At 47.3% G+C, this 68125-nt stretch overlaps 2 protein-coding genes across 5 annotated transcripts; one reads left to right on the forward strand and one right to left on the reverse strand.

The window, feature by feature from the left end:
• Window positions 1–25211: 25211 nt before the first annotated feature.
• RHEX (regulator of hemoglobinization and erythroid cell expansion) lies at window positions 25212–43004 on the forward strand. Of its 4 annotated transcripts, XM_004756456.3 has the most exons (8): window positions 25212–25290; window positions 27180–27271; window positions 35881–35986; window positions 38573–38832; window positions 39042–39142; window positions 40212–40349; window positions 41629–41699; window positions 42238–43004. In XM_004756456.3, the coding sequence occupies exons 4-8, from the start codon at window positions 38822–38824 to the stop codon at window positions 42436–42438; spliced, it is 522 nt and encodes a 173-aa protein (XP_004756513.1). In that variant the 5' UTR covers window positions 25212–25290; window positions 27180–27271; window positions 35881–35986; window positions 38573–38821; the 3' UTR covers window positions 42439–43004. The 4 variants fall into 4 exon arrangements, with proteins under 4 accessions (XP_004756513.1, XP_012913701.1, XP_004756511.1 ...); XM_013058247.2 differs by lacking the exon at window positions 35881–35986; XM_004756454.3 differs by having other exon boundaries at window positions 25222–27271.
• A 6357-nt stretch (window positions 43005–49361) lies between these two features.
• On the reverse strand, window positions 49362–54280 carry AVPR1B (arginine vasopressin receptor 1B). Its single transcript, XM_004756498.1, has 2 exons — window positions 53341–54280; window positions 49362–49687 (listed from the first exon to the last, which is right to left on the reverse strand). The coding sequence occupies exons 1-2, from the start codon at window positions 54278–54280 to the stop codon at window positions 49362–49364; spliced, it is 1266 nt and encodes a 421-aa protein (XP_004756555.1).
• Window positions 54281–68125: the final 13845 nt, after the last annotated feature.

Genomic DNA, 68125 nt, shown 5'->3' on the forward strand with positions numbered 1-68125 from the left:
TTATTTTTGCTTTTGCTTTCCTTGTCCAAAGAGACATATCTAGAAAAATGCTCCTACACCTGATGTCAAAGAATTATTACCTACATTTTCTTCTAGTTTTGTGGTTTCAGGTCTTACATTTAGGTCTTTAATCCATTTTGAGTTTAGTTTTGTGTGTGGTGTGGGAAAGTGGTCCAGTTTCATTCTTTTGCATGTTGCTCTCCAGTTTTCCCAACAGCACTTGTTGAGGAAGAGACTTTCCCCATTGTATATTCTTCCTTCCTTGCTCATAGATTAACCGACTATGCAAGCGTTGGTTTATACCTGGACTCTGTATTCTGTTCCATTGTCTACTTTTGTGCTGGTCCCACACTGTTTTGATTATTACAGCTTGGTATTGTATCTTGAAGTTTGGAATTGTGATGCCTCCTGCTTCATCCTCCTTTCTCAAGATTGCATTGGCTATTCGGGGTTTTGAACCTGTTTCTTTCTTGAGTGTGCTTATCAGCATCAAGTTCCTGTCACTCAACACATTCCGTGACTACTAACTAATCAAGGATCGTTGCTCGAAACTGGGTAGCTGCAAATAAAAGGAGGGAAACATTTCATATGAACGAAAGCCCTGTTAAGTTACTTCTGGAAAACGAGCTCTTTTGAAGATCTTTCAACCTGTCAGGGTGCCTGGGTGGCTCAGTCGGTTAACCCTCTGCCTTCAGCTCAGGTCATGATCCCAGAGTCGTGGGATAGAGCCCTGCATCGGGCTCCCTCCTCATAGGGGAGCCTGCTTCTCCTTTTCTCTCTGCTTCTCCTCCCCACTTGTGTTCTCTCTCTTTCAAATAAATAAATAAGATCTTTAAAAAAAAAAATCTTTTAACATGTCAACAATGAAGATCAAGATATATGTTACCCTTGAATTAATTTTTTTTTGCTGTGAAAATCCGGAAGTAAAGAATCTGTTGGTCAACTTTGCAGGCAGCAGCTCTGATGGGGAGGAAAAGACAGTGATGTTGTTCTGCTTTGCTAAAGCCCGTTATCTATATCCTCCTAAAAGATCATAACCTTCAGACTGTATCTCAAAACAAACAAACAAATAAACCAACAAAACTCCAAAGGAAAAGGACAAGGCTCACTATTAACATGGCTACCAGGACATGTCATCCAAGGCACAGTGTGGCACTTTCAAATTTACGTGTGCTTTTAACTGGGTTGAGAGCCTTCCAAGGCAGAGAGCACACAGTAGGCACTCAATAGATGCTGAATAATCAGGATGTGGTAGGGAGCCAGCCCTTGGCTGATTTGCCATTCTTGGGGCTCTCGCTGATTCCTGGAGCTGCTTCTGAAGCACCCCGCATGCTCTAAATCACAGAGGGAGTGAGGTGCATTCATGTTCCTTCCTCACAGTGACATCCCCATTTAGATGCAAGTCTTGAGATCCTGATGGAGCAGGCTTGGCAGTGCTGCCCAGGGCATCCCTGGGCGGGGACGGAGATGAGAGAGGGAGGGAGGAAGGGTGTTGGAAGGAGCGCTGTTCCCATGCGGGTGGTGGCTGATGGTGCTCTCGGCGGGCCTGGAAGGCTTCCGAGGGACAAGGTCATGCTCCTCCTCCCTCTGGGCCATCCAGCAAGTCCTTCCTACTAGTAGCACAGACAGAGAAAGACGAAGGCAGACTGGCCTCCGGTGGGGGGCGGAGGGGTGGGTCAGACAGGAGGGTGGGAGGCGGGAGAATCTGGGACTAAACAGGGCGGTCCCTGTGGATTCTTCCCGGGCCTCGGCCACGCTCTCCTGCTCCCTCTTTCACAGCGGGCCCCTGTCTTGCTTATTTAACATCTACTCTGCCGGCAGCTCTGGATTTCAAAATGAGCTAAATGTAAAGTGACTCCAGCGAGGCTCAGGCACTGGGTGCACCTGATTATTAAGGTGACGTTTACTGGAATGTGTTTTAAAATAGGGTCTCAGGAACGTGGAGATCGTCCAACCCTCGCTCATCACGTATCAAAATCGATACAGGGCAACAAACAAACAAAACAGCCAACAACCCAGGTTCATTGCACAGCTGCATCACTGACCTACATTAAGAGCAGGCAGTACTAGAAGGAGGTCAGAGCCGCACGTGCATCCGGGCTTCACCAGAGGCAAGAAGGGGAGATGCTCTGTGAGCAGAAGGGGAAACCCAGGGTTGTTGAAAGAACCTTGACCATCAGGAGAAATTTTTATTCTCCTCCAGGCGCTGGGTTCACAGGCAGCTTCAAGGATGCCCGGGCTGCTTCTGGCAATTCCATTCGCCTCTGAATCCTTCTTGTTAAAAACAGTCTTCACTTTCCAACGCTTCTGTTCCATCAGAAGTGGCCTCTTAGGGTTCTCGACTCAGGCACCTCACACCGGCTTCCTCTCCTTTATCTTGATTCCCTCCCTTTTTTGAGGCTCACTGCCCCTTCATCTCCAGCCTGATGGCAGGAGGCCAGCTCTCTCTCCACCCTGCCCTCTCTCCTTTTCTCTTTTCCCCTCTCTTCTTTCTTGCTCCCCTTCCCCTTTTTTTAAAAAAAGATTTTATTTATGTATTTGACAGACAGAGATCACAAGTAGGCAGAGAGAGGGGGGGAAACAGGCTCCCTGCTGAGCAGAGAGCCCTTTGCGGGGCTCGATCCCAGGACCCTGAGATCATGACCTGAGCCGAAGGCAGAGGCTTTACCCCACTGAGCCACCCAGGCGCCCCCTCACTCTCTTTTAACATGGTAAATGCTCACTGCAGAAGAATTGAAAAACATGGAGAAGTAAGAAAGAAGAAAAGGAAACTCACCAGAAACCTCACCACCCCAAGATAATTATTGCTAACATTTGGGTACTTACTTTTCCCTGATGTGGACATGGAAAGATGGCCATAATATGTGGCCAAGTGGGGGAAAAAGGATACTCAGGGCACACATGCGCAGACACACATGCGTCTGGCGTATTGATTTTAATGGGACATATCTGACATTCTGCTGTGTTATCTGTCTTTTATGGACTTGACACAACAGTGTAAGCCTCTTCCCCCGTTAATAAATGAGTTTTCATAGATCACTTTAATGGTCAAATGTTATTTCACTTTATGGATGTCCTACAATCCATTTCTCGGTATTAAAGACGTGCCTCAACTGCTGCTGTTGTAAATGACTTAACAGTCATAGTCTGACACCCAAATGTTTGCATATCGTTAGAAAACAAAATTCAAGGGGTGCTTGGGTGGCTCCGTTGGTTAAGTGTCCAACTCTTGATTTTGGCTCAGGTCATGATCTCAGGGTCCTGGGAGCATATCCTGCGTGGGGAACTGGCATGGAGCCTGTGTAAGATTCTCTCCCTCTCCCTCTACTCCTCCCTCCTGCGCTCTCTCCCTCCCCCGTCCCCTCCCCTTACACACACACACACACACACACACATTTCAAGTGAGTAAATCTGAAGATCTAATTAGCTTTATTCAGTGATTCATGAACTGGGCAGCATCTCTTCTAGCAAGTAGAGGGGAGCTCCAAAGTGTTACAGAAAGGGAAAGGTTTTTAAAGGCAGAACAAAGAAGTCATAAATAGAAAAAAAAAATGAGTTCAGGAGAGGTCACTTTCATGTGGGGATAAAAGGGTATTAAAAGGTAGATTAGTTGATCTTCCTTTGGGGGATGAAGAGAACTGATGTGACAGTTTGTCTTCTTGGTCTTGACGGGAAAACTGACTGGTTGAGACTAGATTTCTGGGGCAGGTGGAAACTGCAGTTCGAGTAGGCTTCAAGTCCCCGTTTGGAGACTTGGCCTTAGGGACACTATTCTGGGTCTGCGGTTTTCTTTCGAACAACCCACATTCTTGGCTATTTTCTTAGGATAAATTCCTTTCAGTGAAGTTGCTGGGCCAAAGAAATAGGGTCATCTGTAGGGTCTTCTGATATACACCACTGAATTTCCCTTCACAAAGATTCTAACAACTGACTTCCTGCCAGAGTGTCCAACCCGAGAACATTTGCCAGGACTGAGCCTTTTCCTTCTTAAAAACAAAACAAAAACAAGACAAAACAAACAAACAGAAAAATGGTTTTATTTTTTTTATTTTTATTTTTTTTTAAAGATTATTTATTTATTTATTTGACAGACACAGATCACAAGTAGGCAGAGAAGCAGGCAGAGAGAGAGGAGGAAGCAGACTCCCTGCTGAGCAGAGAGCCCGATGTGGGGCTCGATCCCAGGACCCTGGGATCATGACCTGAGCCGAAGGCAGAGGCTTTAACCCACTGAGCCACCCAGGCGCCCCAGAAAAACGGTTTTAAATTGTTTTAATTTAACTGCTTTGCTTATGACTGAGTTATACCTTCTTTCATAAATGTTTTATAGATGGATATGGCCATTTGCATGTCTTTGTCCAGACATATCTTGAACATGGGTTCAGCGCTGGAGACTGGGAAATAGGGCAGCGTGCAAGGATTCACGAGACACGGCTGGTCTTAGAATTCATGGTTGAGATGACTCTCCTCTTTCCTTTTTCTACAATTTTTTCTTTTGGAGAAATTGTTATCAATGTCAAGAGACTACAGTTTCTTTAGATTCATATTCAAACTCTATGTCATGTGTTTGGGTTCTTTGCATTTTTTCCTAATTCTTCTTGGAATCCGTCAGTTATGGTTGACAATGGGGCCAAAAGGTAATTTCACATCCTGCTCACATTTCTGTGAGAGACTCATGCAACCAACGGTAGTGTGCTCTTTTATTACTTTTTTCGACTTTTACCTCTTTCTCCCCACTTTTATTCAACAATTCAAAGCATTTCGTTTCTTCTATAGGCAGCTTTTCATTTCCCATTTATCATTCAATACCTTTTTTTTTCTACTCCAATATCTTAGAAAAGCAGCATATGAACCTAGTATTTAATTTTGATATTTGTAACTTTAAAAAATAGTATGTAGCAAGCTATGACATTTAATAGCAATTAATTTTTATCTTGAAGAAACTTCCTTTTACAACCCATAAATAATAGCTGTGCTTTTTTTTTTTTTAAAGATCTTATTTATTTAATTGACAGAGAGAGACAGCACAAGCAGGGGGAGTGAGAGAGGGAAAAGCAGGCTCACCACTGAGCAAGGATTCCGATGTGGGACTCGATCCCAGGACCCTGGGGTCATGACCTGAGCCAAAGGCAGATGCTTAACAGCCAAGCCACCCAGGCGCCCAAAAGCTGTGCTTTAATTCGCAGTCCATTATATAGACACTTCTAACGTATGGTAATGAAAATTAAAAGAATAATATTAAAATCAAGATACTAATGTTAAAAAGAAATGAAATACTAAAAATAATTAAAGTAATTATTTTATGGAGACAAAATAAAATGAGCATTAATTGTTACAAACATGAGTTATGGTATAATGAAAGCTGATAGATTATCATTAGGAGCTCCAAGCTACTACTATTCAGGCATCCATTTGAATTTTAGTGCAGAATTTCAAATTTACTGATACACCAATACTAATAGAGGATTTATTTATTTATTACTATTTTTTTTAGTTGAGGTAAAAATCAAAATAGCCGTTGGAAAAGCAGCTCTTGTTTTGAAACAGTTAATGTAGATGTCTCAGATCAGCGAGCTCTTTATCAACTCATTCTGCTTCATTGTGTGAAGTAAGTAAATGTCAACACTGTTAGAAAAAGTTTTTATTTCCATGTGTCAGAAACTTATCATAATAAATGGATTTGGTTAGATTTTAGACATTTATTTTTGTTATCCACCAGAAAATTAATAAGAATATAAACCACCTCGGGCACCCATGTGGTGCAGTTGGTTGACCAGAGAATTCTTGGTTTCTGCTCAGGTCCTGATTTTGGGGTCTTGAGATCGGTCACTGGTTCAGGCTCTATGCTCAGTGCAGAGTGTGGTTGGGATTCTCTCTCCCTCTCCTTTGCCTCCTCCCCTGGGCTCTCTCTCTCTCAAGTAAATAAATAAATCTTAAAAATATATATAATAATATATAGTAATATAATATATTATACTATATATATTTATATATAGTATATAGGTATAGGTGTATATATACTCCTACCTATGGAATGAGCAGTTAAATAAAAATGTGAAAAAATTTCAAAATTAAATGATGTTTCTGAAGCCGGTAGTTGTCTTAGATGCCGTGCCCTTGAGCAATAAGCAACTTGAACAACCGTGCTTCACTACTCTAGACATTTATGTGGCCATTACAGGGAATACAATGCTCCCACGTGCATAGAAACAGCCCACATAGGAAATGCAGGAGTGACTACAGGATCGTGAGACCTGTGTTTGGATGCCAGTCACCCTGTTTGCTGTGACCTTGGGCAGTTCACTCACTACTCCCTAGGAAACGTTAGTCACCCCATCTACAGATGAGAGTAAGTACTGTCAGCCAAGAAGCTGATATTCTGATTTTCTTAGGAAGCGAAGGTTAAGGCAATTGTCGGAGGCTTGCGAATAAGCTACTGTGCAAACTGAAAGCCTAAAGATCTTTAAAGCAGCCTCCAACCAATAAATGGCCTTGTCACAAACCTCAAGAACACACGGGTTTCTATTCTGAGAAATGAAATTTGGCAAAAACAACCTGAAAACAACAGTCAAAGTCCCAGAAATGGTGAGAGTATTTACTTCAGAGGAAACCAGGAGGAAATGGGCTTAAATGTCTTCCCCCCATTTCCGGGCCCTATCTGCTCTGCTGACCCCGCTCGATGACAGCGACACGTCTGTGTCCTTGGCCATCCTGGGGAAAAGGAATGTGTCCAAGGTTCCAGCTCTTCGCCAAGCGCTCACCGTGGCCGGCTCCGTTCCAGGCGCTGGCCTAGCCCTGGGGCAGATAAATCAAATCAGACAGGACCTCGGTCCGCACGCCCGGGGCTCTTGAAGTCGAGGTTGTGAATGGTCTTTCCTTCACCCTGTCCTGCTGGGTTCTGTCCCTCCTTCCTTCCTCTATCCAAGGCATCAGGTTCCCTCCCTCCCTCAGGAGTTTGGCACTCCTTCTTTCAGTGTCGCTTGTAGCTCTCTGATGTCGTGGCCCCAGCACTGCCCAGTTATCTTGCCATTGTCCAGCCCCAGCACGAACGCCACCTCCCCCGGCTCCACACCAGCCTTGTCTTGTCACCCAAGCTGGAAAGGAACCGTCTTTCCTCTCTGATGCAAGAGCCATTTGTCTGTGTGTCACTCTCACACTGACCCACACCTGCCCTTGGTTACAACTGTTGGAGTCCCCGTCTCTCTTCTCTGGGGTGGGAGGGGGGATCTGGGAGCTCCCTTTCTGTGCCAGGGCCATGTCCAGCTCCTCCCTGACTCTGCCCGGAATTAGCTCGATTACGTCCTTCTGTTGGCGGCTCTCTGCCCTCCTGAGTCCAGGCATGGCTCTTATGGCTTAGTCATGTATTATTTTTTGGTCTCCTATATTGCCGCATGCCCGTTCCCTCCCACTCAACCACCCCACTCCTGCCATTGTTTTATTAATAAAAGCACAGCCTCTAATCTGTCTAAATAACCATAAAGTTATTTACACGTTTGTGTCAGCTTGAATGACTCTTGATGTTGTTTTGGAGTGAATTTGCCTATTGACTAAGGGAATGAAACACCGCCTTGGAATTTCAGGCACTGGTAGCCAGCCAGGAAGGGTTCCGGGCAGGGCAGGTGACCCTGGGAATTTCAGTGGGAGGCGGTCAGCAGCTTAGCCTGGTGTGTGCCTCTTCCTCCCTCCTGGACTTCAGAGACTTCCTGGACTTCAGAGCCGTGTTTCCCCCACCCCTGGTGTCTACCGGCTCTAGCGGGGCCGTCTACATGCCTGCTGCATTGTCAGCCAGGAGGCTTGGAGAGTTTTCTGTTCCAAGAGATTCTGTCCTTGACATATATAGCCTTTCGAGGACAGCTAAGTCTGATTCTCCTGTGGCTTGTGGTTTGCACCGCTTGCAGAAATGCCCCCCTCCCACTCTCTGGTGCAAATACACCATGAGTCCCCCAGACCAAAGGTTCTCAAACTTTTTGTCTCAAGGTCCCTCTATACTCTTAAACATTATTATTATTTTTTTAAAGATTTTGTTTATTTATTCGAGAGAGAGACAGTGAGAGAGAGCATGAGAAGGAGAAGGTCAGAGGGAGAAGCAGACTCCCCGTGGAGCTGGGAGCCCAATGCGGGACTCGATCCTGGGACTCTGGGATCATGACCTGAGCCGAACATTATTAAGGAACCCAAAAAGCTATTGTTTATGCAGGTTATATCTATCTATAGTTTCCATTTTAGAGATGAAAACCAAGAATATTTTTTCAAAGATTTTATTTATTTGACAGCGAGTGAGCATAAGTGGGAGCAGCCGGGAGAGGGAGAGGGAGAAGCAGGCTCCCTGCTGAGCAGAGAGCCCGATGCGGGTGTCCATCTCAGGACCCTGGGATCATGACCTGAGCTGACGGCAGACCGACTGAGCCACCCAGGTGCCCACCAAGAACATATTTAACTATTTAATTTAATAAAAAATAATACTAAAACCATTTTGTATTAACATAAATAACATAGTTTTATGAAAAAAATTACCTTATTTCCCAAGATATGAAAACTGCAGTGACAAGAGAGGCATTGATTTACATTTTTGCCAATCTCATTATTAATATCTGGCTTGATCATTGGGAACTGGATTCTCTGATACGTTTCTGCATTCAGTCCGTAGCCCAATCACACGGCATGCAGCCTTGGGAAATTACACTTGAGTACAAAGTACTCTCAACAGTTGAGAAAGGCAACCAGCATCTTAGTACTGCTATGGGTATAGTTTTGACTTCACCAACCCTCTGAAAAGATCTCTGGAACCCCCAGGGAGTCCCCGGACTCTACTTTGAGAACTGTCTGCTGCTTGATACCATTGGTTTCTTGATGGCAAGGCCACCTTTTTTCATCCTTATAGCCTGGGTTTTAAGCAAATTATGGTGATGACTCAGTAAATCTTGTTTGAAATACTTGGAAATATCTGTGACATTGGGGGCACCCCCCCTTCCCCCGCCATGGCAGTAGCCCAATAGGGGAAATACTGCACTTATTTAGGTGATGTTACAGAGGCCGACAGCATTTGGATTCTTTGGGGGGGGGCCAGCCTCAAGAGGTGCCGGCAGTTCTGTTTTGTACTCTCTGTGCTCTCAGATCTCTGTGTTTTGAGAAGCATTTTGATTTGGGGGAACAGCCAAAGGCCATGTAGAGTGAAGTCTGGCTAATAATATGCGTAGCCAATTGGGTAACACTACATTTTGGATTTTTCAAAAGTAACACCGAATCCTTACAATTTGGATTGCAAGTCTACCTTAATAGCCATCCGCCGGGTCTACACCAATGTTTATATGTGTGCAAAGCGAGGTTCGAGCATGTTTGAGAATTGTGCCATCATTTGGAGAGCAGACATTGGAAACTATCTCCATGTCTACTACCAGAGACCCGTTTAATAAATGGTGTGCATTCGTGGAATAGAACACTCAGCAGCTGAAAGAAAGAAAGTTCTGGAACTTGTTGATAATAAGTTAACTCCAGGATATATTCAGTGAAATAACAGAGGCAGAACAACAGATACAGCATGCTATCACCTGGCGGGAAAAAACTGTTTTGCTTGTGTGTGTCTGTATGTCTGTGTGTGTCTGTCTGTCTGCTTATGTATACACAAGCTGTATGCTAAACTGGAAATGCTGGTTACCTCCAGGGAGGGGAACAGGCTGACTGGGGTGAAAGGTGTGGGAAAGCAGTGTTTCAAAGACTCTCCTTTTGTACCTTTTAAATTCTGAATGATCTGAAAGCTCCCTGATGAAACAGGAACTTTTCACCGATAAATAAATAAATAAATAATAAATAAAATAAGTAACACAAAAACTTTGAAAGAAGCCCCAAACCGAAAAGATGAAGGATGTTTCCTCCTCCCTTCAAAATTAAAAATAAAACGATTCCTAACTCTTAGAAAGGCTATTCTCCAAAGAGTCCTCAGGACTATGTGAGTGGTGGGACTATGAGAAGGAATGTATAATGCGCATGGGGCCATGTGCAGAGGGGACACGAGAAGGAGGCAAGGACATGCGTTGGTGACAAGAACCGGCTATCTCTGCAGTGGTGCCTTAATCTCGTCACCCTGGCCCCGTTTCACAAATAGGGCGATGGAGTCCAGGCAGGCTCCATGACTTACCCCCATCACCTGGGCTTTTGGTTCTAAATCTTGCCTTATTAAGGGATTTCCCTTCTGCTTCTGCAGGTCTTTGGGGGGGGGGTTCTGGGGGACAGAAGGGGACAGATCCTCTTTTATTTGGTCTTAAACTTACTCTGTCCTCGCCTCAAACCCTGAACACGGGCTGAGTGGCTGCAATGGCGCCCGGTGGCCTGCGTCTGTCTGACTCTACCCCAGGCCCAGGAAGGGCGTCCTCCTGCAGGTGCCTCCAGGACACCGCTCTCGTGTGTGGTAGGCTCAGCTCCCCTGTTTCCCAAACCGGCGTTCCCCACTTTATCACTTTGCCACGCCCATCTCTACTTTATCACTCGGTTTGGTTGTTTCGGGGGGACTTGGGGTGGTTTCAAATCAACTTCCCTTTCAAAAGGTAAAGATCTGCCAGCAACAAGGGAGGAGGCTCACCCCGGCTTCGATCGTTGGAGGCTCGGGTGCTAGAGAGCCATCTCTGGCTTCCGTTTGTTGGTTGGACAGATACATATGGAGGCTGTTGGGTGCAAAAGCACTGCGGGAGGCCCTGGGGCTGGAGGGGTGGTGGATGGACAGCAGTCAAATCCCAGATATGCCAGTGAGACAAATCCATACACTAGCAGATCAGAGGGTGCCGTCACAGGGAGACGCTGGGGGGTGCACTCCAGGCAGCATGTTTGCCAAAGGCCTAGCTGAAGATGCTTTGCTTCAGAAAGAATTGTTCTTGCAATGCTTTTGGGGGTTCTCCCCTGCAGCAGGGAGATGCTGATGTCCGCCCCACCCCGCGGGCTCCCAAGATGGAATGAGAAAAGTGGAGAAGAGAGGGGTACCCTGGGGTTCAGTGTCTGCCAGCTGCTGCTAAATACCTCTGAGAAACTCTGTTTCCATCTAAAGGAGACCACCTGTCAGGACCCGGTCCAGGAACAAGCTGGGTGGACTTCCTGGCAAAATGAATTGGACCAACTGTAGGTTCCAGAACACCAGAGCCAGCAGCAATGCCTTCCTGGATGAACCCATACCACGGCTCTGCTCCGGTAAGACCAGCTGAAAACCAGCCCGAGGCCAAGGGGCTATGATTCACTGTTAAACCGTATAGTCAGAACACCTAGTTCTCAACCCTATACGTGGGTATTCTAACTATGCCCATTTCACAGATGAAGAAAATGAGGCTCAGTGACTGTGCTAAGATCACACAGTTAGGAAGTGCCCCGAGACCCTAGAGCTCAGGCTCATTCACGACCCTCTTCATGCTGGTCCTCCTCACCCCCACTGACCCTCCTCTGCCTTCCCAGCTATGTCTTTGCCTTCTTAACCCTCTGCTCTCTGTCCTCCTCATTACAAACAAGGGTGCTCTATCCCAGCCAGCCCCCCCAACCCCAACTGGTGCCCCCGGCTCCCCTCTCACAGCTCCAGGCTTACGTGTGACTTCTCACCCCCCCGCCGTCCCCCCACACCAAGTCCTATGGCTTGGTTCCTCGTCTTCAGTGTTGGTGTCACAGGCACAAGGAAGATCTGGTTTCCAAATCCCCTCCCTACCCCTCACTCGGAAGGTGGGCAGGAGCTTGTCAAAGAGAAACTTGGTGAGGTCAACTGTCTTACTCAAAAGGGGGACAGAAGGAAAGGCAGAGGGGAAGTGGACCATTCAGGTGCGTGATGCAATTCTGTTTGGCTGTAGAGCCCCAAGAGGCTGGGATGCTTAGTGGGTCCCCTCCTAGGTGCTGTTTTTCATTAGCGGGCATCGGGTCGTCCTAGGGATGCCTTAGGTTCCCTTTGTCCAACCTGAGAGACAGCTCTGCTTTTGGGTGTCTGCAAGTCAACTCCCACGGTGTGTTTGGAGAGGGGCTCCCTGCCATCGGGGCTGGATTGGACAGCCCCACTTCATGGGGGGAAGGAAGTGGAGGGATCTAAGTGCACACAAAGAGAGCTTTGGGTTTGGAGTCCAAGCCTCAGTCCACGGCTCCAGCCCCTGTGTGAGCCATGTGGCTCGTGCTGAAGCTTCTCACATGTGCGGTGGGAGGGTTTGACGGGGTATGTTTTAAGATCCCTTCTAACTCTGAGAATCCAGGGATGGGCTGTGTCTGGAGAGGGGATGGACCTGGTGTCTCCATCCCTTGACGCGGGAGAAATGGTTTTATAGTGTGGAGAATAGCACACCCTCCCCGCCCCACCCCCCCGCCCTGAATTTGGGAAAGCTCTCACATAACACCCTCTAGTTCCATCCATGTCACTGCAAATGGCAAGATTTCATTTTTGATGGCCGAGTAGTATTCCGTGATAGATATTAGATAGGTGGATGGTTGGATAGAGAGATAGATGGTTATAGAGAGATACAGCTGGATACAGACACAGATCTCTATATCTATCTGTCTGTCCCCCACATCTTCTTGATCCTTTCATCTCTGGATGGACATCTAGGTTCTCTCCATAGTTTGGCTATTATGGGCATTGCTGCTATAAATATTGGGGTACAGGTGCCCCTTCACCTGCTACCTCCACCCAGTATCAGCCTACCTTTCCAGGGTCCTGACCCCTTCCTGTCCCACCACATGGTCCTCTCTGGGTACCCCTCATTTGCCTTGTTTTGGTTATCTTTTTTCTGGACATCCTGTCATATCTGGTGTCCCTTAATCCTTTGTAAGGGGGCGAACATGAGAGTGAAATAACCACACAAAGACAACAAAGGGTAACATGCATACACACACAATTTAAAGTCCAAGATATGTAGGTTCAAGTCCCAACACTGCCCCTCACTTGTACTGAGACCTTGAGCAAGTGTGATCTGTGTCTGAACTGGTTTTTCTTACTAACAATTGCTCCTGTCTCATTGTCTGTTTATGAAGATTGGCAGAGATACTGAATGTGCCTGGCATGTGTTAAGTCCCAGTAAACGGTAACTGATAAGACATTGATGTCCTGTAGAGCTCACTTGCAATGTGTGCTGTGAGTCCTTTTGGACTGCTCTGACAAATGACCGTAGACTGGGTGGCTGGTAAGCAACAGAAGTTTGTTTCTTAGAGTTCTAGATGCTGGTAGATCCAAGATCAAGGCACTAGCACATTCAGTGTCTGGTGAGAGCCCACTTCCTGGTTCATAAATAGTAACCATCTCCCCCCTCCCCCATGTCCTCACATGGTGGAAGGGGTCAGGGGGCTCTATGGAGGTCTCTTTCATCAGAGCACTGATCCTATTCACGAGGGCTCTACCTCATGACCTACTTACCTCCCCAAGGCCCCATTTCCTAAAACCATCACCCTGGGGCTTAGCAGTTAACATACGAATTTTGGCAGGACACAAACATTCAGTCTGTAACATGTGTGTAAAAGTCTTCTCAGATTTCCTTTCCGTTTCTTTTCTGCAGAGAACTTCACAACCCTGAAGCCAGAGGCTAAATCTGATGAGCTTAGCAGGTAGGTGAGAGGAGGGCTGGACCCGTGGGTGAGACGTACTGGGGACTGTGGAGGAGGGGTCTGCCTGGCTTGGGTGCGGGGACTTGGGTGTGGGACCATGGCTCTGGAGGTTGGGGCAGAGGAGAGAGGCTGAAAATGGAGGCAGGAAATGGGTAGGAATTGGATACATGGAAGCCCAGAGATGGAAGAACTCCTCCAAGTGTCGGAGGCCCCAGGGCAATTCTGTGGGTGGTCACGGACCCTGGGTCAAGGCAGCTGGAACACCTTCATTTCTCTCATTTGCTTCTCCCAGCTTGGGCACCGCGGCCACAGCCATTTCTGGCTCTGTCGGTGTTGTGGCTCTCATCTTGCTCCTGGTGGGTCTCTTGTCCATGACCCTGAAGAAGTGGAGACATGAGAGTGAGTTGAACAAGCTGGCCTTGGAACTGTGGGGTGGAGATGGGGGTGTCTCTCCCAGGGGCCGGCCTTGGGGGACGGCAGGAGAGGGGGAGCTATGGCCTCTGTTGCTCAGACCTACCAGACAGACTCTGCATAGAGCAACAGATTTATTTATGGTGCAAATTCTTTATGCTGAGAGTCATAGAGAAGCAATCTGCATATATACTTATGGCTTATAACATCAATGAAAAGAAACATTGATGCCACATAACCTCATCAAAGTAATAACCCGGATTATGAAGTTTACCAACAGTGCGCACTCTCCCATCACATTCCGGGCATTTCACTTCCTCTCAGGAGCCCTGTGGGTTCCATACAGTGAACTTGACATTTCAAGCAGAAGTCCAGCAATCAACCAAATCAAGATGGTTACTATGTCCACTCAAGCTGACTCTGAATGTATTCATTTTTCTAGGACTGTTTCAGAAACAGCTGAGGCACCAGACCGACTTTCTCCATAAAACTTCGGTAAGGAGATAGTCATCGTACCTAGAGGAGTGTCTAGTCACCTCTGCCACGATTCCAGGCTGTTTCCTATGTAGATGCCATAGAGGGAGTAGTGGGATGAGGCAGAAAACAGCCCTAAAAGAAACTGTTTTTGAAGATAGAAGGAAAACCGAGTTTGTTCAGCAAAAACCCAATACTCCACTTGCAGTTCAGCAGGGGGCCAGTAGCTGGTATCATGTCTGGAAGTCTCCAGTGCGTAGGTCTCTGTGTCTAACTGGGGTTCTGTCTCTGAAGGAGATTTCCTGCCATGCTGATGCCATATATTCCAACGTGATCAACCTGGATCCCTGGAAAGAGGACGACTTTGCTGTCTATGGCAACGTGCCCCCTTTCGATCGCCCCAGGAAGACGTCCCCAGACCGAGTGGAATATGCCTCCATTGTATTCCGCTGATGGGAGGCTGGCGACATGCTTCAGGTGGAGTGTCAGACCCACACCCCAGCGGGATCCTGAGTCGGCTTCAGATGGGTGATGTGTGTGTGTGTGTACGCACGCGCACGCGTGTGTGTTTAGAAATATGCATAAAACATATTCTAATGGCTGTAAATGGCTGGTATTTCTTCTAATTTATTGGAAATAAAATGCAGTTCTAATGGAAAGGGGTGGCATACGAGAGACAAGGACATGCTGGTCCAAGCCACCCCGGCCCCAGAAGTAGATTCCTGAGACAGACGGGCCAACAAAGAAGACTTCTCTAGTTCTTGCCTTTCCTGAGGCAGGGTTCATACTAGTCAGGGCTCAGCTTCTGGATTGTGTCTCTCTTATTCTGCCTTGTCAAGAATTAACACCTTGCTGGCGTCTGTGGAGATGTGAATGGTTGCCTACCTTGTACGTCTGCCCAACAGAACCGCTGGGCAGTATACAAGAGTGGGGGTGTGCAGCGGAGGCCTGGGGAGTGCCCGCAGGCAGGGAGGGCCCTCCGGGGAAAGGAGTGTGGAAGGAATGTCACACTGTCACCACTGACCAGGGACAGCTCTGCGGGAACTTTGGAAGATGTCTGGAATTATGGTTGCGTGTCTCCTTCTCTTCATTTAAAAACACGTATTAAACCTCCCCATGTTCTAGACTCTGGGAATCTAGCTGTGACCCCAAAAGACAAAACCTTGTCCTCACAGAGCTTACCTCCTAGGAGGGGGAAATAGTCAATGAACAATGAGCACATACATAAACTGTCCGATGGGGCCGTATGCTGTGGGGAAAAATAAAGCAAGTCGTGAAACATAGGCAAGGCCAGGTGCGGGGTGCTGCGGGGTGCTGTTTTGCGTTGGATGACCAGGGGAGGCCTCACCATTGCTTGACCTAAAGGTAGTGACAGTAAATAGGGAAGAACATTCTGGGAAGAAGGATTATCAAGTGCAAAGGCCCTGGGGTGGAAGGACACCTTACATGGTCAGAGAATAGCAAGGAGGTGAGTGTGTTTGTAGCGAAAGGGAAACAGAGTGAGGAGATGAGGTTTGTGCAACAAATCAGCCCCTGAGTTTGGGAATTAGGGATCCAAGGCAGCATTTCCCATAGCATCTTCCATGGGATGTTAGTTCGGAGCAGCCTGGTTTGGGAGGGATTGTGCCTCTGGCTGTACGTACCACTCTCTGTATTCCCATCCCTCTTCTCTGTGGATCTCCAGCATTCTCCTCACTTACAGGGGGACTCCTGGACCCCAGGCCTGATCTGCATGTCACCCTAACCCTGTCGTCACCCCAGGTGATTTAAGTGGCAAGGTAGACAGTTCTCCTTGCCTCTGAGCTCAGGGTCCCCCACAGTGTGTCCTACTAGTAACAGGAGACATACATCGATGTAGGGATGGAGAGATTAAACGAGATCTAGGACCCAATAAGTTTGGGAAATAATGAATAAGCAAAGAGTAGTGGTGAAAAAGAAAGTTTCACTTAAAACCAAAGCTGATGAAAGCCACGGCTTGTCTTCAGAGTGGGGAGGCGGCCTGGTTTATGTCATGACACCATGTCCTATGCCTCCATTCCATTCATAAGGAAAGAGGAGGAGTGGAGGAGGTAGAGAGGAAGCACTGACATTTCCAACCCTCTGCCACCTTTTCTGTGTCAGTCAAGGGCAAGTCCAGGAGCAGACAGCCCTTTGTTTCAGCAGAGACAGTATGCTTATCACGTGCCCTGGTGGGCTGGGGATTTTCCTAGCATACACCCACTGTCCCAGCAACATTCCTATGAGATCCCCTTTCGCTCTGAAGTATTGTAGTTTGTATGGGACAGTATGCGGTGACCCATTAACAAGGCAAAAGTGCAAAGAAGGTCTAAGGCCAAGTAAGGAGGGGAAAGTCAAGATGGTTTGCACCATTAAGAAAGAGTGAGTTGGGTGGGGGTGGAGGAGCCTGGGAGAATCATGAGTTAGGGGGGATAATGGGGAAAGTTTTGAGGGGAAGGTGGGGCTAAAGTCAGATAAAAGACTTCTACCACTACAGACCTCAGGAAAGCCTGCTGAACACACCGATGCCTGGTGTAGGTGTTTTGGGGAAGGGAAAAGGGGACTGAAATGCGCCTCTTGGTCAGCACAGAGCAGAAATAAGAGGGAAGTGGTAAAAGGTGCTCTATGAATGAGCTGGACAAGTCGGCGGGGAGGCTGAACTCAGAGCTGGAAGTGAGAACACAAACCCTCTGGAAACTCTCAGAAATCTCGGGGAGGGCCCCAGAGTTTCCAAAGAACCAACAGCTAGAATATTGAGTGAGTAGTATTTAAATCTTAATGGGTAGATTGACCCCCTACATCAATCTGGCTTGTAAAATTTAAACAGGATTCTTTATTGCAGGACTTCTCAGAGCCTTCAATATGTAATGTATCCTGTGAATGGCCATGTAGTGGCCTTTAAACTCCTTTTCATTCCCCAAGGAGCATCCCATAGGACAGCAAATATTCCTTATAGCACCTGTGGGAAGAGTTGGTGGCAGTGTCACAGAGAGACCCCAGGGACCAGGCTAATTCTGCTTCTGCCCAGGGAGGGTGCACAGTAGCCATTAGACTTTCATGGTGGCAAATGGAGTGTCTGCTCAGCCTGAAGCCAGGATACCCCCTCTACCAGCCTTGGTCTGTGACAACAACTCCAAATTCTTAGTGAAGCAACATGAGACATCTCTCTATGGTAGTAGCTCTCAGCTGGGAGAAAATTCACTTCCCCTTCCAGGGGACATTTGAAATATCTGAAGACATTTTTGATGGTTACAATGAGGTGGGGTATGTGTGTTACTGGCATACATTGGGTAGAGGCCAGGATGCTGTGGAACATCCTATGATGCATTGCCCCCCCTTCCCCCCAACTAGAATTATCCTTCAGCAGCACTGCTCTTCAGAAATCCTACTCTAAGGTCTTCCTGGAGCCCATGTGCAAGCCCCCCCCCCCCGTGCTGGCTCCTATAGCTCTCTAAACTGAAGATATTGCTCTGCTTTCTCTGACCCAATCTTGGGGCCCATGGTGATTTTAACACCAGTAAAATGAACACTTAATAGTCATTAAGAAATGTTAGCACCTGGAATGAAGCATCCCAATTTGCTGGGGACTGTCCTAGTCCCCTAGTCCCGCTGAGAATTCTAGGTTCCAGGAAACCTCTCAGGTATGGGCTAATAGCTAGGACTCCAGTACTAAATCAACCTTTGTGACTTCGGAGGAAACGGCTGCCCTACCCAGTTTGGATGGGAGAATTCTGGATATCTCCAGCTAAAGCCTGGAGGGCAAATGAGTTAGTTATGTGCTCTAAGAAGGTCCAGATCTTGGGCATTAAGACAAAGTCCTCCAACTCCAGCTCATCCTCAGAAGAAGTTGTCCGCAGCTCAACAGCCTTCCTCTCTTTGCTCTCCACCCGCACCCATGACTCCTGCCCGTCTCTGAGGAGCTGCTCAGAGCATTTTGCTGAGTGACTAAATGGATGCTGATCTTCTAGAAGATTCTTGGGAAATTCTGTTAAGTAGGTTGAGTAGCTTCTAGACGTTGTGGCAACTGTTCTTTCTTTTGGAAAAGCATAATCCTGCAGGGCTCTGAAAACCCTCAAAGAAAGTGTATCTGTTTTAACAAGGACAGGGATTTAGAACATGAAATACTTTGCAAAGTCCTAAGAGAAATCTCTCTGTGACCGGACATGAGGCTTACTTCCTCTCTTAATGTTTTATGACAGGAAAGAAAAGGCCAGAATTACTGGTGCATGGTGATAATAAAAAATAGGTCGCCTTTTGTTTTATTTTATTGTTCTGTTTATTTATTGTTGTTGTTTTGTTATTTATTTATTTGTTTATTGTTTTATCGTATTGTATTGTATTTGTTTTATTGTTTTAAAATCCTCTATAGACAACGAAGCCTTCTAACGCCTGCTTCGGGGATAGACGCTCCCATGGCCACCCGCACCACCCCCTTGGGTCACCACTGTCGGCTCTCCATCTCAGCCCTTCGGTTACTGTGCTCAGCCTTTGCCAAATAAACTAATTTCCCCGAGTCCAGGCTTTCTCATCTGTAAAACGGAAATACTAATGGCTACTTCAACAGGTGCCGTCTGATGATGTTACATGAAAATATTCTATAAACTAAAAGATGCTACAGAAAATGTGAATTGCCAACTGGTTATTACAATTGATTATGTTATCAGAAGTTGTTTCTCATTGATTAGTTGAGTGAACTAGATTGGCGGGACTGTGTTGCCATCATGAGAAGGGACTGGCCATTATCCATTAACACATATTCCTTTGTTTTGAAAACGTGCCTCAACTATCATTCAGGAGCAGCTCCTCATAAGCAGGAAGTCAACAAATAAATAAATCGCATGATTCCCAATTTTTCACTTCCTTAGGAGCTGATCATCTAAGTGGGGAGCTAAAATAGACACAAAAGAGTGGAAGAAAATTTGTGTGCAAGGTAGGCTAGCCCAGATGGAGGAAAGAACACAACATACAAAGATTCAAACTTAGCAAGGAATGTCCTTCATTTTCAAAGGATTCTTGTTTTAGAAAAGGATGTACTTCGGGCTTTGCAAAAAAAAAAAAAAAATGTGTGCTGTACTAATACACTCTGAAAATATGTTCCTGGGCATGGAATGTTGAAAACTAGATCTAGTAAATTCATTGACACCTGGAAACACACCAGCTGGGGCAATCCTGATTGCACAAGGAAAGTGGGGGGACAGCTGGGGGTTCCGATGTGTTGAATGGATGTTCCTTGAGGCCTGGTGTCTGTGCACTCCCGTTCCTTTCCTGCTATGTCTTTGGGATCTCTTGGTCAGGCTCCACCTGATATTGGAGCCCCTGGGGCCTCTCTCTCAGGACCTTTGTCCTCTCACTTTACTCCCAAAGGCAGGAACATTGGCCTGCTCGCCATAGAAGTCTGCCTCTCTAATGGCAGACAGAGGCTGGGGATTCTCTGACCAGAGACTGTGATGAGCCTGTTTTCCCTGCCTCCTTTTAACTTTCCAGAACACAGCATTCATCACATCTTTGTGTGGTTTCTTTTTATTTATTTGTTTATCTATCTATCTATTTATTTATTTATATTTTTTGAGAAAGGTGGGGCTGAGGGAGAGAGTGAGAGAGAATTTTAAATGGGCTCAGGATTTGAGCTCAAGATCCTGAGCTCCTGAGGTCATGACCAGAGATGAAATCAAGAGTCAGATGCCTAAGCAACTGAGCCACCCAGGAGCCCCCTTCTGTGCGATTTCTTCTCTGACATCCATGGTCCCGATCACATGAGGGCGAGGACCATGTCTGTCTTCTTCACATCGTATCCCAAGTGCTTGGCACGGGGCCAGGCACATCACAGACCATCAAGAAATAACCCGCAGAATGAATGAATGGCAGAGCCGTTTGGGAGGAAATAACACAGTGGCCATCGTAGGAAAGTCCTCAGTCTTTTCTAGAATTCTTTTTTAATGGTACTTTCTTGGGGTAGAATTCACATACCATACAATTCACTCGTTAACACGCACGAGGTTTTTAGTGTATCCACAGAGATGTGAAACTAGTACCACAATCCATTTTAGAACATTTTGCATCATCCCGGCCCCTGGCAGCTGGCGCTCTCCATTTCTTGCAGGTTATTTTTGAAAGATGATGCAGCTTGGGATTGAGTCCCAGATCGGGACTCCGCGCCCATCAGGGAGACTGCCTGAGATTCTCTTCCTCTCCCTCTGCCCCTCCTCCTACAAGCTCTTTCTCTCTAAAATAAATTTAAAAATCTTTTAGAAAGCAAGGGGGTGGTGGGGAGGATAATACAACCTACCATTTGCAGAGTGTTTTGTCATTCATAGAGTACATTGCATGGACTCGTTGATTCTTGGACAACTCTATAAGGTGGGCATTTTAGGGCATCTGTCCCTGAGGTTAAGCTTCAGGTTTTGGAATGAGACCACCAGTCCACAAAAAGTTGCAGCTGGAAGGGAGGGCAGGGGTGGTGGTGGGGGGTGGCCGGGGGCAGGAAGCTCCCGGCGGTGGACTGCAGACTCTGGAAAGGCCTGGGGCTGGGTGCTTCGTATGCTCGGTCATGTGAACGTAGGGCTGTGCACTGCACCCTGCTCGTGGTACGCTGACCTACTCCCCGATGCACAAAGGCCATTAGGGCATAGAGAAGGCACACAAATACTGCATAAAGCAAATGGCTTTTGAAATCATAGAAGATGTGAATGTGAAACCTGGTTCTGCTTCTTACAACAGTCCTGAAGTTGAGAGCCTCCCCAGTTTTCAGTTTCTTTATTTTAAAACGGGATCCTCCGTGTAAGTTTGTTGTGAATGAATTCATGTATGGGAAGCAACTGGTACAGTTGCTGGCGCTCAATAAATACCAAAACATTTTATTACTAGTGGTGAGAAGATTTGAAAAAAATAAAACCCTTGTGGCAGGAACACTATCATTACTGAAAAATGATAATTCATTGCTCTCCAGATTGTAGATAAATGGACACGCTCAAATATTGCTAGTGGAACTTATCTTCTAAAAGCAGAAGGTCAATATGATGCAAGAACTGTAAGCACTTTCCTTGGACTTAGATATTCACTTCCAGAACTTAATCCTAAGGAAATAGTCTGAACTAAGGGGCGGGGGGAAATGTCTGTGTGTACAAAGTTATCCATGACGGTGATGGTGTTATCTGCACTAGTAAAAACACTGGAAACAACTGAGTAGATGACCCAGGGGATGGTTTGAGATTTAGGGTTAGACCAGCAAGGTGGGCTATTAGGTAGCCATTAAAAATGCAGTGAAGGGGCGCCTGGGTGGCTCAGTGGGTTAAGCCTCTGCCTTCGGCTCAGATCATGAAATCAGGGTCCTGGGATCGAGCCCCGCATTGGGCTCTCTGCTCGTCAGGGAGCCTGCCTCTCCTCTCTCTGTGCCTGCCTCTCTGCCTACTTGTGATTTCTGTCTGTCAAATAAATAAATAAAATCTTTTTTTTAAAAATGCGGTGAAGGGGCACCTGGTTGCCTCAGTTGGTAAGCATGCAACTCTTGATCTCAGGGTTGTGAGTTCAAGCCCCACACTGGGTGTAGAGATTACTTAAAAATAAAATCTTTTTTAAAAAAATAGCACAAATACCATTTAGTCACCGAGGAACTCCCTTAAGCAGACACCCTGAGGATAGAGGGGTCCTCGAAGAGGGTAAAAAGAGAAAAGCGAGAAAATATCTAAATATACAGCTTTAAAAGAGTAGGCAGCTGCCCGACAGTGCGAGCCTTATAGATCTTGTTCAAGATCTTGGATTTCATCCTACGTGTGGTGGGAAGCCGCAGGAGAGTTTTAGCAGAGGATGACATAACCAGAACTGTGGATTTTGAAAGCTCTTTTGTTATAATGTGGGAAACAATTTGGAAAAGTATTTTTTAAAAGCAAGTAAGGGGCGCCTGGGTGGCTCAGTGGGTTAAAGCCTCTGCCTTTGGCTCGGGTCATGATCCCAAGGTCCTGGGATCGAGCCCCACATCGGGATCTCTGCTCAGCAGGGAGCCTGCTTCCCCCTCTCTCTGCCTGTCTCTCAGCCTACTTGTGATCTCTACCTGTCAAATAAATAAATAAAATCTTAAAAAAAAAAAAAAGGCAAGTAGGCAGGGGGAGTAGTAGGGGAAAATCTATTAGGGTGATTGCCTAGCGAGCAAGATGTTTTCCCTTTGCCAGAACATCCCTACTCCTGTTGACACACCATTTTCCTCCCTTCAAGATGGAGAGAGAAAACAGTTTCTCCTGCAGAGAGTAGCTGTGTTCTCTGGGACACCCTGTATCCCGCAGCCGTTGGAGGCATTGCACGGGGAAAGGGCTTTGGAAGGGATGCGGTCTTATGAACCCCGGGGAGGGTAGGGGAAAGTGTGTTATCGACGTCCATCAGCCACTCCAGCAGGTGATAAACTATCAAAAATAGCTTCCTGTTGCTGTTACAGATGTTATGACTTCTTTATCACCGTTCTGATCTCCCCTCAGATCCTGCCTTTGGGGCTGGAGTCCGTCGAGCTCAAAGTAGAAAGAGGAGGGCCATATCATGTGGGGTTTAGCAAATGCTCCCTGGACGGGGGACCATGTGAGGAACCCATTCCCAGTGGCCTCGGGCAGGAGCAGGCTAAGTGCCCTTGTGGGTGAATCCTCAGCTTCTCTTCGGCAGGTGTCTGCCGTCAGGTTAGGGGGTGTGTGAGCCCGGGGTGTATCCCGGGCACGTGTAACAGAGCACTTGGCTTTAGTCCCTCTCTTTCCATGCCACCAACCTACTAAAGCATAGGGGCAGAAGGAGTTCTGGCCGCCCAGGACACAGAGACCCTCAATAATTCGTACTTGGCTCCGTAAAGCCCAGTCATGGGTGATCTAGTCAAAACTCCCTCAATTCTGTATGAGAAAAATGCAGTCCAGAGAAGTCAAATGCCTCGAATCTCTAGGGCACTAACTTCCAAGTCAAGTGGATTTTCTATGGTTGCTTCACTGTCTAGTGAAAATGCACACACAAAAGACCACGAATACGTCCCGTTCAAACAAAGATCCTTAATAACGACACGGCACTCTGAGCCTCAGAGTGGTATCATGGAAGGTTCTGGTCCAAAAGTGGTCCACACAGAAGCACAGAGCTGCGTGAAGCTTACACAGCTCTGGCTGCCGCCATAGCTACACCAGGTTCACGCCCAAGGGTAATCGCAGAGTTGAGACTCCCTTTGATCCCCGTAAGTTAACTGTAGCTCAAGTTCATTACTTAGAGGTCACGGCAGAGACGGGAGAGGAGAGGAGTGTTTTTGACACTGGCAGGTGAACTGGGAGGGGGTGGAGAGCCTCATTAGGAAATCACTCTTGTGGGCTCTTCAATCTTGACTGATAACAGGGCTCGATGTTCTTAACACAACTCATGCGAAAGGGAAGAAACGGAGCTCCAGCCACAGATGTATTTCCACGGTGAGCCAAGGACACATCAAGGACCACGGTGAGCCAAGGACACATCAAGGACCATAAAACACTGAGCAGGACTCAGCCTAAGGGAAGTCTTTCTAACGTTTTTAGAGAATATAAAGATAGATCACTGCCATTTGTTGTTTACCCCAGAAAGGAGCTTCTGTTAAGTGTTTTGCCTATTTATTTGTATTCTTTAACTTTAAACAAACTTATGAGTTTTTTTTTCCAAAAAATTGGGTATATATATATATATTAAAAGATTTTATTTACTTATTTGACAGAGATCACAAGTAGGCAGAGAGGTGGACAGAGAAAGAGGAAAGGAAGTAGACTCCCTGCTGAGCAGAGAGCCCGATGGGGAACTTGATCCCAGGACCCTGGGATCATGACCTGAGCTTTAATCCACTGAGCCACCCAGGCACCCCAATTGGGTATATATTATTAACCCAATTTTACAAGTGAAAAAACTGAGGATCAGAGAGGTTAAACAACTTTCCTCAAGTCACACAGCTACCAAGTAGTGTAGCAGGGTTTACATCTGAATATATCTGATTCTGAAGCCATGATTCTACGGTGATTAATCTGTCGTGAATGGGGAGTTGACATCCCAGAGACCTATAAAATTCTGCTTTCTTTGTTTGACAGTTTAAGATCATTTCACCCTCATGTCTTCTCCACTACCATATCTCAAGGGTTTTAGGTTGTGACCTACCAAAAGCCTGCGGTTGACCTTCCTTGCCTTCCTGGTATGATCGCAGAAACCGCAACAAGCGTCTTAGGTTGGTGTCATTTAAGGTTTAATGGCAAAGAAATTGTCCTTGCAAAATGGTCCTCATTCGTTGACCTCTATCCTATCCACAATCCCTTAATCTAGGGCCTCATCACACACAGATTCAAAGATGGGCCAGGCTGGAAGGGACCTTTGCCAATATTTAGAGACCTGCTTCTTCATTTTCTAGAGGAAGAACAGGAGTTACCTGATGGGAACGTGGGTTGTCAGAACTCATGCAGCAAGTGAAAGCTCGAGGTGGGACTCGAACCCAGGCCTCTGGACTACCCTACCAGTGCTCTTTCCATGCTAGCAGGCCTCGTGCGTATTTGTGGTATTTAAATACGAGTTCACATGGAGATAAAGAAACTACTAATCTCCTCCATCTACGTAAACCGTCTGCAGAGAGGAGCAGGGTAGAGCCCTGCAGAGAAAGATAGAAGGTGCTATCTGCTGCTTCACTCCGCTCTCCACAACTGAGCTAGATGATAATCTCTGAGCAGCGTGTCCCCGCCCGGCTGGAAATGGTGAAACATTTGTGACTGACCTCCAATGACCAAGAAGCTTCTGGGTGGGGCTGGCGCGCGAAGTGGGGGGGCGGGGGTTGGTGGGGACGCTGTTTCCATTAGGACAGTGCCGAAACACAAGCTGGGGTCAGACGTTGCTTGTTGTCCTGCGGTAAGTAGCCTCTGGGGAGGTGGATTTTTAAATTAGTTGGAAGAGTGTGTGTCTGTGAACATAGAGTACGGAGGTCTCAGAGGGGATTCTCTGCCTGTGTGCTGGGATTGCAGAGTGTGGAATTCACTTGTATTTGTCTTGGAGTGGACCTAAGATTGAACGGTTTGTACTAGATGGACATTAGTCTCTTGTTCCCGAGACCTAAGATGCGTGTGCGGTAACAGCTGTGGCAATCAGAGCTCCAGCTAGAAGCTGCGTAGACCTTGGATCCAGTCAGAGCTAGATCCAAGGAACTCTGCTAAACCTGTGTAAGCCTCAGTTTCTCCATCTGTAAAATGGGTGTACAACCACCTACCTTCCACCGTTGCTCTGAGGATAACAGACAAGTAGTACATTTGATGCCTAGTGAAGCAGTCACTCAATAATAGCTATTAATTAATCATTCTTGTTAAGTCAATGAGGAACTCAATCCCAGAGAATGTCGCCCTGCAGGAGAACTGTCTTTAAGATTTGTTCCAAGTTGCAAAAGACTGTCATATGTGGAGGGAAGGGACTGGGGTGGCAATTTGAACACGTTATGAGTGGGAGTCAGAGACTGCACACCGTCACAAGGAAAGTTGTGGAACAACGGCAAAGAGTGATACGTGACCCTTACGTAGAGTTTATCCTGCACCCAAAACCGTCCTAAGAGCTTTACATGGACTAATTCATTTTGTCCACAGAGCAGCCCTGAAGATGCTGGTGCTATTAACAGCTTCTCTTACAGTTAAGGCAACTGAGGCACAGAGGAGTTAAGTGACTTGACTGAAGTCAAACAGGGAAAGAAAAGCTTCTGGACAACATTAGCGCCCAAGAGCGTGCTTAGAGCCGTCCTCTGGGAGTTCAGGAGGTGCAGCGCTCACGAGTGCCCATGAGGCTCTCACAGAGGACTTGGTGATGGGACAATCTGTTTCTCACTCTGTATAGTGACCTTGTCGTTTGAGCTGTGGCAACTCTGCTCAAAACGATACAGTGAGTGGAATAGGCTGTGCAATTGGCGGGACCCAGGGCAAATGAAAATCTGGGGTTCCTTGTTAAAAAATGATTAAGGATCTAGAGATGGCAAGAGCAGAGTCATAAACCAATCCAGGGACCCTCGCCCAGCTAGACTCCATAGGTGGCAGGCCCTGAGACCCAACTGTGAGGCAGAGACAGTGGAAGCTTCCACAGTCTCACTTACCCGCTGTGATAAACTCTAGGAGGGAGACATTTGACTTCCCAATTAGCAGGGGGGAAACTGAGACTCAGGGACGTTGAGTGGCTCCTCCAAGGCTAAATAGTGTTTCTTCTAAATAAATGGCTTGAATTGCAGTGTGTACAGAATGTGACAAAACGCGACAGAATGATTTGGCCCTTTCACTTTACCGGGAGCTTTGTGGGGCCAGCAAAACAAATCTATGAATACTGCTGAAGTTGCTTGCGATTCCCCGGGTACTTGCTGATTTAGGCTTAGAACTAAGTCGCATTCAGGTTGCATTGATCTCAAGTCTTTGCTGATAGAAAATGCCTTCCCCCAGACTACGAATTTGAGATTTTGAGTAATCTGTTTTCCTTCTTAAAACTTGGCTGTGCCTGTCCCTATAAATGTGTACTACCAGAGATGCGGCAAATCTGGTGAAACTCAGACTTGCTATTTCTGGTTGACTTGAGTCTCTCATCATTGATGTCCGTGTTACACTCAGGGAATTCTAGAACAACAACACATCGGAACTGGATCTATTTAGCACACCACCCCCCTCGGTTTTAGACCGAGAAACTGAGGCTCAGAAAGAAGTGACATGCCCAAGGCGGCTGAATTGGCAAAGTCACCAAGCTGGACAGTTGGTTGGGGTTTTCCTTTCTCCTTCCAGATTATGTCCCAGCCTCCTGGGGTGAGCCCCCTGCCATGGTAACCAGCGCTGGAGGGAATCCAGAGAAGATCTTTCTGACGCCCAGGACAAAGGTGATGCCCTTACTCTCTGTTGTCCCCTTCCCCACGGTGTCTTGCAGACCTCACTCCTCCCTTCTCCCTGTTGGGTACTTTGGCCTTCTCTGTCCGCTGGTGCATGGACACGGCAATAGTCATGGGAGTAGGGACTGTTTAGGACTAAGGACTTCCCAGGACCATATGGCTTTGAATCTTCGGTGGCTTATAACTCTCATTTAAAAATCATGGGTGAAGGGTGCCTGGGTGGCTCAGTCGGCTAAAGCCTCTGCCTTCAGCTCAGGTCATGATCCCAGGGTCCTGGGATCAAGCCCCGCATTGGGCTCTGTGCTCAGCATGGAGCCTGCTTCTACTCACCCCCCGCACCTGCCTCTCTGCCTACTTGTGATCTCTAATAAATAAATAAAATCTCTAAAAAAAAAATTTTAAAAAGTAAAAATCATGGGGGAGCCCTGTTTTCTTACAGGGCCTATTAAAAATGGGTGCATTATAATAGGTAAGCCGGTGTGTGTTCAAACCTCTGTTTGGCTCTGAGGATCCCTCCCTGTTGAACACCTCTACATGCAGCACTTGACTAACCTTCCTAAATATTGCGTGCAGTATGGTAAAGGCTCTGGCCCCAAAATAGGGTTTGAATTCTGTCCTCTCCGTGGGGGATGAAAGTCCGGTTTTCTCATATGTAAAATTGGGACAACAACAGTTCAGTTGCTACCTTGTAAGTTTGTTATCCTGATGTTTAAGCAAGATAATTTATAGGGCCATCTGGCTGGCTCATCTGGCTGGCTCGTGACTCTCAATCTGGGGTCCTGAGTTCGAGCCCCACATTGGGCACAGAGCCTCCTTTACAAAAATTCAAAAAATAAAAAACAGTAAGATAATTTATGCCAAGTGTTTTGCATGATGCTAGCATATAACAAGCCCCCATAACGTGTGTGAGTTAAGAAAATGAAGCAGGTGCTGTCCCCATTTTTCAGATAGAACACTGAGGCCCAGGGAGAGAAAGCAGTTCATAGCCAGGAAGGTCAGAGCTTAAATTCCAAACCGAAGCCATCTAGCCACCAAGTCCCTACTCCTCACCGTCTGCCTGTACCTACCCTTGCAGTGCATCCAGCTTCCTCCCACAGTATCTTATTTACGTGCGGCCAAATCTGTGTGGAAGCCTGCCGAAGACAGTGGCTTCCCCTGCAGTCAGGGCTGACAGACGCATTTCGCTGGACTGCTCCGTCCCTACTTCTCCATCATCCATTGCCTGTTCTTCGAAGTTCCCCCTTGGCCTCCTCTCTGAGTGTTCTGTGCAGGGGGGATCAATTTCTCCTCCAAGACAGTACATATTACAGACATCATGCCTTCCTCCAACTTTGTTGTGACGTCTCTTCTGCTTTTCGATTTTTTTTGTATGTTAATGTCTTGGTTTTTCAGGTACAATGAGAGCTTTTGAATGTTCAGATGGCATTCTCCCGTTCATCCTGTCCGTCAGACTACTTCACACAGAGCCACACACCTAGACCACTCACTATATATTTAATTGGAACTCACACATGGAGCTGATCTCTCAATGTTTTATTAACACAGTAAGACACAACTTATGTAAATAAACTTTTTATGTAGATAAATTTAGTACTAGGCTAATTGAGGGACTCAGAGTTTCTGGGCTTATTTCAATATTTTTAAAGTGGTTTTTTTTCCTGGGGCACCTCAGTGGCTCAGCCGTTAAGCGTATGCCTCAGGGTCATGATCTCAGGGTCCTGGGATTGAACCCCACTTCCGGCTCCCTGCTTAGCAGGAAGCCTGCTTCTCCCTCTCCCACTCCCCCTGCTTGTGTTCCCTCTCTCGCTGTGTCTCTCTCTGTCAAATAAATAAATGTAAGTAAAATCTTTTTTTAAAAAGTATTCTTTTTCTGATTAGAAAAAAGATACGTTAACTACCGAAAACTTTGACAGTGACAGATAGTATAAAGAGTTAAATAAAACACCACCCACAATACCCAGTTTTGTTAACATTTAAGTATATTTTCTTCTACTTCCCCTTTTCAAACAAAGTACATTTAAATGAAATCCCTGATTCAATTTCCATAAGTTTATATTTGTGAACAAATCTATATTTGATATGCAAAATTACTGTCAATGAACTATTCTGGATTTGATGAACCAAATCAGGTGACTGGGGGCTATTACTAAACTAATGTAAAAGACAAAAGAGTTGAATGACCCCAAATGTTCTTTTTTGTACAAGGTTTTATTCTTTTAATATTTTTAATATGTTTTGTATGTAGCTAAATATAAGTGCATGATATATCTTCATGGAATGGACTCCTTCCCCAGATTAATTTTTTCTCAATGTAATTTTAAATGTTGATGTAACATTCCATTCTGTACCTTCACCGTGATTTATTTAATCTTTGTTTTTCAATGAAATAGTTTCCCATTTTCACTTTTATAATTGGTAGTGGTAAGACTACCTTGTAATAGCAGCTTTGGTCCCATTCCGGATTGTTTGTAAATTGTTCCATGCCTTTTACCCATGTACCAATTGGGGGTTTAAGGGTTTTTCTTAAGAATTTTTGGGAAGAGGGGCGCCTGGGTGGCTCAGTGGGTTAAGCCGCTGCCTTCGGCTCAGGTCATGATCTCAGAGTCCTGGGATCAAGTCCCGCATCGGGCTCTCTGCTCAGCAGAGAGCCTGCTTCCCTCTCTCTCTCTCTGCCTGCCTCTCCATCTACTTGTGATTTCTCTCTGTCAAATAAATAAATAAAAATCTTTAAAAAAAAAAAAAAGAATTTTTGGGAAGAAAAATCTGAAACCTTTTAAAGTTATACATAGTACACGCTCGTTCTAGTGTTTTTATCTATTTGCCTTTAAATTTTATTTGACTTAAACATATGAAGTCTTAATATTTTCGAGTCAAATCTATTTTTCCTGTTGCTTTGTGATTTCTTCCATTGCATATAAGCTGAGAAAGTTTTCTCTCATGTAGGATTTAAGAACTATTACTGAATTTGTGAACATCCAACCTACTTCCTTCTACTTAATGTCTACTTGAAAATATTAACTTCTTTAATTCCTTTGGAATTATTTTGTTACATCCCATCTGGATGCAAGCTATTTTTTGTTTTTCTTATAGGTAGCGAATTCAGTATTCTGTGCGTGACATTTCTAAATGACGCTTTCCTTTCACGGCTTTGTGAGCCACCTTTGTGATTTATTTATTATACATCCTAGCCAATTTTTTTCAAGTCTATACCACCCTTTAAAAGTGGTATGTTAGGGGCACCTGGGTGACTCAGTGGGTTAGGCCGCTGCCTTCAGCCTGCCTCTCTATCTACTTGTGATCTCTCTCTCTGTCAAATAAATAAATAAATAATCTTTAAAAAAAAAAATAAAAGGTGGTATGTTAGGAGGTTCCTGGGTGGCTCAGGCCTTAGGCATCGGTCTTCGGCTCAGGTCATGATCCCAGGGTACTGGGATAGAGCCCCGTGTCGGGCTCCGTGCTCAGTGTGAAGCCTCCTCTGTCTCTCCCACTCCTTCTACTTCTGTTCCCTCTCTTGCTATCTCTCTCTCTGTGTCAGATAAATAAATAAAATCTTTAAAAAATAAAAAAAAAGATTTTTTTTAAGTGGTATGTCACGGGGCACCCGGGAGATGCAGTCGACTGAACGACCAGCTCTTGGTTTGGGCTCAGGTCGTGATCTCAGGGTGGCGAGATGGAGCTCCATGAGTTTCTCTCTCTCTCTCTGTTCCCCCTGCGCTCTCTCCCTCTCTCTCTCTCTCTCTCTCTCTCACACACTCAGATAAATAAATAAATCTTTTTTAAAAAAAAGTGGTATGTCAGGAACCTGCCTGGTCACAATTCCTTTTCACATATGTTTTAGCTCTTCTCAACTGTTATTCTTCCCCCCTGGAAAAATTTGAGATTTCATTTGGAGTTGTAAAAAATTCTCACTGTAGTTTTGATTGCAGTTATTCAGAACCAACAAATTCATTTCAAAGTGATCTTTTTCAGTCTTCCAGATTCCTGATCTGAAATATCATGTGTCTATTAGTTTATGTCTTTTTAAATTTTTTATTTCTTTTTTTAAAAGATTTTATTTTTAAGTTTCTGCACCCAACGTGGGGCTCAAACTCACAACCCTGAGCTTAAGAGTTTTGTGTTCCGCTGAACGAGCCAGTCGGATGCCCCAATTTTTAGATATCTCAGTACATTTTTATTACTTTCTTCAAATTATTCTTCAAATTCTTCTCAGCTCTATCTGGTGTGATGGCTGCTGAGGCTCCTGGTTCTCGCTCCCTGCAATTCCATTTCCTAACTGGTTATGGCTGATCTAATAGGGAGAAGAACTGATAATTTTAGAATATTACCGTGCCTGGGTGTGCCTGGGTGGCTCAGCGGGTTAAAGCCTCTGCCTTTGGGTCAGGTCATGATCCCAGGGTCTTGAGATCAAGCCCCACATTGGGCTCTCTGCTCGGCGGGGAGCCTGCTTCCTCCTCTCTCTCTGCCTGTCTCTCTGCCTACTTGTGATTTGTCTGTCAAATAAATAAAATAAAATCTTTAAAAAAAAAAAAAAGAATATTACCGTGCCCTCAGGACTTTCTCAAGTACTCTCATCAATTCCACTACTTTTTCAATCAGTTCTTTGGGGATTTCTAGGTATATAATCACGTCTTTTGCAAATAAGGATGAATTTGACTTGCCTTTGCCCCAAACCATGACTTTATTGCTTTCATGTATCAGTTAATAGCTCAGCTCCAGCACGAGCCTGCCTGGGCACCAAGCCCTGTTACCTCTTCTTATAGTCTTGAGCAAGTTATTTAACCTCTCCTTGTCTTCATTTTGCCCTCTGTAAAACGGAAATAATAATTATACCTGAATTTTTTAAAAAAGAAAAGGAAAAGGAAAAAATAGTACCTCCCTCTTTGGTGGCTGTGAGAATTAGACGAATGATATATAGAAAAGTGTCCCCAAGCCTGCCCCGTAACTATTCCAGACCCTTATGATTATTGGAGGTTGGAGGCTGGAAGGACTTCCTACTTCCCAGAGTTATAATTGCGAAGATTAATTTTTTTAAATGGTTACAGCAGACATCCTCGTTCTCAAATAACCGCTAAAACATTTTACCGCTTGGTAAGATGTTGATTATTGGTATAGAAGAGATAGTCTTTATTATGGCAAGAAATAAGTCTCATATTCTTATTTTATCAACTTATGAAAAAAGAAACGAGTATCTGACTTCATCCGACGATGGTGTTTGTATATTATGGAGATCATCATTGCAAAAACTCCATTTACTGATGCTCTCTTCATATTCTGTAACAGGCAGTTCCCTGTAATGACTGAGAGCTGAGCTTGGTTTGCTGTTTGGCTCTTCCAGCAGCGGGGGAGGGGGTGTGAGGAAGGGGGGTGGGGACCAGCGAAAATTGCTCACCCTTCCCAAGCCTTTTATGGTCCCACTAGGAAATCGGGATCATGTCTATTCTTGCAGAGCGAGAGCTCAAAAGAGCATGGTAAATACTCAACACCAGTTTTCATTATTGTCATAGTTGACTTCCTGGATGTCCCTGGAGTAACTTCTTAATATTATCTTATATTTACTTCTGTATTCATAAGTGACATGATCCGGCAGAGTCTTCCATCTTTTTCTGTGCCCTGGATCTGTATAATAGCACAGAAATTACATGTTCCTTAGAAGTTTAAAATAACTCTGGGGCACCTGGGTGGCTCAGTGGGTTAAGGCCTCTGCCTTCAGCTCAGGTCATGATCTCAAGGTCCTGGGATTGAGTCCTGCATCGGGCTTTCTGCTCAGTGGGGGGAGCTTGCTTCCCACCCGCCCCTGCCTGCCTCTCTGCCTACTTGTGATCTCTATCTAATAAATAGATAAAATCTTTAAAAAATAAAAAAGAAGTTTAAAATAACTTATTTTCTAATACTATTTGGACACAAATTTTGAGTCGATTAATTGCAATAATGCTTTTATTTTCTAGAGTCATTTATTGCATGCTTATTGTTATTATGTGACAAAAGCTATAATAAGTACTTCACATAGCTCCTCTTGTCATCCTCAGAAGTATCATTTATATTTGTCTTACTGAAACCTGGGAACTAGTTATTATTGGTCCCATCATACAGATAAGAAAACTGAGGCTTTGAAGAGTTCAAGAACTAGACCAAGTTCATGCAGGAATGAGCGGGGATGTGAACCCAAGCTGACTGCCGTTCTGTGCTTTTTGTGGCTAAATAGCACGCTGCCTCCAGAAGTCTTTCTTGTTACTTTGTTTTGATTTTGGTCTCTAAGTTTCCTGTGCCTTATGGAATCAATTTTTCTAATTTATATTTTTCTAGGAAATCATTATTTTTATTGATATTTCATTTTTAAAAAACACCTTAGTAACCTCAAAATCTTAGATCTCCTCTGTTTCTGTGGCTTTATTCATTATGAGTTTGGCTTATATATGTTACCTCCTTTTCTTGATTATTCCAAAGTGCATTTTAAGTTAGGGGATTAAAGTCTAGTAATGTGAAGGAGAATGGATGATATTATAAAATGGAAACAGATTTTTTTCTTTTAAAATATCCCATTTCTATCCAAATTTGTTTCTCTTCCCCGCTTCCTTACTTCAGTCTTTTTTTTTTTTTTTTTAAGATTTCATTAACTTATTTGACAGATAGAACACAAGGAAGGAGCGTGGCAGGCAAAGTGAGAAGCAGGCTCCCCACTGAGCAGGGAGGCTAATGTGGGGCTCAATCCCAGGACCCTGGAATCATGATCTGAGCTGAAGGCAGACGCTTAACTGACTGAGCCACCCAGGCACCCCTTACTTCAGTCTTTAAAAAAACAGAATACTTGGATCTCAAAAGAGCCCGAGGAGCACTTTCGAGTGTCCGGCCGTTCATTCACCAGGGCCTAGAAAGAACGTCTACTTGTCTCAGCTCCACAGTGAGGGAGCGGCAGGGCTGGGAGAAGCAGCTCGGCTCTCATCTCTTTGGCTTTGTTCTCTCTCCACACCATTCAGCTATGCTATGGCTCAAAATTTTAATTTTAAAAATAAGCTAATGAAGATTGCAGAAAAAGTCTTTTTAAGGGATGCCTGGGTGGGTCAGTCAGTTAAGTGTCTGCCTTTTGCTCGGGTCATGATCCCAGGATCCTGGGATCGAGTCCCCGGGGCATTGGGCTCTGCTCAGTGGAGACACTGCTTCCTCCTCTCCCTCTGCCTGTTGCTTCCCCTGCTTCTGCTCACTCTCTCTCTCTGTCAAAAAAAAAAAAAAAAAAAAAAAAAAAAATCAATAAAGCCCTAACTATATTGATAGCAATTATTGATTATTGCAATCTGTGTGGTTTTCATAGAAATCTTCTATTGTGCTCTTGTTTTAAACCACTCTTCATAGAGTGACTCTCTCCAAAGAAAGCATGTCAGGCAGGAACGCAGTGTGTCCCTACTATTTCACGTCAATGTTGGGTTGTACCAACTAAAGGCTCCTCTATCATTAGAAAGGGGAAGCAGAAAGATGGGATCCAGGTGTACCCGGAAGTCTTGGGATTTCCAGGCGGGCCTGAAGTGGACAGAAGAAATGCTTCCAGCACTCTTCTGGACTGTGGTGGGCAGGTCCTTGGCTGGAGGCTGCATTAGTGTTGGTTCATGTGTCAAAACTCAGCAGGTCAAAGAGGGCAAGACAGTCCCAATCTTGATGATGGGATGAGCCAGTGGCAAACTCTCTCATGGTCCAGGCACTGTTTTTCACAACCTAATTACCCTAATTTGCTCATTTCCTGGTTATTTGGTATGTGTGTGTGTGGGGGAGGTGCAAATGAGCAGATGCTTTTGCCCACTGTCTGATCAGCAAATCTGCAATTAGACCCCAAGGAACAACCTGTTCATTGTGGTTAGGGGCCATTAGCCACTTAAATAATGACATCTGTCATCATTTTTGTACCTCATCCTGTCCCAGTTCTTATCTTCAAACTATACTCAACATGAGTGCCTGAGTTTCCTCAAATAGACCGGCTCAATTCTAATAGCTCTACTCTAGGCGCCATCTTGGTGAAGTGTTTCAGATCTTCCTCCATTTACAATGGGGTTAGGTCCCGATAATCCCACTGCAAATTGAAAGCGTTTGAAGCCTGAACTGCATTTACTCTACCTAACCTACCAAACATGGCTTCGCCTAGCCCATCTTAAACAAGCTCAGAACACTATGGTTGGGCAAAGATCATCCAACACAGAGCCTATTATATAATAAAGTGTTGAATATCTCATGTAGCTTATTGAACCCAGCACTGAAAGCAAACAACAGAATGCGTATGGGGGTGTGGAAGGGTCGTGAGTGTATCGGTTGTTGACCCTTGTGATGGCACAGCTGACTGAGAGCTGCCCAGCATCAGACAGGGTACCGCACCGTGCCTGGCCAGCCCGCAAACAGATCCAGATGCAAAATTCCAAGCATGATTTCTACTGAATGGGTGTCTTTTCCACCACTGTCACGTCTAAAAGCCAAGTCAAATTGTCAAGAGTGCCCAACCGTAATTACTGAGTGCTTCCCCCATGCCTGGCATTGTATACCGGTCTTTAGAAATAGCATAACGCACCGAGCACACACAAGAACTCGGTGAGGCAGAGGCTGTCATTCTCCCCATCTCACAGGTACAGAGGCTGAGGTACTGAGAAGTTTAATAATTCCCAGTTGGAAGGGAAGAGAACTTGGACTCTATCCGACATCTGTTGGACTTTAGGCTTGATCCTCGCACAGGTACAGTGTGTCATTTGGCTGGTAAGATGTTTGTAATATATGAAAACGATGGAAGGAAGTAGAGGCACTATAATTTAATATAAAGAGCCAAAAGAAGGTATCGGTTTTAAAACAAGGGGGCATTGATTTAATGCAGTGATTCTCAACTGGGGGCAAGAATTGCTGCCTCGGGGTGAGGCTTTTGGAAATGTGTAGGGCCTTTCTCAGTCATTTTGGTTGTCCCATTAACCTATTAGGATGGTGGTCTCCTGGGATGTCGAAATGTGCAGCACAGAGGAAAAGAGTTCTAGACAACAATGAAAGATCTGTTGGAGCTAGATCTCAGAAAAAGTGCTCAGAAATACTGATAAAGAGGAATAGTAGTAACTCACAATGAAGCCATCGAACTCAAGAGTAGCACACTCAAATGGCTCAGGGGTCAGTCAGGGCCTCCAAATCTAACTCTTGAAAAAACCTCATCAAACAGAATCACCGAGGCACCAAATTTGGTCTGTGGGCCTCCAGTTTGGAGCTTTGTAATGGAGGTTTTTCTGATCTGGAAACATGTTTACGATACGTTCAGTGACAAGGAAAAGCTGCCGATCAGTACGATGCCGTGTTTAGAAAAGACTGTATACGTGTACACATGTATTTACACGTGTACACAGAAAGAGTACCTATAGTTATGAGAATATGTAGAAAATGTTACAGAATAAAATGCGGGTGATTTTGTGAAATGTTTTGCTTATTTGCATTTTAAATTCCACCACAAATGTCCGTTGGTTGTTTAATTTTTAATAAATAAGGAGAGAAAGGAGCCTTAAAAAAATATTAAAATTCGAGTGTGGTTTCAGAACACAGCCCTTAGTGGCTTTCTGGCTATTCCCTCTGATGAAAGAAAGAGAATAATTTCTGTGATTAAGGACAAATGAGACATTGAAGATGAGGTAATCAATACTAAAGCACTAGAGCGCCTTTGAAACTGGAACAACACTGCTGGTTTCCCAGACACACTGGTTTGGCTTCTAGCTCCTTCCTGTGATGTTCACGTCTTTTGTGATTCAATAAAGCTCTTCTGTCAAAGTCCAATCTCCCTTTTGCCACTGCCCCAGAAATCAATACTGGAATTGGCTTCAGGAAATCAATACCTGTCAAAATTTTAGGCGGGCTTATCCAAAATAAGTCAAGAGCAAGGCATTAAAACTCTCATCTGTGCCTTTTTTCAAATCAAGTTGCCCCCACCTCTTGAAGATCATTGTTTTTTCCTGAAAAACCCCCATTTTGCTTCATCTCCATCATTTTTGTGTTTTGTGGTTTTGTTTTTTTCCAGCTCTGTAAATTTTATTTTGTGCACAAGTCACTTTTAACTGAGCTTTCTTTCTGGAGTTTGCTGATCACTGGGGGCAGGGGGTGGGGGCGATACTGGATTTTCTACGCACTTGTCTATGGACTTTGGGAACTGCCTGGAGTGTTTTCTCACCTGCCCGTCTGGGTTGTGTCTACTTCCCGCTCCCCTGAACCCCTTCTAACCAGCGCATGATACTCATAAGGCAACCCACCACGTTCAACTTGAAAAGCAAAGGGTAATATTAGGTGCTTTTGGGAGAAGTAGCTAGAACTTATTATATAGGAAACAGGATGGGTTAAGGACGTAGGATGAATAAATTGGATATGTGTTGTTTCCAACATTTTGATCTTGTAAAGTCACGGCCAAGGACTAGCTTGATACTGTGTGAAAGAAGATGGTGGTATTTTTCTCTCTGGAAACTTCCAACTGGCCAACACCCACAGCCCTGGAGAGGCCTTCATGGCAAACCCCACACATCTTCCTGCCCAACACGGCCTTCTCTCTCTTTTGACTCTTGGTCCCAGTTCTGATCTTAGAAAACCACAATCAAAACAAAAGTTTTCAGGACTTTCCACAGCACCCTTAGCCCTTGGAAATCTTAATGACAGTAAAAGTCTTATAAAGGTTTACAGTGTACAGCAGGACAACTGGGGGGGTGTGCCCCTCATCTCAGGACAGTGTAAGTAAGTATCCTTTCAAAAGTTTTGAAGTTGTCCTGCCTTTGTCTTAGAGTAAACACCATATTCAGCAAAATGCTGATGAAATCCATACGCTGATTTTTTAAAATCCGCATATCTGTGGGCATACATTCAGATTCTTGGTCCTAAAACCCCACGAAGCCACACCCGGTGTGCGTGTGGGTGTGTGTGCGTATGTGTGTGTATTTAAGATTTGGGTTTCTTCCATGACTCCCTCTTGTTGCATTTGCTTGAGTGGAACCCTTGGCACTTCCAGCGGCAGGCTCCCCGGGAGCCGGGACCAGTGGTGGGACTTGTAGGCTTGAGTTTAGAGCCCAAAGCTAGGCCCGGCCGCGTACTGGCTGCGTGACCTCAGCTGTGTCCCTCTGCTCTCTGAATCCCACAAGTTTGTTATTGGGGGGGGGGTGTTTCACAATCTCTCAGCCCTGGGCCGCGTGAAAGCGGTAGGAGGGGCTCAGCACTATGGCCGGCATCGAGTGGCTGCCCCATGACCTCCACCCCGCTGCCCACTGTTGGGTACAAATACCTAACGACCAGTTACTCCTTCTTTTGTATATTCAGAAACTGCAATCTGGGGAGAGGAAAGCCAGTGCCCCCCCACCCCCAGCAGCCAAGTTTGCCTGAGTGGAGCTGGGGGTAGAGCCCCTGAGTCCTAGCAGCCGCCTTGCCTCCTGTGTTTCTCCTGGACGATCCTGAGGGTGCCCTGCGTGCAGACCAGGTGCCCAGCCTGGTGCCCCGCACGTCTCCTCCTCCTGCCCCTGGAAGAGCCCGAGCCTCACTGGCAACCCGCGGCCGCCCTGCAAGCCCATCATGCTGACAGAGTGAGTGGGGTTTTCCAATCAGACTCACAGGCGTAGCTGACTTCTGAGCACGCACACCACCCTCCCTGGCTGCCCAGAGAGGCAAAGGCACTGGCTCTGAGACACACAGCATCAACCGATGGCTGTCTCTGGCTGGGGGCCGGGATGGGTGTGTGGCTCTATGAGAATCTCTGCAGCCTCTGACTCCGACCCTTCTCCTGTCCCAACAGAGACATGAAGCTCTGGCATGGCTTAGTGATTGCAGCGGTTTCCCTCATCCTACAGGCCTGCCTCTTTGCGGCCATCAGCTACCTGCTCAGCAGGCACATGGGTAGGTGGCCTTGCATTCCCTTCTCTCCTAGCCACTTGCAGGGACCATACCCAAGCCTCCAGCAAGACAAGCCCCTGAACACCCCTGGAATACCTACTTGAGAATCCACTGGCCAGATCACCCCTTACTGGGGAATCCCCACTCTGACCTGACCTGTTTCTGGTTGGGGATGGCGGCCCACAGTCCTTCCACTATCCAGACCTTCTACCCAGAGACCAGCTCCTGCAGTGCTCTCGGGGGTGGGCGCATTCAGCCGGGGTCTGACTCATCTTCTTCATCGCCGCGGAAGGACTCAATGGCGAAGACATGGCTCTGGGTATGACTGGACTAAGAGACTGGCTTACATTCTTGAAGTGATTCTCGATGGAAAATAGAGAAGTTCTGTTCTGGGATGGCATTATAATTAGGGAAAGTAAAATAAAGGCAGTTTAAAATAAAGAAATAAAGGAAGTAAATAATGAAAGGCTTTTCAAGCCATCCATCCCAGCCAGCCAGCCAGCCATTCGTTCATTCATCACAACAGGGAACAAAACAAAATTCCCCGTCCTTCTATAACTTGCATTCATGGGGGGAACAGACAACAAACCAGATAAACAGGTAATACACACGCGTGTTGGATTATGGTGAATGCTAGGGAAGAAGACGATGAAGCAAGGCCAGGAGATAGGACAGGGATGATGGCCAGCATCACTGACACTGACATGCCGACATTTGCATATAAATCTCTGGAAGTGAGGGATCGAGATGCATCTGCAAAGGCCCTGAGACAGCGAGATGCATCTGCAAAGGCCCTGAGGCAGAAACGTGTTTGATAGCGAACAGCAGGAGCAGAGAGGCCAAGGTGGCTGGAACTGAGAGGGATAGTGATGCCATGGAGGTCCTTGGAGGCTGGGACTTCAGCTTGTACTCTGAGCTAGGCGAGGGCTGCTGCAGGGTTTTGAATGGAGGCCTGAGCTTTGAAGAGGTCCCTCCAAATGTTTTTGCCCTATTGAGGGCAGTGCTCAGAGACAGTGTGTGCTTGCTTGACCTAGAGAGCTGCCACTGTTGACCCTTGCCTTGTCCCCTTTAGCCAAGGAGAGTGAGCGGCTACTGAAAGGGACCAGGCTCCAGGCCCCGAACCCCAGCCCTGCCCACCATCAGCCACTTGCTGCCAAGGAGGAGACTCCCAGCACTTCTGTGTCTGAGCCCCATTACAGGCGTTATAGGCGTGAGTAATGGGGAGGAAGAAGCAGGGATGGGAGGGAGCGAACTTGTCCTAAAGCTTCTTCTGCTCTGTCTGGGCGCCCAGGGAGCCGCCCTACAGTGGCTCTGCTCTGTCCCCGTCTGCCCGACCCCCAGCTGGAGGATTTCTTGCACCCACATCAGGGAAGGCCTTGCCAAGCCTACCTTTTGCAGTAAGCTGCTCTTCCTATCACACGGGGCGCATCTCGCTGGGTTTGTGTGGATCTGGGTTTGGTCCAGTGTAAGCCACTGCAGAAGGGGTTTGGGGCTGTCTCTGTTCTGTCTCTGTAATACTATGGCGCCGGTCAGTGGGGCGGCCAAGATATCAACTGCCTCTGGCCATGGGATCTGGGTGCTTTAATAAACACGAGTCTTGGTGATGGTTCAAATCCCCATTCCCCATGGGCAAGTGAACCAACAGGGACACCACCCTCTTGCTTTCTCTCAGGGCTGGGGAGATGCACCAGGCCACCGTTCACACAGTGGAAATGGCTGCTTCCACAGCAAGACCACAGCCCCGCTCTACTCACTCCCCAGAGATCACACTGTTTCTTATGGTTTATCGCTTGGCTGATTTGCATTTGCTCCATCTAATTTTAGTTTTTCAGTTGGAGGGATCTGGTGGTCAGGCTTCCCCCCGGCGCTGAGATAAGAGCCTGTGGGGACCAGAAGAGAGCACTCATGTGAACTGAGTGTTTCTGTGGGAGCGGAGGGGCCCTGGTGTCGCTGGGACCCTGGCCGGAGAGCTTCACTGGAGCCCTGGCCAGAGACTCAGCGACGCTTTGGCTCTCAGGGACCTGAGAGGAGTCATCCAACCCTCTTGCTTCACAGGAAGCAAAACCAGACACAAAGAGGGATGTCACCTGCCTAGCTAGAGCTAGGCGGGTCTAGATCAAAGCCTGAGCCGGTGAGGTCACCACGGAGGCCCCCGAGCTGTTTGCCAGGGGCTGCTCTGTGTCCGCATGTCTCTGCTTGCCCCTCTCGACACAGCCCAGCCCTGGGGTGTCAGCTACTGGTTTTAGATGGAACTGGACAGAGCAGTGGTGCCGGGACTCCTGGGCGCATTCCTGACTATTTTGGGGGACCCTTTCTCCTCCCCCTTTCTTCAGTTCCTTTTTTCTCTTTTAGGGGGGCTCTGTATTTCTCTTCCCCGCCTGGCTTCGCGAGGCTGGCTCTGCCTTTGTTTCCTTCTCCCTTCCATTGTGTCCATCCCCCCCCAACACTCCCTGGATCTCCCTGGAAGAACAGTTTCTATTTCTCCCTAGACGACAGCAACACATCCTCCGGTAGCTCTGACAGCTCGAACGGCTCAGGCAGCTCGTCTCCAACCTGCCAGGTAACAGACGCCCCCAGCAAGCCCAGCCCATCCTATGCCATTAGGGTCCTTGTTGCACAAGACTTAGCACCACCCAGGCTGCCCCAGCTACAGAGATGGGAGCAGGGCAGGCAGGCTTCTTGAATCTTTACAGCATCCTTAGGGGATGGGTGGGGGGGTGCGGGCAGGCTTACAGCAACGCAGATCTTCCACACAAAAGGGGGTCTGAGTGGGTTGTAAAAAGGCAAGTGCGAATGGGTCACCTCCTCCTCCCCGTACCCCAGTCACTGAGCCAAAGTCCCCTTTGAGTCCTGACCTCACTGGGATTCAGTCTCCACATCTTTGCTTAAACCCATGAATCCCCTACAGACAGGAGGCACGAGCGGGCAGACCTCCCCAACTCCCCCTTCCCTGCTCTCCAACCCCGGTGCCTTTCCCTTCCAGCTTGAGCTTGGGGAGCCAAGCCTCCTTGAGTGAGAGTTCTGTCCTGGGGTTCTCCCCTCCTCTGACCCTAGTAGGAATCTTGACCCCCATGCCTCTGCTTTTTCTCCCCTCTAAGGCCACAAAGAATATGAATTATGCACAAGTGGTCTTTTCCGCCACGAAAGGACTAAAAAGTGAATCTTCCCTGGACTATGAGAACATCAAGGAAACCACAGATTATGTGAACGTCAATCCAAAAAGCCACAAACCCAATTTCTGGACTTTTGCGAAGCCTGATGACTCTGAGCCGGTTGAGTACACGCAGGTGGCCCTGTGAGGTCTAGGTCTTTAAGGGGGTGCTGTTCTCTAGAAATTCTCACACTCACCTTGCAGGGGAATGACTATTTTTTAGCTCACTCAGCAAGAAAGAGCCAGCTATCAGGAAGAACTTCCACGATCAGTATGAACGAGGGGAGATAACAGTAGAGAAAGCAGGAACGTCTTTCTCCATTGAAAAGTGTGAAAAAAAAATTTTTTTAATCAACTGTAATGGAGTTCTGTTTGGCAATCTTACCATTAAATGACTCTTGGAGCTCTTTACTGTTTGGCAACAAGCAACTTCCTTAAAAGTTTTAAATAAAATGGTCTTGGTTTCCTCTTGCCCAACCCGGGGAGCTGCCCCCTTCCAGAGCTGCATCTTGCTGAGTCGTGCTACCCTGCCCTCAGCACTTTAAAGTAGGTCACTTAGAAAGCTCCCCATCATTCAACCTTTGAATTCCCCGTTTCTTAGGAACGAAAGCTGACAGGGCCTTGGTAAATACCAACTAGCAGCCCAATCTGTGATTCCAGGGGACAAAAAAATCTCCCCCAATTCAACCCAATAAAGTGCAATCTTCTTTTCTGGTTTGTTGTTTTTGTTTGTATTAAAACAATGAGGAATAAAAAGGCACTTTCTTAACTGCATGAAGCCCAGCTTGTCTCAAATCAGCCGACGCCGTGGTATTTACGGGTAAGGTCCTAGACACAGTTTGACTGAGTCATGAATGGAGTAAAAGTGTCCACAAGCCTGTCATTTCCTTCCTCTGACACTGCCTAGAAGTTCTCATCGGTGAAACATCAGAGTCAACAAAAATAAGGACTATCCCTGTTGGAAAGAAGGATAAAATTCGTCATCATTTGTAGCTACAAAACCTCAGAGGATTTACCTCACAGGTTCTAAAATTGATGATAAGATACACATACAATATACTTTTTCCAACAGGCAATTAAGCCACGAAGTGAAATTTTTTTTTTTTTTTTGCTCACAACAGTTAAACATCTCAAACAGTGGACGCCCCAGGACCTCCCCTAACCAAATTCACAAACCCCAGAGGAGGGGCATGCAGGACTTCGAGAGGACTCTAGCGTTACCTGTGCTCCACCTGCTGGCAGCAAACGACCCTTTGCGTCGTGGCACGCTTTCATCTTCCCAGGCTCCTGGTCCCCAAGATGATCTGAAGACGGGGTTCTGGTTTGCGTTTCTGGGGCTGCGCAGTTCTGCCTGTTCATACATCCCTCCACCTCTTGGCTCTCATTGTGGTTCCTCTCCCGCTCCAATTCGGATGTCTGTGCCCCCTTAAATTCCTATGTCGAAATCGTAACCCCCACGGTGGTGGCATTAAGGGTGAGGCCTCTGGGTACGATTAGATGGGGAGGGTGGTGCTCTCCTGGATGGAATTAGTGCTTTTGTCAAAAAAAGACCCTGTAGAACTCCTTAGCTCCTTTTGCTTTGTGAGAATACAACCCACGTGACGGCTTCCACCCAGAAGACAGTCCTCACTCTGCCTCGCTGACACCCTGATTTTGGACTTCCAGCCTCCAAAGCTGAGAGAAAGAAAGTTCTGTTCTTTATAAGCCCCCCAGTTTGTGGCATTTTTTTTTATGGTAACCGGAATGGACGAAGACATCTGCTTAGAGCGCTTTTCTTAGTGGGAAAAAGAATTTTTATTGATCAGAGGGGCAGAATGAGGAAGAAACACCAACAACATCACCACCAGCAACACTGTCTTTGTATCTAGAACTGAAACTCCACTTCTTATTGATCTCTTTTTTAAAAATAAAAAAAAAGAGAGAGAGAGAGAATTTAAGGGTGTGCTGAAGAGGTTCAGATGAGTTATCATACACCCAAGGGAGGCTGGGCAGGCCCACCGCGGAGACAGGTCCCACACCAGGAGAGGGGACAAATGAAATAGTTGCAGGTAGAGGGTCTCCTTTCTGCAGGATTCTGGAAGGGCCCCAGAATCCAGAGAACCACACATTAAAAGAACACTTGAACATCTGGGTGGGTGAAGTCAAGGCACTTAGACCCAGCTGTGGGGACAGGTAAGAGCTTGTACCAAACATGTGACAGAAGGAAATGAACACAGAGCAATGAAAACAGACCTTATAAATGTTTGGGCAGATTGGGTATGGAATGTTGAGACCTGACATCATCAGCAAAAATATCCCAGAGAAGGGTGACTTCTGACCTCAGTTTAGAATGAAGGCTGAAAAGTCAATTGAAGGGAGAAGAGGCAGAAGGAAAGGGAGCAGGCCTGCCCAGCGCTGGCTCTCCATAAATGCTCCAGGAACTGACCTGTCCTGAACCACAGGAGTCTGTGCCAGGGCTGCCTGGAGCGGGGAGCTGATGTCAGTGAACACAGAGATTTGAATGCCACTGACCATCTCATTAAGGTCTGTAAGGAACTCTGTTATGACTGGCTTCCAAGGTATGATACTTGTAGCAAATAAATATATCCTGGAGGTTAATTAGCCCCCGCCCCCATTGCTGGTCCATTCTCGGAGGGGCCTGTCTCTAACTAGGGTGGAACGTGCGACTGCCCAGTGACTAATGAAAATTGGTACCCATCGATGGTGCAGATGATTTCTCACATGCCCTGATAAGGGAAGAGGAGGGCTAATTTCCCGTCCTAAGGAGTTTGGGCCAACAAGCTGATGGCTGAGGCCAGCTAACAATGTGAAGTGACCCACAAGTTCATTACACCATGTTGCTGGAAAGACAGTGTCCTTTTTACCCCCGTGAACTTGGAAGGTCAGCTATGTAAATGTGTACGAACGGTCGCCTGTATGAGTAATCACCTTTTGAGGAGCTCAGTATTCAGCAAAACGAAGTCACTTTCTCCCATGTCATACACTAGCCATCGGGACATCCAAGAACGACCATACCGCCCCACTCTGGATTCCCCCGCAAGTGTGGACCGAATTAAAAATCTCTTCAACTTTATCTTACAAGATACAGAGAAACTGATCTGCTACCGGCAATGAGTGGTTGATGACATGCCAGTTATGAACTGGGACTCTCTAGTGGACCAGAATTAACATGACCTGTCATCAACGGAGTCTTGGTCTAACGGAGCTAGCATCCTAATGCCCACTACGACCACAGCCGAACTCCAGGAGCGATGCTGTGCTCCTGGCCAACGAGACCCACTAGAGTGAGGAGGTGTTTTGTGCCCACCATCAGTGGGCTTTTTGCTCCTGGGATCAGGATGCATTTCTGGGCCCAGGGGGCTCTCAAAAGGCCTCCTACCCCAAGCCCCAGCCTCTAAACTGAGGACATTATAATAACTTCAGTTCCTCTGTGTTTTTGAGGTCCTGTTCGCTCTCTCAAACACTCATCTTTTCAGGCAACAGTCTCTACACTCAGTCCCTCCCCTTGACCTTGTTCTTCGTCCTTTCTTTTTATTGTTGTTGTTTAGAAGATTTTATTTATTTATTTACTTACTTATTTATTTAATAGAGAGAGCATGCAAGGAGAGAGGTCAGCGGGAGAAGCAGAATCCCGGCTGAGCAGGGAGCCCGATGTCGGCCTCGATGTCAGACTCGATCCGGGGACTCCAGGATCATGCCCTGAGCCAAAGGCAGTCGCTTAACCAACTGAGTCACCCAGGCGCCCTTCTTTGTGCTTTCTTGACAAATACATCCTCCATGAGTTTGACAGAGAGAAGCATGTGTCCAGGTTATCTCCGGAAAACTGGGTGAAATGGAGGAGACAGAACTCCGGAACTTGTATGGAAAGGTAGCGGGTGTGAGAGCGGAGAGGCAGGCTTCCCTGTGGGTCGGGTCAGCTTCGGACGCACTTTCAGCTCCATACTGCCACCTTGTGATCCACAGGGCAAATCCCGAGACACTCTTGTTTTCCTCTTTTTTTTTTAAAGATTTTATTTATTTATTTGTCAGGGAGAGAGGGAGAGAGAGAGAGTGAGCACAGGCAGACAGAGAGGCAGGCAGAGGCAGAGGGAGAAGCAGGCTCCCTGCCGAGCAAGGAGCCCAATGTGGGACCCGATCCCAGGACGCTGGGATCATGACCCGAGGGACTCTTGTTTTCCTCTTAAGTGGGTGAAGTTCCCTCCCCAGCCCCTCAAACTCTCTTCCCCATCGCCACCCCACTCAAGGGGAGCAAATCTTATTTCAGCTTGAATATCCCGTTGTCCCCGCTCCTAGGAAACAAACACGCCCAGAAACATCCTGGTTATGGAGTTTCATGGGCCACTTGTAACCCCATCTCCAGATTCCTGACCCAGCAGTAAGCTACTGCAGCCTGGGCTGAGTCTAGAGCCCCTTGATAAACAAAAGATCCATTTACATACAAAACACAGACCTGGACATCCGGAAACTCACTGGCCTATAAAAAAACCCATTCTGAGAAACCTTCAATCAACCAATTCCCTCTTGCCATTCTCTGCCCTGACCACCCCTTACCCCCCTGCTCCCATGCAGGTTCTCTGGGACTGAGCACTGTACTCCAGAGTCCACAGGAAGGCATAAACACTTCATCAAAGTGCCCAGCCCAGAGACAGCATGGTTCCATCTCTCCCGGGGTTTGCTGTCAAAGTGAGACTAACCCCAGACAACAGAGACCCTCTTTCATGCTTCCCACAGGAGGTTACTCACCAGGAGCAATCTGGAGCTGGGCCGTCATTATCTCCCCTATAGAGTCTTCTACGGTCTACTGTCTTACAGCCCACCTTCCCCTCCCCCAGAAAGGTAGGCATTGTTGTTTCTAGTTGATATGGAACCTGTGGCTCAGAGAGATTTGAGGACCTGCCCAAGATCATACAGATAGAAGAGGGACAAGAGCAGGACTCGAACCCAGGTCTTTGGAGTACAAAGGTGGTGTCCCTCCTACCTCCCAGTCATCACGATAAGCAACAGTTTACCCGGTACTGACTTGGGCACGAGGGACCGGACCTGTGGTGTGAAGAGGGGGGTGGCTTACACACACAGGCAGGAGAAACTTCTGCTGCACTTGCTGGTGTGGGAGGCTCCTAAGCCCAGCTCCACCAGGACAGTTGGACAAGGAAGAAGAGGCTGGGTGTCAGGGACTGACATGCGTGACAGAACGTGGTGAAGAGAGACTGTGGGCCCTCACCTCTGCCTTGAGCCTTGGTCCCATTAGGTTTAGGTCCCATTAGGTCTAGGTCCCACTGCCCGGTTGTTTAGTACTGAAGGCTAGGGACACCTTGCTCATTTACAACACAGTTCAGGGTCTTTTTAAGGAAGCCGAAGGAAGCTTCTCAGAGCTGAGAGACCCCTTAAAGCTCAAAGTTACAGCCATTTCCTGCAGTTCCATAGGAATAGAGGGCAGTCGACCTGGTCGCTGGGGCTGTTCTCAGGAGCTTTTCATTGCATCAGCAGCCCTGTCTTCTAGCAGAGAGCTCCTGGGTCTACCAACCACGTTTACACCCACAGTCCTATTTGACCCTCATAACAGAGATGGAGGATTAATCAGCATTCTCCCCACGGTGGCCATCAGTGGTGGCAGAACCGAGACACGATTCTCCTGACTTTCCATCTGATGCTCTTTCCATCACCAGGTCCATCTCTTAGATTAGAACTGAAATTTGGGAGGGGAAGTCACCCTGGGGTCTCAATCCCACTGGAGATAATGAGGAGGAACAGGGCAAAGCCCCAGAGTCCATGTGCTTGGCTGCCGCTCCTAGTTTCAACATCACAGAACTAAGAGCAAAAGTAGACAGCACAGCCACGGCAGGACCCACAGTCACCAGAATTGAGTCATTGTCATGAAAATCCAGCAATTCTTCTTCTAGAGCCTGTTGGTTAGAAAAGGCTCTACTGTAGCCCCAAGCCCAGTCTTGCAAAGTCATGACAGGGTAGAGATGGAAAAGATGAAGGCACATGATGATGCAAGTTGATCATCTCTGTCCTAACAGGTGAAAAGACAGAGGCCCAGAGAAGGGAGGGGACTGCCCGGGGACACACAGGCACCTGAAGGCAGAGCTGAGTCTCAAACCCTGGGCTCCCGACTTCATCATGGCAGGCATGGCTCGCAGTAAAGCTGTGAAAAGCCTCAAGGAAATCCAGAGCATAGATCCAGCCAGACTTTCTGTAAGGATGTCTCCTCTGGGTGTCCCAGAGGAAGGCGCCGTGTGGGTCCGTTGGGGGAGGAAGGAGAGCCAACAAGCCATGCTGCCTCAGAGAAACTTCGTCCACTCTCTTACTGGGCTCATTTTTATCTTCTTTCCTCCCTCTCTCACCGGCTCTCTCCCAGCGTGCACCACCCCTGAGGGTCTGCTTTGCCCTGGCACCCATCCTATAAAGGTGAATGATGGGGGGCGGGGAGAGAAACACTAGCATCCATGGATTTTTTCTAGCTACAGGTGCTGCACTAAGCCCCCCATCCCCCTTCAGCAGACAGGCTGGCGCAGCGGGCAAGGCTGGTGCACCTGCCGTACCCATCTTCCTCATTGGTTTCCTTCCTGAAAGAAGCCTCCCCGTAGAAAACAAACAAATCCAGGATCTGGGTAGAGAAATAGGACCCTTCTCCGGGGTTTTCACTTCTCCCCACTCCTGGTTGCACCAAGTGTGCTCTTCAGGGTAGGATGGAGACAAACGGTCAAGGCGGGAGACCAGCCAAAGTCCCTGCCCCCTGCTGGACCCCCCCTTGCCGTCCTAAGCCTGCCTGAGACCTGGGGCACCACATGGACCACATGGGTGGGTTCCCAGGCACGCTGTGAATGCGCAGGGTCAGGGAAGCAGAAGCTTTGACTCTCCCCGATTCCCAAGGTGTGAGACTGGGAGCAAACGAGCGTCCGCCCGCATACCAGAGGCACCAGTAACGCCAAAGGTAGGGAAGCCATTCTGGCCCCCTGACCCTGCCTCAAAGTGGGCTCCCCCTAACTCCAACCCGGGCCCTCCTAGCTTTTACAGCCAGTGCTGACACAGGCAGAGATCCTCACTAGCCCCGCGGGCGACGGTTCCCTAAAAGGCGATGGTCTCAGTGGAGGCTTTGCCATGCACCTGCACTGAGCCCTTCCGGGAGCCTTCGGACCCGGGGCCCCCACGGAGCCTGGGGCTGAGGATGAGGGTGGGCAGGCCGCTGGAGCAGGTCAGCAGCGTGGTGTGGCGGCCCGAGGGGCTGTCGCTGGAGAGCTGCGGGCAGGGCCGGGGCCGGGGTCCACAGCAGGCCAGGCGGCGCAGGGGGCGCGGTCGCAGGTGGCTGTTGAAACCCATGTAGACCCAGGGGTTGCAACAGCTGCTCAGGTTGCCCAGGAGCATGGAGATGGTGAAGGCCACATTGGTTGAATCTGCAGAAGGAGAAACACAAGAAGCCTGAGAATTACCAAGCTGGGTGGGACGTGGGACACATTCCAAGCCCCCACTGCACAGAACTGAGCTCCCAGAGGGGAGAAAGGACTCCCTCGGGTTCTGGAAGCAGAAAGGAGCACAGCGGGACTTGGAGCTGGGACTCCAGCTCCAGACGCAGATGTCACTGGATCTCATCTGCGACCACAGGGTAAGGGTATGAGCTAAGGTTGCTCCAAGGTTGACTTTTGAGGTGTACACAGAGTCAGGGACAGGACTAGTCCAAACAGGAGACGGTGTCATTGTTCCAAAACCCAGAAGTTGCCTCACTTAATGGAAAATAACTATGATTTTAGAGCAAGTTCAGGCCCCTTGGACCCACATTCTCATTTATGTTGAAGATATGGGTGCACACTGTCCAGCACTGTTCATCCTGCCATTCAGGAGTAGGGCATGGGAGCCCTGACAGTGCCAGGCCTCTGCTGGGGGCCTGGGAGGGCAATCAACCCCATGGGCCGCTGTGCAGGTCCCACGGCCTCATCTCTAACTGCAGTGGAGGGGCAGCTGCTAGGAACGGGGCCCCCAAGCATCCCGTTCCAGACGAATACTTGCTTGGATCCTCAGGAGTTGTACCCAAGGAATGCACTGTCCTGCAGGGAAAAACTCATTTCTCTCTTGGACAGTCAAAATGGGAGCATGCATACTGATAAGATCTCTCCCAGACACGAAATTCGTTCTGATGACCACATGGAGCCCCACAGGCCAGTGGGACGGCTTCCGGGAGGGGCTCTGACCGCCTGCGGGTTGCCCTACGTCCTGACCGTGGCACAGGTTGCGGAACCTTCTGCAGAGGCTATGGAATCACTGAAAGCAAGGTCAAAGCTCTTCAGAATCTTAGGGGTTGTGGCACAGATGTGAAGCCGGCCCCACCAACTCCAAGGCAGCCAACCTGCACTCTTGTGCAGTTTCAGCCAACAAACTCAAAGGCAAAACTCAACTGCCTACTCTGTAAAGCACGATGAGACCTTCAGAGACTCTGGTTCCTTGGGCACCTGGCCCATAGCTGTGTTCCGGGGTATGGCCCCAGCAAAGGGAAGGTGCCGGGTCAGGATGCTGGGGTGAAGACATAAAGCACAATGGTGAGAAGCTAAAGGCATCTGGGCCTGGATTGACCCATGTAGGGCAGAGAGTCAAGGGCAGCAGGGAGCACCTAGACGTGCAGGAGGGACCAACAATGAACGAGCCTCCTTCATTTTCCCTACATTGGGGCCTGCTCCCCGGCTTACAACACCAGAAGCTGCAGAAGATGTGGGAAGCTGCTTTGGCTAAGGGGGTGGTGTTCACCCTATCCCTGCCCTCTTTGAGAACAGGGACTGAGGGTTTCCATGAGTGCCTTCGCCTGGGAAACATCTGTTTGACTGGGCCCCCTCGGAGCCAGGCCCAGTGCAGGGGCTGGAAATGGGGCCCGAGCACCAGGGTCTGCAGAGCGCCCACCACTCAGGCCTAGAGGGCAGACCCGGACTGACCCGGACTGCTTCCTGGCAGGACCTCAGCAGACAGTCGGGGGCAGAGCAAGGGCAAGCAGACGGGCTCCAACCAGAGACTCACAGACAGGAGGCCAGGAAGCCGGAAGGCTATAGAAAGGAACTGGGTGTCCTGGAAAGTATGTTTAAAGTAAGGGCGGATCTCAGCCCAACTAGAAGGGCCTCAAAGGGTTTCCAGTTTCCAGAGAGAGCACGTTGCCTTGTAAGGTAACACACTGTTCCTGCCCTCCCTGCTCAGAGCAACTCTGGGTTAGTGGTTAAGTCACTAGGCAGGTGAGGCGTGTAGGGACGTACTGAGGGGCAGGCTCAGGGGTAGGGACATGGGGGACAAGCAGGGAAGCTCACACCGACGGGGTGGCAGGGTCTCCATCTTCTGGGAGGTTCTTCGATGAAGGGACAAATGACTCTCCACCGCACCCACACCCCCACTGCCATTGGCTAAGCTGAATTGTTGGAAGTCAAGCCAGGTCTTGGCTAATGCTCGGACCATAATGACCTTGGTTCGGGTCCTGGCACCATGTCTTACTAGCAGTGGCACTATGGACGAGTTATTTTACCTCCTTGAGTCTCAGGTTACTCAGACATAAAGCAGAGAAGTCCTCTGGTAAGCACCGAGGACCAAATGTGTTTGGCACTATTCTTCTTTCTTCTATTCTGTGCTTGACTAGAGCGGGGGTGGGTGGGTTTCCTATGGTCAGTTAGAATCAATGCATTCATTGCTTAAAGGGTAATTTGCAAATAGCCTCCTGTCTGGAGGGATGTCCAAAAGAGGGGACATATTGGGACCGTAATAGTTGGTGTTGTTTTCACACTTCTCTTGCGGGCTTGTGTTTAATTCTTGAACAGTCTGGCCCTTATTTAGTCTCTCCAGAAAAACAAAGTATTTGTCTTGAGTGTGTCCTAAGATGAGCAAAATGAGATTAGAAACAAAAGCACACCGCAATGGGGATCCACTGGGAGCTGGTAGGAATTGGTAGCGTGGGTCTGCTGGTCAGCAAACTCTCAGGAAGCTTCCGGAAGAACCTGTGCTTATGACCTCTCTCGGGAGGGTTACATTTGCACCCATTATACATCTCGGGCCATGCACATGACTCGCACTGCATAGAACCCAGACACCCCCATTCACGGACACGCAGACGAGTTAACTTGCTCTTGTCCCCACATCCCACTCTTCTTAGGGAAGCAGGAAGGGACGTCTTTGAACACTGTCTTCAACATTTAAGCTGCCCACACACAGTCCTACCTCCCAGAGTACACACTCATCCTCAGAAGGCTGGACTGTCCTGCAGTGTCTAAAGCTCAGGAGGTTTCCCTCGACCTCACGCCAGAAAAATGACAGTAGCAAGGCCTCCTTTGTGCTCACCAGCACATGGTCTTCATGGAAGATCCCAGGATCCCATTTTGTTTTTCACGTAGGAAGAAGTCCTCGCTGCTCGCCATGTCCAGATCCAGGATTATGAGCAGAGCAGGAGGTGAGGGAAAAAAGACACAAGGGGATAGCAGGCCTACTTTCAACTTTTCACTTTGCTACCCCATGGCTATGTCCTGGGGGGTCCTGTGTCCCGGGCAAGTCACCTTTCCCCTCTGAGCTTCTCTGCCCTTTAGCAAAATGAAAGGGTTGAACTTGAAATTTCAGAGTTGCCATGTGCCAACAGGATAATTAATTGGAAGCGGTTGCTGAGAAGGAGTTCAAAGTCATGCCCAGGCTCAGGAGGGGAGAGTGCTAAGAGGCACAGCTCTCGGCCGTGGTCGCCAATCGTCATCTCAGACAATTTGAAAATTTCAACCCGGTGATTCTATGATTCTAATGCTCTTCTGTGAAACTGGAGGTACTTGGTTGGCCAAATCTGCCAACAGTCAGATTTTGCTAAGACCACGTAATATTTTTAAATGTTTAAATAGGTTCCCAAAATTTAAACTATGGAAATTTTACATAAAAGATATTCACAGACATCCGAGGGCTGGATGGGAGTTGTAGCCGCCCCTTTGCGCAGGGGACAGGCATCACCTTTGATAATTCCTTCGCTCCTTCGTTACCGGCCAGGCCCTGGGAAGCCGTTCTCCCTTCCCTGTTCTTTTCCACTCCCCCTCCCCCACCAACACACACTTGCCTTCATCAGGGGCATTCTTGTCCCACACGGACCACATCTGGACGCTGAAGAAGGGCGCCCAGCAGGCGATGTATGCCAGCACGATGACAAAAGTCATTTTCACGGTTTGGATCTTGGCCCTGGAGATGGTGTTGATGCTGCTGACTCGGGATGGCAGCCCCCGTGTGGCCACAGCTGGGCCAGAAGGTGAGGTCCTGTCCCACGTCCTCCAGCCCCTTCCTTCCACCTTCCGGGCCTGTGTCTTGACTTTGAGGTTCTTACAGATCTCACGATAGATGAGGCTGTAGCAGGCCGTGAGCATGGCCACGGGCAGGACAAAGATGGCCAGGGTGGTCCAGGTGATGTAGACGCGAGGCCCCCAAGGGACGTGGAAGTGTGCCCAGCAGTCCAGCACCCCGGTGCCCTGGATCACCTCTCGCAGAGAAAAGATGAAGACTTGAGGCAGGCTGAAGACGGCAGCCAGCAGCCAGGGGGCAGCGATGAGTGGGTAAGCGGACTGGCTGGGCTGCTGGAGGCTGCGCAGTGGGTGACAAACCGCCAGGTAGCGGTCCAGCGTCATGGCCAGCAGCATGTAGGTGGAGGCAAACATGCTGAGCACCTGCAGGTACTTGACGGCCCGGCAGAGGAGGTCGGGGCCCTGGAAGCGGTAGGTGATGTCCCACAGCAGCTGGGGCAGCACCTGGAAGAGCGCCACGCCCAGGTCGGTCAGGGCCAGGTGCAGAACAAACAGGTGCATGCGGGAGCGCTTGCGGCTTCGCTGTCCCAGGGTCAGCAGCACGGTCAGATTGCCCCCTGTCGCCAGCACCAGGACGGTGGCCAGGACTCCGATCTCCGCCTTGGCCAGCTCCTCATCCCGGCCCAGCCAGGGTGTGGTGGCATTGGGGGCAGACAAGGTGCCCTGGGGAGTGGGGTTGGCAGCCCAGGCAGGCCCAGAATCCATGGTTGACTTTGCTGGGAGGGATGGGGAGGGGGAGAGGGAGGGGTGGACAGTGTGGGGGCAAGTGGAGGGGCTTGATGGGTGAAATGGAGTGGGAAGGGGAAGGTTTCCGTTGGCGAGAAAGCAGAAGGGGGAATGACAGGGAGAAGGGGACAATAGGGAGAAATAGAGACAGGGAGGGAGAAAGAGATAAGGAAGGAGAAGATGTTGATCACACAATGGGGGGAAGCTTAGGAGCAAAGGGCAAGAGGGCTCAGGGAGGGAGACAGGCTGTCAGGAAATGAGGCTGTGTGCAGTGTGAGACTTGGGGAAGGGAAGGAGCTGCCACCGCTGCCCAATCCACCCCAAATTCACTTTCTCCCAACTTTTCTGGAAGCGGAAAGTAATGTCCCTAAGCCTGCTTGGAGGCTAGGTCGAGGCCAGCGGCGCCGCCCTCTGGACTGCAAGCTCCAGGGAAAACCGCGCCTGGTCAGGCACCCAGACCGGTGGGGAAGGGAGCGCAGCGGCTGGAGCCAAGCGGGTTTTATGCACTTGCCGCGGGAGCCCCGCGGCCCCTCCGCGCTGGTTGGCTCCTGCAGAGGAGGGCGGAGTGAGGATCCCCGGCACTCAGCCCGCAGGAGGACCGAGAGGCTGGGAAGAGGGGCGGGGCTGGGGCGACAGAAGGGACAGCGAGGCAGCGACAGAGCGAGAGAAGCAGAAGACAAGCACTCACAGGCCTGCCAGACCCTCGGGCCGCAGAGACTTTGCTTGCACCCCGGAGACCCTCGGACAGGTGCACACGCAGCGAGGGGGGGGGGGGGTCACTCCCGGAGGCGGGGCCCTAAGGCTGGCAGCGCTGTTAGAGGTGTCCCCTGACCCAGGCTTCCTGTTAGCTCACCAAGGGTCCAGAATCTGCAGGGGTGGACGGGTGGGCGAGTTGGCATCCCTAGACGGAGCCCTCAAGCCCTTGGCCGGAGGCCTGACCGCAGCCACTGGTGGGAAACTTGGAGCCATAAGGCAGAAAGTAAAAGGGAGGACGCGTGTGGAGAGGGAGGGAGCGCTGGGTGAAGGGGCTGGACCTGGAGGCCTGGGGCGCTGGGTGGGAGCAGCCCACGGAAGGAATTCCTGTGTGTGTCCCCAGAAGTCTTTTTTTTTTTTTTCTTCAAGATTTTATTTATTTGAGAGACAGTGAGAGAGCATGAGCAAGGAGAAGGTCAGAGAGAGAAGCAGACTCCCCGTGGAGCCGGGAGCCCGATGCGGAACTCGATCCCAGGACTCCAGGATCATGACCTGAGCCGAAGGCCGTCGTCCAACCAACTGAGCCACCCAGGCGTCCCTGTCCCCAGAAGTCTTAACCCGCGACTTCCCCCACAGTGCTTCATGGGCAAAATCACAAACGCAGCTAACCACCCTGAGGGGGAAGAAAACAGGCCTAGAGAAGCGGTGGGACTTGCTCTAGAAGGTCCCGGAAGGGACTAACGCGAGCCCTGTGCCTTTCCCAGAGTGGACCTAACACCCAGTATGTGAGAGGCACTGGTGCCCAGGGACAAATACACGAGGTAGATTATCAGATTCTCTCTAGAACAGATTCCAAGTTCTTTGGGAGTGACAGCAGCATAGTCTGCCACCCTCCGAGAGCACGGGTTCCATCCTTGGTCAGAGGTCCTCTTGTCCCTCTCTTGAATCAAACCAGATGCCCTTTTAGAGTGTCACCCACCCACGCAGTTAGCATCACCTCTTAAAGACCCCCCTCCTAGACACCTACAAACTCATCTCCACTTCGCCCCATTGCCATCGCTCAAATGCCATCTCTCCCCAAAATACTGTGGGGTTCTCTCGTGGACTTCAGCCCAGGATCCACCTTCTCCAGGATTTTGCTCTCTGTGAATGATAATTTTAAGTCTCTCTACTGGTTCGTTTCTGTCTGCAGACAAACAAGCTCTAGTGTTCATTAAAAAACAAGTCATAGGGTGCCTGGGTGGCTCAGTTGGTTAAGCGACTGCCTTCAGCTCAGGTCATGATCCCAGAGTGCTGGGATCGAGTCCTGTATCAGGCTCCCTGCTCCATGGGGAGTCTGCTCCCTCTGACCTTCTCCCCTCTCATGCTCTCTCTCACTGTCTCTCTCTCAAATAAATAAACAAAATCTTTAAAAAAAAAAGTCATAACCCTCCTCAGACACTATACCCCCACACCTCGCTATAACTGTCTTTCCCCTTCACAGCAAAATTTTTATAAAGGGCTGCCTAGCTGGTCTCCATTTTCTTGTTCCCATTTATTCTTTGATGTATGCATTGATGTTACATATATTTACACGTTTTTAAAACATTATGTATTATATAAGTGATACCATACTAGAAATACCACTCTAGAACACACTTTTTAAATTCTAGTTGATTTTTGAGATCTGATCATGATCATACATAGGACAGATCTAGTTCATTCAGCTTAATTACTGCATGGTATTCAAGCACGTGAACTTAATACATTTTATGTATCCTGAACCCTATTTTTATCATTGAGTTTCATTCCAGCTGTTTTTTTTTTTTGCAATTTTTTTTTACAATATGTGTATTTATTTTTTTACAGATTTTATTTATTTTTTCGACAGAAAGAGATCACAAGTAGGCAGAGAGGCAGGCAGAGAGAGGGGGGAGCAGGCTCTCTGCTGAGCAGAGAGCCCGATGCAGGGCTCGATCCCAGGACCCTGGAATCATGACCTGAGCCAAAGGCAGAGGCTTTAACCCACTAAGCCACCCAGGCGCCCCTTTTTGCAATTTTTTTAAATGCTACAATGAATATTCTTATGTATGCCTCCTTGTATCCATATATGAGAATTTTCTGGGGTGTACTTCCAGAAGTGTATGCTGGGCATTGGTAGTCTTGGGTCATACAAAGTATGAATTTTCAATTAGGTGAGATATATCCTAACTTTTATCTCTAAATTCATTGTATTGATTTATTCTCCCACTGCCTACACACAGCTTTCCTGACAGAATCACAGTCAGACTTCTTCATTTTCACGAATCTGATTGGTGTAAAATAGAATCTCATTTTGCTTTTATTTTTTCTCTGATTCCTGATTATTGGGGTGTCTTTCCATATATTTATTTGCAGTTTGGGTTTCCTCTTCTGTGAATTGTTCTTATTCTCTGCATCATTTTTGACCAGGATATTTTTCATACTTATGTGCAGGACATTTTACACATTCTGATATGAACTCTTATGTATTCTGATAAGTCACAGATATTTTCTTCTATTTGCCATTTATCTTTTAATTTTGTTTATGAGGACATTTGTGACCCAGAAAATTTAGATTTTAATGTCATCAATACTTTCTTTTTTTTTTTTAAGATTTTATTTATTTATTTGACAGAGAGAAATTACAAGTACACTGAGAGGCAGGCAGAGAGAGAGAGAAGGAAGCAGGCTCCCTGCTGAGCAGAGAGCCCGATGCGGGACTCGATCCCAGGACCCTGAGATCATGACCTGAGCCGAAGGCAGTGGCTTAACCCACTGAGCCATCCAGGCGCCCCTCATCAATACTTTCTTTAATCATTCCTGCTTTACTGGTTTGTGTTCCCTATCTTGAGAACAGAGATATGCCCTCTATATTTCTTTCTAACATGTTTAACATTTGTTTTTCATATTTAGGTCTTTAATCCACCAGGCACTTATTTTTGTGTATGTGTCAGGTAAAAACCCAACTTCATTTTTTCCCCCACATGGCAAAGCGATTTCTTCATTGATTGAGTTGTACATCATTTCTCAATTATTACCTGTATAATAAATATATCGAGTTCAAAATATGTGTGAGCTTATCTCTGGGATCTCTGTTCTGTGCCATTGGTTTATTTTTTATCCCTGCTCTAATATTTCTTTCTTTTATTACTAAGGCTTTATAATAACCTTAATATATGATAAAAACAAGCCTTCCTCTTTTTCTTATTTTCAAAATTCTTTTCACGGTCTTCAAAGCTGTGAAATTGATATCAGTTTTTCTAGTTCCACAAAAAGTTCTGTGAAGATTTTGGTTGGAAGTATTGAGTTTAGAGAATAATTTGGGGAGAATTCACGTTTTTTATTTTAATCAGATCTATTACTATGTCCTTCTGTAATGTTTCATAATTTTCTTTGTAGATGTCCCATCTTTTGAAAGAGCTCTTTCTCTATACCTAACAGTTTCTGTTGCCATTATATACAGAGTTTTGTTTTATCACATTTTCTGATTAGTTATGGGAACAATACTGATATTTGTCTCTTGCTCTTATATTCAGCAATTTTGTTACACACTTTTATAAGTAAATTATTTTGAATTATCTGTGCATTTAATATTGTCTGCAAACAATGATCATTCTTTGTCTTTTATTTCCAGTCCATTTCCTTTTCTTGTCTTATTGTGATGGCTAAGACTCTACTACAAAGTTGAAAAGCAGGCATCATTGATATTTCTGACTTTAATGAAACTGCTTTTAAAGTTTCACCATTAAGTATTGTGTTCATGGTAGTCTTCTTCACTTTTAATTTTTAAATATACTTATTTTTACACATACATAGTATAAAGAGTCAAATAATTCTACAGTGGTTATGAAAAAAAGCAATCCCCCCAGAACTACTCTATTTTTTAACTCCTAGAGGTAGTAATTCTCTATTTTTAAAGATTTTTATTAAAAAATTTTTAACCATATACAAAAGTAGAGAGAATAGAGCTTCACAGGAGAACATAGTTGTTCCTCTTTCCTTTTTGCAATTGCTTGTCACTCCAATTTGTAGATTTACCAAACTCTAGGCATTGAATCCCCTTTGATGGGGATTTTTGTTGAATCCAGTTTTGCTATTACAAATAGTGCTTCAATAAATTGCCTTGTATATTTCCTTCTATACTTTGCCAGTATACCTTTGTTGTAGGCTTCTAGAAATGAGATTGCTGGGTTAAAGGGTATTTACATTAACAGTTTTACTATATATTGTCAAATTCTATTCTCTAGGAGGTGGACCAGTTGCATTCTCACTAGGAATGTATGAGGGTACCCATTTCCCCATAGTGTTGCCAACACTGTGTTCTTAAATTTTGGATTTTTTGACAATCTGGTAAGATAAAAACAGTATCTCAGTATTTTGTGTGCCTTTTATTATGAGTGAAGTTGAGTGTCTTAATGTCAAGAGCATTAACAAATGTTAAGATTTGTTTTATTTTAAAAAGGGAAAGACAGAGAGAGAGAGAGAGTGAGCATGGACAAGCAAGGGGGAAAGGACAGAGGGAGAAGGAGAGAAGCAGGCTCCCCACTGCCTCACAACTCTGAGATCACGACCTGTGCCGAAATCAAGAGTTAGATGCACCACTGACTGAGCCACCAAGGTGTCCCTGTCAAGAGCCATTCTTATTTCTTTTTCTAATGGTTATTGATATCTCTAGTGACTTTTTCTGTGATTGTTGATCTTTTTATTTTCTCTTTTGGAAACTTTATATACTTCGGTAATGAACCCTTGTCTGACATTCAAATTGCAAATATTTTTTCTTGTTTTGTCATTGATTTTTTTTTACTTGATTAATGGTGTTTCTTGACAGAGGTCACCTTTTATTTTATGTTTTGTTTTGTTTTGCTTTATTAATTATTTTTATTAACATATAATGTTTTATTTGCCCCAGGGGTACAGGTCTGTGAATCGTCAGGCTTACACATTTCACAGCACTCACCATAGCACATAGCCTCCCCAATGTCCATCACCGAACCTCCCTCTCCCTTTCTCCCTCCCCCCAGCAACCCTCAGTTTATTTTGTGAGATTAAGAGTCTCTTATGGTTTGTCTCCCTCCCAATCCCATCTTGTAGAGGCCACCTTTAAAAACTCATCATTAGCTCTATTTGCTATCAACCTCCATATTTCTAAGTAACAAACATACATTGCAATTTTTTCAGTTTTGCTTTTTAAGCATTACCTTCTGGCCTTCTGTTTGGTAGGTGAGCATATAGTAATCTCTCAAAACAGACCTACCACCCACCTACATACTTCCTGTATCCTCATCTTCCCAATGTAGTAATGGGAACAGTGACTTATGGGTCCCCACTGGAAACTGACCTTGTATAAATTGAAAGTTGAATCTTTAGGGAATAATAAAGATTTGTAAAACCTTTCACCAAAAATATTTTAAAATTTGAAAAAGAGATGACTTCTCAAATAATTAAATCTAATCCTTTACAAAAGGATTTGCTTCCTAGGATTTAAATGTCAGTTTCTACATTACTGACTAGTAGACTAAGATGCAGAGAAATCAGAATCAAAATTGATAGGTGCCACTTCAATTAAAGAAGAAAGAAATGTTCCATTTCCACACATTCAACTTAAACACAGTGTTTTCAGGAATAGAGCTATCATGAAAAATGAACATTTACTTTATATATTTAACTATATTTCTTCTCTTAATAATCTTCCATTTTGGCCAAAAGGGTGAACTCAAAATCCTTCCTGCATTATTACTAGCCAGCAAAGAGAGGAGTGTATGTCTCTCTTACACCACACCATAACCTGAATGGAAGAAAGTGGATAAGGACATTTTTCTCTCACAACCTCTGGGTGCCTGGCCTGCAGAGGTCTCTTCTTGGTTGGGACTCAGAACACGTTGAGTTAATTGCTAGAGCTGGGATTTCTCAGAGAGGCCTGGTCCCTTCTTGTCCTACTCATCATCCATCAGGCACTGGCATTTCTGCCTACCTGGGTAACCCTTGATTCACAGTCTCATAAATGTCTAGATGGAGGAAGCGGTCTGGGGAAGATGGGCCATTACTGGGACTAATGCATCTTTTACAGCCGGGAACGGGCCTTGCTGTTGCCACTGTCTTCTGTTAAGTTGGTTTAACTCCAAGATTTATGGAAAGCCAATGAGTAAAAGGGGCGGATGTAGAGGACAGGAGCGTAGACTAATCAGTGTTGATTTCAGGGACTCCCAGAAAGTCTCTATTTATTCCCCTTGCCGTAAAATAGCTGGTATAGTCACAGAATGTTGGTGTTGAAAGGGACTTCTTCTTTTGGTTCAGACCAAGAGGCTGAGGAGCAATAGAAAGGACCTCAGGGACAATCAAGTTCCATTCTCTCATTTTCCAGAAGGAAGTTCAACCTGAAAACCAAAGACACAAATGAGGTTCTCAACATCACATGGATATCGGAGGTGAGAGTCAGGACCCAAGCCCACCCATGTACGCTTTTCCCCAGCACCCTTTCAGGGCAGTGGCTCTCCACTCCGGCCGTACGTGGGAATCTCCCGATCAAAGTGTAAATGCTCAGGGCTCATCCCAAAGATCTCATCCACTGCTGAGAGGCAAAAGATCCAGCCCTGAAGCTGATAAGTCCAACTCGGTGTTTGGTGTATAAGAGAAGCTCAATAAACTTTTGTCAAATGTGAATCACAATTTAATGGGCACAAATGAGTGAATGAAATATCCCTGCTGGTTAATGTTCCTTCATTTTTTTTTCAACTTTATTGCAGAAAATTTGAAATATTCCCAAGAGTAGAAAAAGGAGTATAAATGATGTGCATAGTATATAATCTGCCTTTTGACGTTTTCTGGAGAGTAGACAGAAGGAGTGACTCTAATGCCACTAAGAATTCCAACAGCCCCACTAGGCCAGGCTCTTTGGGAACCTCTCAGACCACATCTCCCTGAACATGTCGCTGTGCAAAGTACAGGTGAGGACATCCAGTGTCCAGACATCCGGGTACCAAGAAACATAGCAGGCAGCTAAAAATGAGTGACCCTTCATAAGGTCTGGGTGTTCCCTTTGCCCAGCCCCAGGGTGGAGCACAGCTCCAAGTTAGTGCTGGACAGTGTCACTGGTGCTGGGATTAAGTCTCCAAGGCCTGCTTAGCTCTCTGGCATGGCTTCTTAGAACAGGAGATGACTCTATTACACTCAAATAACACCACCGTTGACTCCCTCTGCAGGACGGTTGAAACTTCTCCTATTTGTTATCATGAGTTCATGAGAAAATTTTAGCTTTTCTTTTAAGCTCATTGTAGCTATCAGATCTCATTAAGTGTTCTTGAAATTTAATAAAATGATGGCAATGTGGCAATGACTCCCAGAGAATCAAGTGCACAACATAGCCTCCTAGTTTCTGGGAAAGCTGGTCCCCCGCTGACTTAGTGGGCTTGAGTGTTTGAGGCTAGGAGCTGTGGAGAGAGTGGCCCTGGGGTGGGGACAAAAGTTAGGAGGGACACAGCTGCTGAGCCCGAGGTGGAGGATGGTGGGGGACAACTGTCAAGTGCCATTTTCTCCTCCAGGGATCCCCTTCCCCACCCCCAGAGAAGTAGTTTCAAGATGAATCCTTAGGAAGGCCCGTGTACCTGCCCACCACCTGCTTCATCTTATATGCAAGGTGTGCGGCCAGGGCGGAGGTTGTTCTCAGGGCCCTCACAAGCCTGTTTCCAGAGATCTGCCCTCTTTTTCCCTTCCTTCTTGCCTCACCCCCCCTCTACATCCCAGTGTACTAACGTCATACCTGGCAGCCCAGGGACCCCCACGGCTTTATTGCCCAGGTTGGGCTGGTGGATGGGTAGACAGTAGTACGCATTAGAGACACTCCTCTCCATTTATCTTCTCACTCATCAACACGTCCCTATTCTGTGCCCCACTGGTAGGTGGGCAATGGAGAGAGCTCGTTCATCTTTCCAACGTGTACAGGTAGGCAGCACGAAATGACCAAAGGGGTCTATTTCTCGCCCTCGATAATAGCATCCCCAGCTCTTACCATGGTTCTTGGCACATGGTGGGTTCTCCATAAATACTTGTTGGAAAGATGGATCAAGAAAGATCACTGGCTCTGAAGCTGGGAAACCCACTCTTCCCTCGTTAGCATCAGTAGTTCGGTGTGTCCGTGATGAGGTCCCCTCTTCACTCTGGCCTCAACTTCCTCTCATGTAAGCCGAGGTGGTTGGACTGGTTGAGCTCTCAGATACCTGTAGTGCCTCTTTTATGATTCCCTGGTGGAACAACTGCTCCCTATCCTGACCCATGTTAAGCCATTAAAGCCAAGTGCTACCCCTCTTGGGAGGTAGCTTATATTTGAAACAGGCCACCTGAGAAAGAGGACCTAACCCAAGAAATAGCTCTGATTCTGAACATTCAGAGTCAAGAGGGCTAAGAAATTCAAAGTCATGGGACCAGATTAGCCTCAGTCCCAATCAGTGGCTGGTCTTGGCAGCTGACCCTCAGAGGACATCAGCATGTCACACGAGGGACGAGACCACAGGGTATTGTGGGAACGTGAGGTGATAGAGCTCATCCTGAAAGGCCATGCCCGTCTGTAAGACACCTCCCACCCTGGCTCTCACCCATATCCCCTGCCCAGGGTCAGACCTAAATTCACGCCTGGACTGAACATATTTTATTTTGGTCACCGTGGAGGCCGAGCTGAAGACGTGCAATGAGCTCTGGGCCAGAACTCCACCATGAAGCCAGGCTGCCCGGGGTTGAGCAAGGGCTTCTGGACGTCACACAGTGTGTGGGCTCAGCATTCAGGCAACCTTCTCCAGACCCCGAGGAGCACATGCTTCTGCTGCTCGCAAACTAAGTACAGAAGCCCCGAGCAGATCTCTTGGCCTCTGAAGGCCCCTCAAATGACCCCATGTTTTCTGCTGCCTGATTTCCTATCCCACTGTTCCCATCACAACCCTTCCCTGTGCATGTAGCCACATGGTTTTCTGCCTTTAAAAAAAAATTTTTTTTATTATTTATTTGATAGACAGAGATCACAAGTAGGCAGAGAGGCAGGCAGAGAGAGAGGAGGAAGCAGGCTCCCCGCTGGGCAGAGAGCCTGATGCGGGGCTCAATCCCAGGACCCTGGGATCATGACCTGAGCTGAAGGCAGAGGCTTTAACCCACTAAGCCACCCAGGCACCCTGGTTTTCTGCTGATTAAGTCACATGAAATTTCTTAAGCCTGGCCTCTGACACTATTGTTCACGAAGTTTCTGCTTTCCCCAGGCTGGCCTCCCATGGCTCTCCTGTCCACATGGCTGCCTTCATCCCCATGCCTTTGCTCTGATGCTTTCCTTACCTGAAAACGCTGTCTCCCTGCCCCCCGACTTATCCGAGCCCTACCAGCTTTCAAGGCTCCCCTCATCCCCATCCGTGAACTGCAGAAAAGTCTCTCCTTTTCAGCCGAACCATGCAGGTTAACGGGTCTTGCCGGGAAATTGGTCCTGCTCGGTTGCCCATGCCTCCCCACCCAAGCAGTAAATGCCGCAGTAGCTGCAAAGAGCTGCTGATAGCTGTCTTGTGTGGCTTAACTAACTAAAGGCCACATGTCCCAGGCTTTCTGAGACATACTCAAATTCAAATGGTCTGCTTCTTAGATCACGCATCCTAACTTAGGATTCAGAGAACATAGGCTGTGTGCTAGCAGAGCAACTCAGTAAGTATACAGCAAGGGACACATTTCTATGCCCATGACCAATCTGGGCTGAGTGGCCTGGGTGTGGAATGGTAGGCTGGAGGCTCTGTTTGCTGGGGACCTTCACGGAGCGTTAATGGCTAGACCCACTGGGACTGATGGCTATTTGCAAGACTCAGACCCCGAGATGCTGGGGATCGATGACCTTTCCCAAGCTCCCAGACATTGTCCCCCATGGGAAGGAACTCCTCAAAGGAGGAAAGAGTGGCAGTCAATGCATGTGTATGAGCCTCTCGGAGCAGCACAGCAGAGTGGGCCCCAAAGCCAGCTGGGCAGTGATCCTCGGGAGATGAATATTTATGAAATCAAAGAGTAAGTTAAATGGAAGAGCCCTACCGCCAGACACGCTAGAGAACACAGAGCAGAGGCCACTCTGGCTGGGCACCTCGTGACAGATCCTAGCACTCAGGGGGTCACTCTGGAAGCCAAACAGGGAAGTGAACATGTCCACTTGGAGGCAGGAGTGACATCCTTGTCGTGCAACCGAGCATGTCAGTCCTGTGACAGGAGAGCCCAGGGTGGGGTGAGGCATGGAGGGGAGAAGGAGTGGGAAGGGTGGGAGGAGACACCAGGAAGCATCTGGGAGCCACCAGGTGAGTATGGGGAACCCCAGAGAGCGAACCTCACCAGGGGGCCAGAAAGACGACAACTCAGAAGTGTAGGTGAGGAAGACGCCCCAAGAGGAGCAGAGATTTCAAGCCTGGGGTGACAGCAATTCTGCGGATGGCTGGTCTGAGCCAGAGAGGTATTTTTATTCCTGAGATACAGAACCTTGATTGGTTAAATGGAATCAGGGCCTGAAGCAGGGCCAGTACCTTTAATAACTCGTCTTTGGCTGGTGATAAACAGAACAGATTATAGAGCCCCCAACGCGTCCACGCCTTTTGGGGGATATGGGTACATATGCAAGAAAAAGTCAGTCAGTGAACACTTAGGAACAGAAGGGCCATTTCCTATCTGTTTAGGAAGTGCCTTGAGACTGAGTTTTTCCTCCCTCTTTTGGCCCTTTCTCCTTTTGGAGCTTCATGACAGACGTGCCTAAGGGTTGACTCTGGAATACGAGGATATGTCTTTATGCCGTTTTTTTTGTTTGTTTGTTTTTTGGGTTTTTTTTTTTTTTTCCTAACTGCCCTTGCTTGAGTCATTGTGATGTCGTGGAAGGTAAGCAGGCAGTTTCTTTATCTATGCAATGGGGACACTTAATACCCCCTTGCAAGTTATTGTGAAGATTAAAGATTATGCATGCGCAGGTGCTTACCAGAGCGTAGTACATAGTAAGTCCTCAGTGAAAATGCCCGGTGCTGCTCTCTGCAGTTCCTTCTGGCTCTGGCTTTCTTTTCTCTTTTTAAAAAGTGAACATTTGGATGGAAGATTAGGGCCTAAAATATATTTCCACAAACTATAGCTACTTTTGGAATTGTGCCGTGGAGGGACAAATGGTGACGGGGCAAGCGGAGACGGGAGGGACTTACAGCTGGAGGTCACAGATGATACCATGTGTCTCCTCACTACACCGCAGGGGTGCAGGGAAAGCCACGGAGATGCCCCCTCCTCCTCTTCCCTTCTCCGAATATTTTAAAAACTCACTTCAGCACGAGACTAATCAACACTCTACCAGATGCTGGGGAGAAGGAAATGGGGACAAATAATCCTTTTCAAGCTCCTGGGTGGCTCAGTTGGTTGAGCTGCCTTCCGGCTCAGGTCATGATCTCAGGGTCCTGGGATCGAGCCCCGCATCCGGCTCTCTGCTGAGTGGCTGCTCCCTCTGCCCTTCCTCTAGCTTGTGCTTTTCTCTCTCTCTCTCTCTCTCTCTGTGTGTGTCTCATAAATAAGTATTTTAAGAAAGGAAATAAAATCTTTTCAGGGCAGATAAAGTGAATTAATTTCAGAACAACTCAACTCAACTTCTATCCATTACCTATGTCCTGACCAGATTTCCAAGAAAACAGTTCTCAGCTTGTAGTCCATAGACCTCCAGCACCACGACTGCTGCAGGTACCAGCCTGGAAATCGAAGGCAGTGTCCCGACTTCAGCCTGGTCTCATCCGCCGAGCGTCTCTGGAGACGAGAACCAGGTGGTCACATTTGAAGTAAGCTCCCCTCTGAAGTCTGAGAGTCACCAGGACCTTGGAAACACAGAGAAGTGTAGCTTATGTCTTAGGCAGCCTGCCACGCAGGTGGAAATGACCCCAAAGCAGGAAGGTAATATAATTACTGTGTGTTTTAGGAAGATGACTTGGGCAGCTGTGCCCAGGACGGCCTCGCAAGGGACGCTGGGAACAGGAGGTCATTCAGCGGTGTTGGCACTATGCCTGGCCGGAGGTAAGGGTAGGGACGCCGCACGGGAGGGACAGATGCCACATGGCAGTCCCCGTCATAGATGTGCTTTCTTTTATGGGAGGCTGTCACCAATTCCTTGTGGATGCTGGAAAGCTGTAGATGACAAACAAATAAAAATAGTCCAAAAATAACGATTCCATTTACACTGGCAGAGGCCCCAAGCCCTGAAAAGAAGATGGATGGTCTGCCTTCTCCGCGTATAATCTAAAATAAACAACACTGAAGGTTCATGTGGATGTCGACGTTTAAAAAACTTCTTTCCAGATTCTACAGTTGAAGTTTTCGGGATACGTTCACCAGAGCTGTGCTTTCCTTATCTTTTTGGTTTCTGCGTTGTGGGGCCCTCAGTACGGGCTTAGCCTTTCTGGGAGGTTATCAGAACCAGCGAGTGAGGCAGGGCAGGTGGAAGGAAGTCAGGAGATGCTTTGGGAGGGGTTGGGGGTGATGAGATTTGAGGCAGATTTGACATGGGATGATGAACTTGGGATAAAAGCAAGAAGGAAGGAAGTCCTTGTGGGAGGGAAGACTGACTGGGGAAAAGGAACTGCAGCTTCTGGATGGAGACGAATTGTTCTAGAATCTAAAAAATTGAGCTGGGTAAGAAATGGGAGCATCCCTCCAGAAGGGGGACAGGCTGTCTCTGACCTCGAGTTCCAATGCTGTCAGCATGGGTGCACAGCCTCTGAGACATCAGAAAAATGTACCCCTTGACTCCGGGGAGAGGTCAGAAAGAGCCAGAGACTAACATGAAGCCAGAAGAGCAACTGAAAGTGGACACTCTTGGCCATCTTTAGATACTCATTTTGGACCATGCAATGAGGCTGAGTTGGAGAACCAAATAGACATCAGTATCTGTCAGTATTTACCTATCTTATCAATATCTAAAAGGTCCTGTTAAGTTCTTTTAAAAAAATTTTTTTAAGATTTTATTTATTTATTTGAGAGCCAGAGAGAGCCAGAACATGAGCAGGGGGTGAGCCGCAGAGAGAGAAGCAGACTCCATGTTGAGCAGGGAGCCCATGCAGGGCTCTATCCCAGGATCCCAGGAATCAAGACCCAAGCTGAAGGCAGAAGCTTAACCGA

The sequence above is a fragment of the Mustela putorius genome, unplaced genomic scaffold (genome assembly GCF_011764305.1).
Source record: "Mustela putorius furo isolate JIRA1106 unplaced genomic scaffold, ASM1176430v1.1 tig00000508_pilon_pilon_pilon, whole genome shotgun sequence".
Classification (NCBI taxonomy): Eukaryota; Metazoa; Chordata; class Mammalia; order Carnivora; family Mustelidae; genus Mustela; species Mustela putorius.

Coding starts and splice junctions, on each gene's coding strand:
- RHEX (XM_004756456.3), top strand. Junction 40,350..41,628: donor CCATTACAGGCGTTATAGGC/GTGAGTAATGGG, acceptor ATTTCTCCCTAG/ACGACAGCAACACATCCTCC. Junction 41,700..42,237: donor GCTCGTCTCCAACCTGCCAG/GTAACAGACGCC, acceptor CTCCCCTCTAAG/GCCACAAAGAATATGAATTA.
- AVPR1B (XM_004756498.1), bottom strand. CDS start 54,280: ATGGATTCTGGGCCTGCCTGGGCTGCCAACCCCACTCCCCAGGGCACC. Junction 49,688..53,340: donor CAAGAATGCCCCTGATGAAG/GCAAGTGTGTGT, acceptor CTCCTTCTGCAG/ATTCAACCAATGTGGCCTTC.